This window comes from Mauremys reevesii, linkage group 10 (assembly GCF_016161935.1).
Source record: "Mauremys reevesii isolate NIE-2019 linkage group 10, ASM1616193v1, whole genome shotgun sequence".
Taxonomy (NCBI): domain Eukaryota; kingdom Metazoa; phylum Chordata; order Testudines; family Geoemydidae; genus Mauremys; species Mauremys reevesii.
The window spans coordinates 48,393,739-48,465,648 of record NC_052632.1 but is presented as its reverse complement, the minus strand read 5'-3'; the positions used below and the strand labels follow the sequence as shown (position 1 = coordinate 48,465,648).

Here is a 71,910-nt window from a genome sequence, read left to right as displayed (position 1 = left end):
TCCAAGGAGCCACCAGCTAGTGTGGGAGCAGCAGTTCCCACTGCGGGTCTGTCTGGAACCATGTCTAGACTAGGGAAGCAGATTGGTTTAAAAATGTGGTACTGTAGCTACATGTTAGACCGACCATGTTTGTAAACACCACTGTAGGCCAGGGCTAACTCTTTAAATACCATGAGCTGGTTTGGACAACCCTAAACTTCCCTCCCCATACACCCCAGTACACATCTGCCTATCTCAACACTCCATGCACCCCCAAACACCTCCTAGCATCTACCCAGCTACTCCAGCACCCCAAACGCCATCCACCTACCCCAGCCACAGCTATAAATGTTGTGCAGCTCCATGTTCTCCCCTCCCCACCCCCTGGCTGTTGGGGGTGGGCGGGGATCAGTGACATTCTCGTCTGTGAAAAACATCCCATCTGGAACTGCACAACACTTGGTAGCTCTATTACCACTGGCATCAGCTGAGTTACTCCTTATGGAGACCAGCATGAGAGGAGAATCGGGCCGAGTAACTTTCTATCAGTTATAATCCAGAGACTAGGGTGGAATGTACCATACACAAACATTTCCAGTGTGCACACATCACAGAGTGTGTACACATAACAGAGGGCTCTGCTAGTACTTGTGTCACTAAAGTTCCTTTATATAGGGAGCAATGCCAGTCCCAGGATTAACCAATTTCTGGCCTTGATCCTACAAACCCTGACAGCCATGGGTGGTGGATACTTCAAAGAAGCAACACATAAGGACTTAGAATCATAGAATCATAGAATATCAGGGTTGGAAGGGACCTCAGGAGGTCATCTAGTCCAACCCCCTGCTCAGAGCAGGACCAATCCCCAGACAGATTTTTGCCCCAGGACTTGGCCTGCTGCTACATATCAACTTTGAAACAAAGGGCCCCATCATGTACCCGCTGACGTAAAGGGCCAAGTTCCAGTTGCTTTTAGTGGATGCAGGAATAGGCAAGGAAACCTTGCTTACTTTGGGGTGGCTGAAATGCAGCTCATGGAGCTCCACAATGAACCTGCAGCACCAAGCCTCAGAGCCTGGGTCAGCTGACTTGTGCTCACGGGGCTCGGGCTGGGGTGCTAAAATATGCAGTATAGATGTTCAGGCTGGGGCTGGAGCCTGGGCTCTGACACCTGCATGGTGGGAGGGTCTGAGAGTCAGAGCTCAGGCTCCAGTCTGAGCCCAAACCTCTACACTGCAATTTTATAGCCTGGCAGCCTGAACTCAAGTCAGCTGACCCGAGCCAGCTGCAGCTGTGCCATTGGTCTTTTATTGTAGTGTAGACATACTCTTAGGGTGGGATTTTCCAAGGCACTCAGCTTAACCCAGCTCCTGTAGTGTTGACCTAACTCTGCTGCATTGACGTCAATGGAGTTTTACCACTGACCCAATGTGAGCAGAGTTAAGCCAACACTGAATGCTTTTGAAAACCCAACCCTACAGGGTCACAGTATACAATGCTCTCTCTGGATCGGTGTGTCCAGGCCAGGAATGCTGCATGCTAATGGGACCTTTTGTCACTCAGGCTAAAACAGGAAGTTGGTTTCAATCTGCTATATTACATGCAAATGATATGCATGCCTGTCCTTCCAGGGAAGCTGCCAGTGTGGCCTCTGGTTGTTCAGCATTTGGGTTTTGGCACAGGTAAAGGCACTAAAGTAAACCATATTGGAAGTGGAATGGAGCTAATCCTACGCATGCCCTCCAGCACCAGCAGTGCAGGGCCCTCACCAGCATGGAATCAATGTGGCTCTGCTTTGCCAGGGACAGGGAGTGAGGCCAGTGGTCTGTAGCCCCTGCATGATGTGTTCCATGGCTCTCCCTGTACCTCAGCAGTGGGCTTCACCAGCCACTCTCCTCCATGGAGGTGCGAGCCCAGGAGCTAGAGGGCTCTTAGTAGCCCATGGAGAAGATTCCATCCACCGAGCCCTATAGGGCACAGTCCATTTCCTCAGGCCATGGTTGGACCCAGGATTTGGCACAAGGGACAAACAAAGTTGGGGAATGTTTCTATCTTCCTGGAGAGAGGGAGATAAAGGAAACTAGCATATAATCCAGCCTGGGAAAGTCAGATCCTCAGCGGGTGGAAATCAGCTCAGTTCTTTGGAAGCCAGTGGAGCTAAACTGATTTACACCCGCTGAGGAACTGGCCCTGTAACTAAAGTCAATGGATCTGATTCTGACCTCAGTGTATTTCCATTGACTTCAGTGGAGTCACTCCTGATTTACATCTTTCTAAATGAGATTAGAGTTAGACCCATGGCCAGGGTATAAATAGGACAGAATTTGGCCCTGTGAATCTGGGTTCTCTTTAATCACTGAAAGGGGGGGCATGATACCTTAAGAGCCCTCCTATACTATGATTCTAGCTAAAGATTGTATTTTTTTCAGTGATTAATATGTAGCTTACTCACTATTAACCTCTTTTGTCCAGCGTGGAGGACAATCAAAACATTTCTTAGCTGGTTCCTTATTTCTCCAGACTTTGGAAAGTCCCTTAATAGCAAGAATGTTAATGGTCTTGTGTGCTCAGTGCAATGAAAGAGGTCAGGGATCAAGCAATTAGGTGCTGGGGCTTAAGCCATTTTTTTTTTTACACTGATAACTGTAAAAGCAGCAAAGAGTCCTATGGGACCTTATAGACTAACAGACGTTTTGGAGCATGAGCTTTCATGGGTGAATACCCACTTCATCGGCTATTCACCCACGAAAGCTCATGCTCCAAAACGTCTGTTAGTCTATAAGGTGCCACAGGACTCTTTGCTGCTTTTACAGATCCAGACTAACACGGCTACCCCTCTGATGCAGCAAGCCAAGAGGTGCTGGGGCTCTGAACTACTAAACCTAGAGGAGCCAGGGCTCTGCCCCGGCACAGATTAAGCACTGCTTGTGCTGCTTTACCCTTACAGTTGGAACAGCTAGCTGCAGTGAGCTGCTGCAATCATCTCCATACTCTTGAGACACAAGCAAACAGGAATCAGAGATTAAGCTTTTGGAGGATTACGAAAGTTATTGTGCAATGGTTTCTGTGCCCATTCCCGTTCATCACCATTCACATACAGTCATATCTTCATCTCTCACCTCCTCTTCTGAGACAAGAGCCTTTGGTCACTGCCATCTTGTGCTTTTCAATGGCCTCTGTGAAATTAACTTAATGACATCACTCCCATTCCCACTAGATACATGTCCGCATCACAGAAAAGAAAATCATATTACAAGTATGCTCATTCGAGGAGCCAAGGAGAGTATGGAGTAGAGACTGGGCTATTTTTTCACCCCTTAATATGATCCCTCTAGGGGAGAAGCTTGCACTGCAGCTGCCCATCTGTACCTCTTCTGTAGCTAGAAAGAGGCCTTCAGTCTCCAGGACTGTCAATATGGCACTGTGACACTCTGTACCTCAAAGTTGCATCCTGGAACCCCTTATTCCCACTATGGTATTATTATGTGTGTTGTACAATGCATGCTTTGTGAGGTATCATTTTAAAAGTCTTGATCTGTTAAACAGTAATATCCTGTTGGATTGTATGTGCTATTATCATATGTGGAGTTATGAGCTATTGTTATGTGTGTGTTACTGAAATATGCTGTGAGGTTGGGAGATGCCCACAGTCAGCCTTTTAGTGGCAACAGAGGGCCAACCAGATGTGCTGATGGCCCATTAAAAGGGAATCCACACTCAACTGTCTGTCCAATGGGGGGCTGCCTGATCTCCATGTCATAGCAAGGAGGATAAAAGTATAAAAGAGCGGAAGTGACATAATCACTTGGCCTCTCTCCTCCCTCCCCATCCCCCACCATCTCAACACCTGGAAGATCATCTGGAAGGGTATGTTTACACTACAGGATTATTCCGATTTTACAGAAACCGATTTTTGGAAACAGATTGTATAACGGCCACACTAAGCACATTAATTCGGCGGTGTGCGTCCATGTACCAAGGCTAGCGTTGATTTCCGGAGCATTGCACTGTGGGTAGCTATCCCATAGCTATCCCATAGTTCCCGCAGTCTCCCCCGCCCATTGGAATTCTGGGTTGAGATCCCAGTGCCTGATAGGGCAAAAAACATTGTCGCTGGTGGTTTTGGGTACAGCCTCACCCCTCCCTCCATGAAAGCAACAGCAGACAACCGTTTCGCACCTTTTTTCCTGGGTGAACTGTGCAGACACCATACCACAGCAAGCATGTCATGAACATTGTAAACACCTCACGCATTCTTGTGCAGTTTATGCTGAACCAGGACCTGAAAAACCAAGCAAGGAGGAGGCAGCTACGGCAGCGCAGTGACGAGAGCGATGAGGACATGGACACAGAATTCTCTCAAACCGCGGGCCCCAGCACTTTGGAGATCATGCTGTTAATGGGGCAGGTTATAGCCGTGGAACGCCAATTCTGGGCCTGGGAAACAAGCACAGACTGGTGGGATCACATAGTGTTGCAGGTGTGGGACGATTCCTAGTGGCGGCGAAACTTTCGCATGCGTAAGGGCACTTTCATGGAATTTTGTGACTAGCTTTCCCCTGCTCTGAAGTGCCAGAATACCAAGATGAGAGCAGCCCTCACCGTTGAGAAGCGAGTGGCGATAGCCCTGTGGAAGCTTGCAACGCCAGACAGCTACCGGTCAGTCGAGAATCAATTTGGAGTGGGCAAATCTACTGTGGGGGCTGCTGTGATGCAAGTAGCCAAAGCAATCACTGAGCTGCTGCTACCAAAGGTAGTGACTCTGGGAAATGTGCAGATCATAGTGGATGGCTTTGCTGCAATGTGATTCCCTAACTGTGGTGGGGCGATAACTGGAACCCATATCCCTACCTTAGCACCGGAGCACCAGAGCAGCCAGTACATAAACCGCAAGGGGTACTTTTCAATGGTGCTGCAAGCACTGGTGGATCACAAGGGACATTTCACCAACATCAGCGTGGGATGGCCGGGAAGGGTTCATGACGCTCGGGTCTTCAGGAACACTAATCTGTTTAAACGGCTGCAGCAAGGGATTTACTTCCCAGACCAGAAAATAACGCTTGGGGATGTTGAAATGCCTATAGTTATCCTTGGGGACCCAGCCTACCCCTTAATGCCCTGGCTCATGAAGCCATACACAGGCAGCCTGGACAGTAGTCAGGAGCTGTTCAACTACAGGCTGAGCAAGTGCAGAATGGTGGTAGAATGTGCATTTGGACGTTTAAAGGGACGCTGGTGCACGTTACTGACTTGCTCAGACCTCAGCCAAACCAATATACCCATTGTTATTGCTGCTTGCTGTGTGCTCCACAATCTCTGAGAGTAAGAGGGAAGACGTTTATGGCAGGGTGGGAGGCTGAGGCAAATCACCTGGCCGCTGATTACATGCAGCCAGACACCAGGGCGATTAGAAAAGCACAGCAGGAAGCGCTGCGCATCAGAGAAGCTTTGAAAACCAGTTTCATGACTGGCCAGGCTAGGGTGTGAAAGTTCTGTTTGTTTCTCCTTGATGAAAACCCGCCCCCTTGATTGACTCATTCCCTGTAAGCAACCCACCCTCCCCCTTCGATCACAGCTTGCTTTCTAAGGAAATAAAGTCACTATTGTTTAAAAATCATGTATTCTTTATTAACTGATTATAAAAAGAGGGAGAGAACTGACAAGGTAGCCCGGTTGGGGTTTGGGAGGAGGATAGGAGGGAAGGAAAAGGCCACTTCAGAAGTTCAAAATAATAACAGCCTTTTGCTTGGGCTGTCCACTGGGGTGGAGTGGGCGGGTGCACGGAGCCTCCCCCACCGCGTTCTTACACGTCTGGGTGAAGAGGCTATGGAACTTGGGGAGCTGGGAGGGTGGTTATACAGGGGCTGTAGCAGGACTCTGTGATCCTGCTGCCATTCCTGAAGCTCCACTAGACGCCGGAGCATGTCAGTTTGATCACGCAGCAGCCCCACCGTTGCATCCCGCCACCGCTGATCTTCCTACAGACACCTCTGATCTTCCTGCCACCACCTCTCATCTTGAGTGTCCCTCCTCTCTTCACGTTCGTCCCTCCTGTCCTCACGTTCACTGGCATCTTTCCTGTACGTTGATAGCGTGTCCTTCCACTCGTTCAGATGAGCTCTTTCATTGCGAGTCAATTCCATGATTTCAGAGAACATTTCGTCTCATGTCCTTTTTTCCGCCACCTTATCTGAGATAGCCTTCGGGACAGAGGAGGGAGGCTTGAAAAATTTGCAGCTGCGGGAAGGAGGGAAAAAAGGGAGAGAAGTATTTAAAAAGATACATTTCACAGAACAATGCTTATACTCTTTCACGGTGAACAACACTATTCACATTATATAGCACATGTGATTTCAGTACAGGGTCGCATTTTGCATCTTAATATTGAGTGCCTGTGCCTTTGGTGTTAGAGATCACAGATGCAGGTCCGGGCAACAGAATTTGGCTTGCATGCAGCCATGGTAAGCCATTGTCTTTCGGTTTCTGCAGCCTTCATAAAACCAGCGCCCTCCTTTCCCACATACCAAGCAAAGCCCGTTGACTGCTGCTGCTTTCCTGTTAACGTACAGCAGCAGAAACCAAACTAACCCCCCCCCATCAAATTCTCTGGAATGAGCGCTTTACCCCTCCCCCCACCGCATGGCTGGTATCAGGGAAGATCCCTGCTAGCCAAACGCGAAAAAGCTCCGCGCCAACCCTCCACCCCACCCCCACCGCGCTTGGCTAACAGCAGGGAAGGATTTCTTTTCAGCCACAGGCAAACAGCCCAGTAGGAACAGCCACCTCTGTCCCCTTAATTAAATTTCCGTATTTCAACCAGGTTACCATGAACGATATCACTCTCCTGAGGATAACACAGCGAGATAAAGAATGGATGTTGCTTGAATGCCAGCAAACACCGGGACCATACGCTGCCAGGCTTTGTCATGCAGTGATACCAGATTACTTGCTACATGCATGGCGTGGTCAAGTGTCCTATCATGGAGGATGAAATAAGGCTGCACTGCCCAGAAACCTTCTGGAAAGGCTTTTGGAGTACCTCCAGGAGAGCTTCATGGAGATGTCCCTGGAGCATTTCCGCTCCATCCCCAGACACATTAACAGACTTTTCCAGTAGCTGTACTGGCCGCAAATGCATCCCAAGTCCTCAGGGCAAATTAATCATTAAAAAAAAGCTTGCTTTTAAACAATGTTTTATATTTACAAAGGTACACTCACCAGAGGTCCCTTCCATGGCTTCATGGTCTGGGATACTGCCTTGGGAGGGTTGGGAGGGTACTTCAGTCAGGCTGAGAAAAAGATCCTGGCTGTTGGGGAGAACGGAGTGCTGTGTGCTCTCCGCAAGCTCATCGTCCTCCTCCTCCTCCTTATCTTCCCCCTCCGCAGAATCCTCAGGCATGGCTGAGATTACCCCCTCCTCAGAATCCACAGTCAGGGGTGGGGTAGTGGTGGCGCCCCCACCCCCACCCAGAATTGCATGCAGCTCAGCGTCTGCGGCCCTGCCCTGGACCTTCCGTTTGCTTCTTTGGTTTTCTGGTACGCTTGTCTGAGCTCCTTAACTTTCACGCGGCACTGTACTGAGTCCCTATTGTGGCCTCTCTCCATCATGCCCTTGGAGACTTTTTCAAATGTTTTGGCATTTCGTCTTTTGGAACGTAGTTCAGCTAGCACGGAATCTTCTCCCCATTTAGCGATCAGATCCAGTACCTCCCGTACAGTCCATGCTGGTGCTCTTTTTCGATTCTCAGACTGCATGGTTATGGTTACCTGTGCTGATCAGCTCTCCACGCTGGGCAAACAGGAAATGAAATTCAAAAGTTCGTGGGGCTTTTCCTGTCTACCTGGCCAGTGCATCCGAGTTCAGATTGCTGTCCAGAGCGGTCACAATGGTGCACCGTGGGATAGGTCTCGGAGGCCAATACCGTCGAATTGTGGCCACACTAACCCTAATTCGAAATGGCAATACTGATGTCAGCGCTACTCCCCTTGTCGGGGAGGAGTACAGATATTGATATTAAGAGCCCTTTATATCGAAATAAAGGGCTTCGTTGTGTGTACGGGTGCAGGGTTAATTCAGTTTAACACTGCTAAATTCGAAATAAACTCGTAGTGTAGACCAGGCCAAAGACAAAGACTTGGATCTAGGGAGATTAGTCCCAGGCTGTAAAGGAAGTCCAGTCTGTGCATTGAGGAATTGTAACCTGCTTGTGCCATCTGTCAGAGTGAGACACTGCTTGATTCAAATCCTGCTTAGCTTGTAGAACTTAAGAACTTGTAGAACAGGTATGGAAGGGTATGTGCTGTTTAGGAAAGACCGATGCAAAGGTAAAGGTGGGGGAGTAGCATTGTATATCAATAATGAGGTGAAATGTAACGAAATAACTAGCAATGCAATGGATAATACAGAGTCTGTTTGGGCAATGGTCACATTGGGGAAGAAAACTAGTAGAGCCTCCCCCGGGATAGTGATTGGGGTGTGCTATAGACCGCCGGGATCTAGCCTGGAGATGGATAGAGAGCTCTTTAATGTTTTTAAGGAGGTAAATACTAATAGGAACTGTTTGATCATGGGGGACTTGAACTTCCCGGATATAGATTGGGAAACAAATGCTAGTAATAATAATAGGGCTCAACTTTTCCTAGACGTAATAGCTGATGAATTCCTTCATCAAGTAGTTGCTGAACCGACGAGGGGGGATGCCATTTTAGATCTGGTTTTGGTGAGTAACGAGGACCTTGTTGAGGAAATAGTTGTAGGGGACAACCTTGGCTCGAGTGATCATGAGCTAATTCGTTTCAAAATAAATGGGAGGATAATCAATATTGCATCTGAGACTAAGGTATACGATTTCAAAAGGGCTAACTTTACTAAATTAAGGCGACTAGTTAGGGAAGTGGACTGGACTAACATATTTAGGGATCTAAAGGCAGATGACGCCTGGGGTTACTTCAGGCGTAAGTTGCAGGAGTTGTCAGAGGCATGTATCCCGAGAAAGGGAAAACGGATCGTAGGTAGCAGTTTTAGACCGAGCTGGATGAGCAAGCGTCTTAGAGGGGTCATTAAGAAAAAACAGAAAGCGTACAAGGAGTGGAAAATGGGAGGGATCAGCAAAGAAACCTACCTTATTGAGGTCAGAGGGTGTAGGGAAGCAGTGAGAAAGGCAAAGAGCCGGGTGGAGATGGACCTAGCGAAGGGGATTAAAACCAATAGCAAAAGGTTTTTTAGCCATATAAATAGGAAGAAAACCAAGAAAGAAGAAGTGGGACCACTTAAAACTTTAAACGGAGTGGAGATTAGGGATAATCTTGGAATGGCACAATATCTGAACGAATATTTTGCCTCGGTCTTTAATGAGGCTAATGAAGGGCTAAGGAATAGTGGTAGAGGGACTGATGGGAATGAAGATATGGAGGTAGACATTACAGTATCTGAGGTAGAAGCCAAACTTGAACAGCTAAACGAAAGTAAATCGGGGGGCCCGGATAATCTTCATCCTAGAATATTAAGGGAATTGGCGAGTGAAATTGCAAGCCCGTTAGCGATGATTTTTAATAAATCTCTAAACTCGGGGATTGTACCATTTGACTGGAGATTAGCTAATGTAGTTCCTATATTCAAGAAGGGGAAAAAAAGTGACCCGGGTAACTACAGGCCTGTTAGTTTAACATCTGTAGTATGCAAAATCATGGAAAAAATTTTAAAGGAGAGAGTGGTTACGGAGCATGAGGCCGATGGCAACTGGGACAAATTACAGCATGGATTTACAAAAGGTAGATCGTGCCAAACCAACCTGATCTCCTTCTTTGAGAAAGTAACAGATTTTTTAGACAAGGGAAATGCGGTGGATCTAATATATCTTGATTTCAGTAAGGCGTTTGATACGGTACCGCATGAGGAATTACTGGTTAAATTGGAAAAGATGGGGATTGAAATGAAAATCCAGAGGTGGATAAGGAGCTGGTTAAAGGGGAGACTGCAGAGGGTCGTATTGAAGGGGGAACTGTCGGGTTGGAGGGGGGTTACCAGTGGAGTTCCTCAAGGTTCGGTTTTGGGTCCAATTTTATTCAATCTATTTATCGCTGACCTGGGAACCAAGAGTAGGAGTGGGCTGATAAAGTTTGCGGATGACACCAAGTTGGGAGGTATTGCAAATTCGGAAAAGGATAGGGATATCCTCCAGGGAGATTTGGATGACCTTGTAAACTGGAGTATTAGTAACAGGATGAAATTCAATAGTGAGAAGTGTAAGGTTATTTAGGAATGACTAACAAGAACTTTAGTTATAAGCTGGGGACGCACCAGTTGGAAGTAACGGAGGAGGAGAAGGACCTAGGAGTCCTGGTTGATCGTAGGATGACTATGAGTAGGCAATGTGATGTGGCCGTTAAAAAAGCTAATGCGGTCTTGGGATGCATTAGGCGAGGTATTTCTAGTAGGGATAAGAAGGTGCTAGTCCCGTTATATAAGGCGTTGGTGAGACCTCATTTGGAGTATTGTGTGCAGTTTTGGTCTCCCATGTTTAAGAAGGATGAATTCAAACTGGAACGGGTACAAAGAAGGGCTACTAGAATGATCCGAGGAATGGAAAGCCTGTCATATGAAAGGAGACTTGAGGAGCTTGGTTTGTTTTCCTTAACCAAAAGAAGGATAAGAGGAGATATGATTGCACTCTTTAAATATATCAGAGGGATAAATACCAGGGAAGGAGAGGAATTATTTCAGCTCAGTGCTAATGTGGACACGAGGACAAACGGATATAAATTGTCAGTCAGGAAATGTAGGGTTGAAATTAGACGAAGGTTTCTAACCATCAGAGGAGTGCAATTCTGGAACAGCCTACCGAAGGAAACAGTGGGGGCGAAGGACCTCCATGACTTTAAGATTAAGCTAGATAAGTTTATGGAGGAGATGGTATGATAGGATAACGGGCTTAGTCAATAGGTCAATTAAGTGCCATACTGGTAATTAGTACAATGGGTCAATGATAGGATATTGTTAGCCTTTTTCCAGAGGGTATGGCTGGAGAGTCTTGCCCGCATGCTCGGGGTTCAGCTGACCGCCATATTTGGGGTCAGGAAGGAATTTTCTTCCAGGGTAGATTGGCAGTGGCCCTGGAGGTTTTTCGCCTTCCTCCGAAGCATGGGGCAGGGGTCGCTTGCTTAAGGAGTGGGTGGATCGGCTTATGTGGCCTGCATCTTGCAGGAGGTCAGACTAGATGATCATAATGGTCCCTTCTGATCTCGAATTCTATGATTCTATGAACTTAGTCTGTGTCAAGTATCAGAGGGGTAGCCATGTTAGTCTGGATCTGTAAAAGCAGCAAAGAATCCTGTGGCACCTTATAGACTAACAGACGTTTTGCAGCGTGAGCTTTCGTGGGTGAATACTGTGTGTTTACTTTTTGTTTTCATAAGGTAACTAACTCTGACCTTTATGCCTATCGCTTATCACTTAAAATCTATCTTTCTGTAATTAATAAACCTGATTTATATTTTACCTAAAACCATGTGTTTTGGTTGGAGTGCTTGGGAAATTTGAGCTCAGTTTACAAAGGCTAATGTGTATCCACTCCACACTGAGGGAGTGGCAAACTAATGAACTTGCACTGCCCAGGGGAGCCTTGAGCAGTGTAAGATGGTACAGTCCTGGGGTGTAGTGCTGGAGCTGGGGGGAATTGGCTGGAGCCTCCCTATGGATGGTTCATGAGTGGCTGGGAGATAGTTCATGTAACACAGTTGAGTGTGGATGTCTGTGCAAGTGCAGTACCTGTCAGAGATTTTTAGCTTGACATCAGCATCACCGTGTGAGAGGCAGCCCAGGTTGGTGGGACAGAGGGCTCAGCAGTCCCACAGTCGAAACTGCACCCCATGGACCCTGTAACAGGCACCGTCCCAGCTTTTTCATTCTTTGGCCTCTGTAATCACTTAAGTCCTGAGCTATGTGGGTCCTCTCTCATCTGAGCAGATAGGCCTTCTCTTGCTTCAGGAATTAAATAGGCTGGCACCTTTCCCCAGCATTACACTGGGTCACAACTTTGAAAGAGGAAAAAGTTACTCACTCTCCCTGCATGCACACACACATGCGTAGGCATGCACACTTTGCTGTCAGAGAGACAGGATCTCTCCTTTACTCACATCCAGACCAGTTTGCAGAAAAAACAGTGGCTCACACCCAGAGAAACGGGTTTAACTTGTGGCCTGTACGCTAACATTGGGGGAGAAATATAAGTGGCATGTGTGAAATTGGAGCTTCATATCTAGGGCCTTCACTCATTCATTCTGCTACTGACCTGCTGTGTGATCAGAAACAAGTCACACCAACTTTCTGCCTGTTTCTATCTCACCCTGTGTCTGTCTTGCCCATTTAGCTAGTAAGCTCTTCAGGGCAGGCACTGTCTCTCACCCAGCAATCTCAGCTGGAGCCTCCAGGAGCTACCATAATAATAAAAATAATTAATAAATAAGTATTTTCCAACAGTAACACCATGATTATGGTCTCATGTGGCTACCAAGTTCATTAGCACCCATTGCAAGCTCGCCATCTCTCCTATACCTCCACAGCCCTGTGCCCACCATCTTAAACTGGGCTTAATGTGATGCCTGCACTGACAGTCAGTCAGCTCACAGGTAGCCAGACGGGACCTCTCTCATCAGTGCAAACTCCATGCGGACATGGCCTATGCCCTCCTGCCACGCCCACTGTAGCCTGAGAAGCAGCCATAAATGAGTAGCACTTCAAGTACTTTCCCATTGGCCCCTGGAGCAGAAGTGCTTACCATATGCACTGCAGCCTGCACACCATGTTGTGTGTGGATGATTGGGTGCAGTTAGCATTACTCTCCTGCACTGCATGTTTGTGTATCTCTTCTCTCACCCCCATGACAATCACTGCCCATTTGGTACAAGAGAAATGGAGGTATATGATATCCTGTGTGGGTAACAGTTGAACTAGTCTTCAGATTGAGAACTGCCATGGTAGAGGAAAACCTAGCTGTGGATACTGGTGAGTGGAGGGTCCATAGTACCAGAGCAAAATGTCCCATGGTATCACCATCCTCCTCCCTCTCCATTCTGAAGAAAACTCACTTCTGGATCCTTACTATTTATTAGTATTACAATAGCACCTAGAGCACCGCCCCCCCCCCCAACTGATATCAGGGCCCCCTTGTGCTAAGCACAATACAAGCATAGAGTGAGAAGCAGCCCTTGCCCCAAAGAGATTACAATCTAAATAGATAAAACAGACAAAAGGTGGGATGGGAAAGAGACTTGCCCAAGGTCACACAGAAGATCAGTGGCAGAGCAAATAGAACTGAGTCCTAATCCAGTCTGCTTTCTATTAGACCATACTGTCTCCAGCTGCTGTCTATCACGCACACATCTGGTGCTGGGTTCTTCCCATGTATATGAACATAGTCAAAGCCCAGAACGACATAGCCAAATCTGTAATATAAGAAATCTTCTGTGCTTTTCATTTCACACACATGCCCCAGAGCTTCCTTCCTCATTCTTTCCAGTCTCATTCCCTCTCCCCCTTGGGTTGCTTACAGAATCTTTGTGAAGGTCATTATCTCCAGCAGGGTGAAAGATCAGCCAGGGAATGTAATTACGCAGTCACTACAAGTTCCAAGAGTGGCCTGTGTTACTAGGAATATTAAATGCAGGATAAAAAAAAAACAGGAGTACTTGTGGCACCTTAAAGACTAACAAATTTATTTAAGCATGAGCTTTCGTGAGCTACAGCTCACTTCTTCGGATGCATAGAATGGAACACACAGACAGGGGATATTTATACATACAGAGAACATGAAAAGGTGGAAGTATGCATACCAACAGGCAGAGTCTAATCAATTGAGATGAGCTATCGTTAGCAGGAGGAAAAAAACTTTTTGAAGTGATAATTAAGATGGCCCATAGAAGGTGTGAGGAGAACTTAACATAGGGAAATAGATTCAATTGGTGTAATGACCCTGCAGCTGAAAATAAAGAGAATTTCTCAGGCTCAATGCAGGCCTTATAACAGAGTGTCTTATTATTGTGCTAGTAACCGTGACTGCTGTAGCTAAGGTTACATAAGCATTTTCATTCTAGTCCCCTCTTTTATTGGACTAAATTTTCAGAAACTTTTGCCTCTAAGGCTGAAGTTAGCCAGACTTGGTCTCTGCTTGAGGATGAAGCTTTTGGAAAGTGGTTAAACTATTATTTGTGTTTATTTATTTATTAATTCCAGTATTGCCTAGAGGCACCTCAGGGTCCCATTGGACTGGGCACTGTTCATACACATAGCGAGGGACAGAGAGCTCACAATCTGAATGGACAAGACAGATAAAGGGTGAAAGAAGAAAATATTACTATTAAAGCTGAGCAGGAAATGGTTTTCCTGTCACATGAAAATTTTCAAGATTTCAATGGATTTTCTGTCCCAAATTGGGACAAAAATTACAAATCTCAAAAATATTAATGAACCCAAAAATTCTAAAACATTTGATTCAGGGCAATCAAAACATTTATTTTATTTTTACTATAAATAGCTTAAATGTCCAAATGAAAAGTCATTTCAAATGGAAAACCAGAATATTTTCATTGTGAAAATGTCAAAATGTTTCATTTTGACAATTTTGGGGCGGAAAAAATAAAAAATTGTTCATAAAAAAATGCGTCTGAACCAACCTTTCCCCACACAACATTTCTCTTTCAACAAATCTGCATTTTTCTGATGAAGAAAACATTTAGTCTGTACATTCCTGACTGGCTCTAACTATTATCCCCATTTTACAGCAGGGGAAATGAAACCCAGAGATATGAAGTGACTAGGACAAAGTCACAGAGAGAGTATATGGTAGAGCTGGGAACTCAGCCCAACTCTCCAAAGTCCCTGTGAAAAAAAACAACAGAGTAGTTTTCCCATTATAAAAGTGTAAATTGTGACCTGTAAAAACAGCTCATGCACCAGATCAGCTGTGGTGGAAAGCTAAAATTTGGTAGGAAAATAGCCTCAATGAGAAGTGCCTTGAGTGCTGGTTTGGATTTGATATTGACTGTGGAGCCTTTGAAAATCACACTGTAGCATTGGTACAATATATGAACACTTTGTAGTAACATTTGTTCTGGCTAACTAAGGCCTGGTCTACACTAGGACTTTAATTCGAATTTATCAGCGTTAATTCGAACTAACCGCTCAACCGTCCACACCAGGAAGCCATTTAATTCGAACTAGAGGGCTCTTTAGTTCAAATTTGGTACTCCACCCCGGCAGGTGGAGTAACGCTAAATTCGACATGGCTAGCGCGAATTAGGCTTGGTGTGGATGCTAATCGAACTTAGTAGCTCCGGGAGCTATCCCACACTGCACCACTCTGTTGACGCTCTGGACAGCAGTCCGAGCTTGGATTCTCTGGCCAGCCACACAGGAAATGACCCGCGAAAATTTGAATTCATTTTCCTGTCTGGGCGGTTTGAATCTGACGTTCTGGTTGCACATCGGGGCGAGCTCCGCAGCACCTGCAACGATGCAGAGCTCTCCAGCAGAGGAGTCCGGGCAATCCCAGAATAGAACGAGGTCCCCAGCATGGACTGACAGGGAAGTCATGGATCTGATCGCTGTGTGGGGCGAGGAGTCTGTGCTCTCGGAGCTGCGCTCCAGCAAGCGGAACGCGAAGACCTTCGAGAAGGTCTCGAAAGCCATGAAAGAGAAAGGATACAGCCGGGATGCGATGCAGTGCCGCGTGAAAGTGAAGGACCTAAGACAAGGGTATCAAAAAGTCAGAGCGGCAAACGGACGCTCCGGAGCCCAGCCCCAGACATGCCGCTTCTACGAGGCACTGCATGCCATTCTAGGTGGGTCTGCCACAACTGCCCCACCAGTGACGGTGGACTCCGAGGATGGAATAGTGTACCGGGACAGTTCCTCCTCGATGTTCGCCGATGGGGAAGATGAGGAAGGGTCTTTTGAGGACGGCGCAGGCGACAGCGAACCCACTCCCGCTTTCCCTGACAGCCAGGATCTCTTCATCACCCTCACAGAGATCCCCTACCAACCGTCCCCGCCCATTAACCCGGACTTGGAATCAGGGGAAGGATCAGGCGGTAAGTGCTACAAACAGGGAAACATTTATTTTTTAAGAAACAGGTATATAAAAAACAGAAATACTATATACAAATTTTTAAATATCAAACTATACAAAAAGTAGGTCAACACATATAGGAATCGAGCAATAATCCTCTGGGGACAGTTCAAAAAAGCTCTCAGAGAGCAGCTGGAAAAGCCTCAGCAGGAGGTTCCTGGGGAGAGGTACCTTATTGGGTGCTCTGTGGAAGCACACTCTTCCGCGCCAGGCCATCCTAATGTAAAGGGGAAGCATCGCCTCGACAAGCATGGCAGCATATGGTCCTGGTCTGTGCAGGGCTTCTCTTAGCATCCGTTCTCTCTGAGTCTGAGTGACACGCCTCAGGGTAATGTCGTTCTGGAAGTGCTGCATCTAATTAGGGGAATTAGTGTACTGTTACTATTGTGAATGGTAGACTTTTACTTTGCATAAGAATGACCCTCGCTTAACAGCCACGTGTTGGAGGCCACAGAGGAAAAGCATACAGTGATCTTTCCCGTGCACTGGCGGGAGGGGCTGCAAAAGGCTCATCCTTTCTGCTTTGCACATTGCCTTTAGCAGGAGAGCACAGCTAACCACTAACTGATAAGCAGTATGTACTGTAAGGCTTACCAGGACTTTGTGCAAGAGGGATGCAGCTGTCTTTCCTCGCTTGTGCGCTATCCAGTGCAATGGCGCCGCCAATGAGAGCGTATTCCGAAATCTTGGACTAGTTCTGAGATCTCCTGAGACTTGGTTCCCTCTTTGGTCTTGTTAACTGAAACTGACTAGACTGTGTTTACTGTTGGCAAACATGTATGTGTTCAAGGAAATCACCTACTTTTTCGCATCACACAGCTTCGGCTCCTTCCCGGACTGCCCCGGCATCCCCCTCGCAGAGGCTGGCTCAGATTAGATGCCGAAAGAAAAAGACTAGGGACGACATGTTCCAGGACCTGATGGCCTGCTCCAGAGCGGAGGCGGCAGAGCAGAGACAGTGGAGGGAGACCCTGTGTCAGCAGCATCGCACACACATGGAACGGGAGGATAGGTGGCGGCAGGAAGACCAGCAGGCGACTCAAACGCTGCTTGGTCTAATGAGGGAGCAAACGGACACGCTCCGGCGCCTTGTAGATGTTCTGCAAGACCGCAGGCAGGAGGAGAGAGCCCCCCCTGCAGTGCATCTGCAACCGCCCTCCAACGCCAAGAAGTCCTGTCCCCCCCTCACCCAAAGTTACAAGAAGGAGGGGCGGTAGGGGCCGTGAGAACTGTCCCTGCACCGCAGCAGACCGATAATGTTCGAGACAACTCGCGCTGTAAATTTGTACAAGCTCTTTCCTTACAGCATCAACCAGTCCCAACTCCAAGTTTAAACCCCCCACTGTGTACTACATTATTAAAAGCGGTTTGGTGTTACTCACTGTTTCCGTCACGTTTCTCGTGTCAGAAGACTTTCTGTGGGTGTGTGTGGGGAATTGTAAGTGCAGTGCATAGCCCACATTGCCCTGGTACAGACTGTGGTGCAGGGTCAACTGCAGGGCACACACAGACTGCAGTCACTAGGCAACAGGGACAGTCTGTGTGGTGTATGCTGCCCGGTCTTTCCTTGATGTGTATGCTTGTCCAGGGTCCTGGTGCCTGCCATCCCGAATGTAAAGGCAGGCTTCCCTTCACATGCACTTCGACCGTAGCCACGATCCTCCCCGGTGCCCTGAGCCCCAAAAAGAGCCCTCATCCAGGGGCAGATACTCACCCTTCCCCACACCCTCACCTTCCAACGCCCAAACCCACAGCCGTCATGTTAACCCCTATTCAAAGACGGCACCCCTCGCCCCTTCCTGCAAACCCACCCATTCCTGCAACCCTCCCCCTACATGCACAACCACCGTAAACCGTCCCCCACCCCACAGACCTATGTAGGAGCAGGAGGCTGTCCGTCCTCTTTTGGACATGCGGTCTGTACATCAGTGCACACCTTACCCAGCACAGAATGCTTCCATGTTTCAACCAAGAAACAGAAATGCAAAGTCAACGAAAGATTTATTATTAATTACTGAAACATGTCCTTAGTTTTAAAACGTCCTTTGGAAGTGGGGGAAACTTGGTTTGTGATCAGGCTCTCTTAAAATCAAATGGACAGTCACAGGTTACCCTGCTCTGCGAGGAAACTCGCTTTCAAAGCCTCCCTGATGCACATCGCTTCCCGCTGGGATATTCTCTCAGCACGGGTGTCTGGCTGATCGTAAACAGCAGCCAGGCGATTTGCCTCAACCTCCCAAGCGGCCAAAAAGGTCTCGCCCTTGCTCTCACAGAGATTGTGGAGCACACAGCAAGCAGCAATAACTACGGGGATATTCTTTTCGCTGATGTCCGAGCGAGTCAATAAGCTCCGCCATCTCCCCTTGAGACGTCCGAAAGCACACTCCACCACCATTCTGCACTTGCTCAGCCGGTAGTTGAAGAGTTCCTTCTCACTGTCCAAGGCGCCTGTATAGGGCTTCATGAGCCAGGGCATTAGCGGGTAGGCCAGGTCCCCGAGGATCACTGTAGGCATCTGCACATCCCCAACCGTTATTTTGTGGTCCGGGAAGAAAGTACCTGCCTGGAGGCGTCTAAACAGACCAGAGTTCCTGAACACACACGCGTCATGAACCTTGCCCGCCCACCCGACGTTGATGTTGGTAAAACATCCCCTATGGTCCACCACAGCTTGCAGCACCATTGAAAAGTAGCCCTTTCGGTTAATGTACTCGCTGGCCTGGTGGGCTGGTGCCAGGATAGGGATGTGAGTCCCATCTATAGCCCCACCGCAGTTTGGGAATCCCATCGCGGCGAAGCCATCTATGATGACCTGGACATTTCCGAGAGTCACTACCTTTGAGAGCAGTTGCTCAACGATTGCGTGGGCTACTTGAATGACAGCAATCCCCACGGTAGATTTGCCCACGCCAAAGTGGTTCGCTACTGACCGGTAGCTGTCTGGCGTGGCAAGTTTCCAGAGGGCTATGGCCACTCGCTTCTGCACACTCAGGGCTGCTCGCATCCTTGTGTCCTGGCGCTTCAGGGCAGGGGACAGCAAGTCACACAGTTCAAGGAAAGTGCCCTTACGCATCCTGAAGTTTCGCAGTCACTCTGTGTCATCCCAGACCTGCAGCACTATGCGGTCCCACCAGTCTGTGCTTGTTTCCTGGGCCCAGAATCGCCGTTCCACACCATGAACGTGACCCATTGCCACCATGATCTCCACTGCCCGGCATACCCTGGTTTCTGAGAGGTCTGTGCCACTCTCCTCACCGCGCTGCCGGAGCCTCCTCGCCCGGTTTCTCAGCAGCTGACTGTGGAAGAGGTGGACGATAAGGTGCGAGGAGTTGACAACGGCCATAAGTGCAGCGATGATCGCAGCGGGCTCCATGCTCGCAGTGCTGTGGCGTCCGCGCTGTAACTGACCAGACAAGGGCGCGAACAGATTTCCCGCCAGCGCTTTCAAGGAAGAGAGGGAGGGCGTGATTGACGGTTCAATGACGACACTAACCCAAAACCACCCTCGACACATTTTTTTCCCCCAGCAGGCATTGCGAGCTCTACCCAGCATTCCAATGGGCAGCGGGGACTGCGGGAACTGTGGGATAGCTTCCCACAGTGCACCGCTTCCAAAGTCGACGCTGGGCCCGTGAATGTGGACTCAGAAGTTCGAATTTGTGTATTTAGTATGGATACACAAATTCGACTTATTAAGGTCAAATCCACAAATTCGACTTAAGTAGATTCGAAATAGTCCTGTAGTGTAGACAAGGCCTAAGGCCTCAAGGCAACAAGGCACTTAACTTTAAGCATGTCTCACTGGACTTAAGCACATATTGGCATGCTTTGCTGAATCCGGGCCTTAGCTGAAAAATGTTGTAAATATGTAGGGAACAGGGCAATAACTGTGCAGTAGAGAACCTGTTCCAGCATCAATCCACACCCATGCCACGCCACAATGGTAACAGGGGCCTTCATTAATGGTGTGGCTGGAATTTGTTCTTGCCTCATAATCCAAGAATTGAAATGGCAGAATCACCGCTTACATTACTGCCTCCCAAGTGGCCTCGTTCCCTTCAGGTTAATCCCTAGAAAAATGAGTTCAGAATGGACACCTCCCATTTCCTTTTATTACAATTAGGAAGTGGTTTTCAGGAGTTTAAAAAGGGCACATCCTGCCCATGCTGAGCCCGTAACCTCTCCACCTGCAAGCTCTGTTTTGGGAGGGCTCTAAATGAGCCCCCGGGGCCCATTCCCTTCTACTCCCCCATCTGCCTCCCTGCAGGTTTCTCTCATGACCACTGCAGTTCTGAGGAGACCCTACCTCCCATGTACTCCAGGAAGCTTTGCTCTGTGTTACCTCTTTCTGGCGCAGCAAGAGCTTGTCAATGCCTTGATGGGACAGAACCATGCTGATGACCATGGTGTGAGAATTTGCAGTAATAATTTCTCATCTTTTCTGGAAAGCAGTGGAGGAGCAGCCAGTGGATTAGCCACCACTCATATCCAGAGGGCTAAGACACCAGGCAGGAACCCCAATCCTTTATCATTTCTCTGACCTCCTAAGTGCTGGCCGTGGGCCAAATACAGCCTTTTGGGGCCCAAACAGCCAAACCTTCTGTTTCCTTCTCCTCACAGCACAAACACACTCTGGCCTCTCTATCCTCACCAAACCCACCCTGATCCCATCTACCTGTCCACGTACCACCCTATCTCCCTCTTCCCCTTCACCTTGGAACCCACTACATGCACCCACTGCCTTCCTCACTCCATTAAAATTGCTCTTTCCAAGGTCTCTGGAGACCTGCTCATTGCCAAATCTCAGCCTCTATGCCATACTCCTAGACTCCTCAGCTGCTTTTGACACGATCCACATACTCTCCTCGAAATCTTGCCTTCCCTCGGCTTTTGTGATGCTGACGTTTTGGTTTTCCTTCTACCTCTGTGGCTGTTCCCTCTGCATCTTTGTGGGACCACTCCTCTCCCATGCTCTGTGTAGCCCATAGGGCTTCATCCCTGGCAGACTGCTCTTCTTGCTTTACATCCTCTCTTTGGAGATCTCATCCGTTCATACAGATTTATATGCTGTTTTTATGCTGATGACTTGGAAATCCACCTTTCCACGCCTGACCTAGCTTCCGCCATCCAACTCCATATCTTAGCCTGTTTTTCTGACACCTCCTGGATGCCTCATCAACAATTTAAACTTATCATGGCCAGAGCTGAATTCTTTATCTGTTCTCCTGAAGCCCCCTTTCCCTGCATGCTTGCTTCACCTTTGACAACACTTCCTGGTCACTCAGGCTCTTAACCTAGGGAGTCATGTCTGATGAGGCTTCCCTCTCTCTTGGCCCACACTTCCCGTCCATCTCCAAAGCTTTCTGCAGCTTCCTACACAAATTTTAAAAATATAGCCTCTTCTTTCTGTCCACAGCACAAAAATTCTAGTCCATATTCTCAATGTCTCCCATCTTGACTATTGGAATCTCATCCTCTCTGGCCTCCCTTACACACACATTGTCCCATCTGCCATCCATTCAAAATGCAACTGCTAAGGTCATCTTCACAGTCTTTTGCTCCAGTGTGACCCCATCTGTCAGGGTTCCCTCCACACTCTGAACTCTGAGGTACAGATGTGGGGACCCTCATGAAAGACCCCCTAAGCTTATATCCCACCAGTTTAGGTTAAAAACTTCCCCAAGGCATAAATTCTTCCTTGCCCTTGGATGGTATTGCTGCCACCACCAAGTGAGTTAGACAAAGATTCAGGAAAAGGACCACTTGGAGTTCCTGTTTCCCCAAAATATCCCCCCAAGCCCCTTTCCTAGGGAGGCTGGAGAATAATATACCAACCAAATAGGTAACCAAAGTGAGCACAGACCAGACCCTTGGGTTTTTAGGACACTAAAAACCCAATCAGATTATTAAAAACAGAACTTTATTATAAAGAAAAAAGTAAAAGAAGCACCTCTGTAAAATCAGGATGGAAGGTAATTTTACAGGGTAATAAGGTAATAATTGGAGATATATCAATCTCCTAGAACTGGAAGGGACCTTGAAAGGTCATTGAGTCCAGCCCCCTGCCTTCACTTGCAGGACCAATTTTTGCCCCAGATCCCCAAGTAGCCCCCTCAAGGATTGAACTCACAACCCTGGGTTTAGTAGGCCAGTGCTCAAAGCACCAAGCTATCCCTCCCCCACACAGAAGATGCCCCTCTAGGCAAAACTTTAAAGTTACAAAAAAAAAAACCCAAAAAAACAACAAAAAAACCAAGAATAAATCTCCCTCTTAGTATAGGGAAAATTCACAAGCTAAAATAAAAGATAATCTAATGCATTTCTATCCTATTACTTACAATTTGTAATCTTAGATGCTTAGTTCAAGTATGGCTTTAGGACATGTATTTTCCCTGCCCTGGTTCCTCACTGACCTGGAGAGAACAACAAAGAGAGACAAAACAAAAACCTTCCTCCACAGATTTGGAAGAATCTTCTCCCTTCATTGGTCCTTTTGGTCAGGTGCCAACCAGGTTATTTGAGCTTCTTAACCCTTTACAGGTAAAGGAGGGATTTTATGCTACCCTTAGCTGTATGTTTATGACACCATCTTTGATACTTTCCATTGGTTTCCCATCTGCATCAAACTGAAGACCCTTCACAATTCTGTTGTTCCCTACTCAAGGAGTGTGGCAGTTCATATCACTCAAAGGTACTACCTCTCCCATACTCTCCTACAATGTAATTCACACACACACACATACTCTCAGCCAGGTTGCAGAGTAATTTACACATGATTTAACAACAATCCTGAATCCTTTCAAAATTATACAGCACAGCCTGAAATATTATTTTATTTCATTGAATCAAAATGTGTGAATAAAGTTTTAAAATTACTCTAATTCTGGTCAGCTTGTAGCTGTTTATCATCATTCATTTAATTTATTAACATTGCACAGTCCATCATATTTCCAATCCAACCCTTAAATAACAGTATGCCAGCCTTGTACACACATTTGCCTGCTTATCCCTCAACTGCCTCTATGCTTTCTTCCAAAATGCTCCTTATATATGAAACACACTTCCTGAATTAATTTGTAAGGCCTCTCCCCTCCCGCCCTTCACATCGCTCCTACAGAAGTACCCTCTCCATGATGCCTACTTGAGATCAGCCAATGAAGGATGTTCAAGTAATGCAGCAGTCTGGGAGAGACAATTTTATTGTTATCTTTTCAACTTTCAGATGATTGGGAAATATGGAGTTGTGCACATAACCAACCTTTGTGATTGCATTTTCCTATCTTCACCGCCCGCATCCCTGCCCTCCTTTTGTTTGCCACACTCACTTATTGTGCCTCATTTCTAATTAGACTATAAGATTAATAGATTTTAAGTCCAGGAGGACTGCTTTGATCATCTAGCCTGACCTCCTGCAGAACACAGGCCAGAGAACCTCACCCAGCAATTCCTGCATGAAGACCACAAACTCTGTTTGAGCTGGGGCATATGTTTTAGAAAGACATCCAGTCTTGGTTTTAAAGACTCCAAGTGATGGAAAATCTACCACTTCCTAGATAAATTATTCTACAGGTTAATTATCCTTAAGCTCTGCTTGTCTAGGTAAGAGTTTGCTGCCTAGCACAATGGAGTCTTGATGCAGTTGAGACCTTTGGGAACAATAATAACAATTAATAATTAACTACAGGTCCCAGCATACAATGCTACACCTAGATCTGAGAAAAAGGATGACTGAATTAAGATGCAGGACTGCATGCTGGAACCCATAGTCTCTGTGGCTGCATGTGCATAATTGAAGCTAGCTGCAACATCTTCCATATCATACATATTAACTGTGGTTCTCTGGCAGAGCACCATGTAGCCCTTGGTTATGTGTCCTTATATAGTCTCTTTCCCCTTACTGTATATTTTTCAACTATTTTGTTGCATGGTTGTTAGTGGAGAGATAGAATACTATGATGGGGCCTGATCCAAGGTCCACTGTTTTGATTGATTTAAATGGATTTTAGATCAGGCCCAGAAGGAACTGGATAGCATGAGTGCATATCACAGCCCTCTACTGAACAGAATCAGAGCTACTCAGCTGTGTGCTATCAGCCCCACACTGTTAATAGCTATGAGCCATTCCTCATGAAGCCTGGATTTTTGGAGCAGGAGGATCTCAGTTCTGTCTCCCTTCACTGTGAGGGTCAAAAACGTGTGCAGCAGTGGCACAACAACTGGTAGATGACCATGGATTTCTTATAATACTGTTATTTAAGAGTGGGATTGGAGATATGATGGACTGTGAAATGTTAATAAATTAAATGAATGATGATAAACAGCTACAAGCTGACCAGAATTAGAGTAATTTTAAAACTTTATTCACGCATTTTGATTCAATGAAATAAAATAATATTTCAGGCTGTGCTGTATAATTTTGAAAGGATTCAGGATTGTTGTTAAATCATGTGTAAATTACTCTGCAATCTGGCTGAGAGTATGTGTGTGTGTGTTAATTACACTGTATGGTATGTATGGGAGAGATAATACCTTTTGAGTGACTTGAACTGCTGCACTCCTTGAGTGGTTCTTTTCCTCTGTGGTCCTCTCTGTACACCCAGCTTTCACCTGTGGCTCCAAGTAGCTGTAAGTATGCAACAATGTCACACCCTGTTAAACTGACTTAGCAGGTGGGCTAAACCAGGTGAGGGTAACCGGAAGTGTGGAAACTGACGGTGATTTAGGGATTGTCCTCCCAAACATATGAAGACTGTTCTGGTAGCCAAGGCAAAATATATTGGTCCGACGGCTTGAAAAGCAGTGCAGCAACATAAAGGCAAAAGGCATGATGGGGCACTACAGAAGGCTATCCACTGCAGCTAAAGAAGCCTCCAGCTGTAACAGCTTTTGTGTTACTGGGCCAACCTTCAGCAGCCAAGAAAATGGGATTGTCCCAGTGCAACGACTCTCCCATTTTAATCAACTTCACGCACATGTCATTCATGCACATCTCTCTTCAAAAGTCCTGTGGCAAGGGGGGAGTGGTAAAGCGACAGCTGAAGATGATTCCTGGCAGTCATAGCCACAAGCCTGCACGCAGGGTCATTGGTCACCCATCCCTGACCCAAGGGCAGCAAGAAAGCTCCGCAACACCCCAGGTGACAGAGCAGCCCTTTTTAGGATTGCACTGCTCTCCCTTTGTAAGGGAAGGGGATAGAAAAGGTGCCTCAAACATTGCCTGCCCAAATTAAATCTGGCTAGTTTACTGCAGCTGGCGGATCATCCTCAATGTAGTCAAAAACCAAAGAAAACTAAAAAAGCACTAAAGATTGCTGCTTGGAACATCAGGAATATGACAAAGACAATACCTCTCGATTTGAAAGAACAGCTCTCCTTTCAAAAGAGCTAGCCTGATATGGGTCTGACCACATTTCAGTGATGTGATTAATAAAATGTTTAAAACCCAACAGACTCCATCTTGGCTAAAACCTGAATGGAAAACACTGAGAGACAAATATGTAGGACACTGGAAGATAGGTGTCATGGCAGAGGTAAAGGGAATCAAAGATGGCTGCTTTGTAGTAGTGCTAACACAGCAGTGGAGAATACAGGCTGAAAACAGTGGTAGCATTGGGAAGATCATGGCACAAATTCAGAAGAAGGAATACACCCACCAAGAGACAGTTGAGAGCACCTCAGAAGTTCTGTAGGGGTAAGGGTATCTTTTGTGCAGAAATGCCAGATGACTATTATTATCCCTATTTCATGGATAGGGAAACTGAAGCTAAGGCTATGTTTACACTATGGCCTTACAGCTGTACTGCCGCAGCTGCATCGCTGTAAGGTCTCCCATGTAGCTGCTCTATGCCGGAGGGGCGGGAGGGAAGCTCTCCTGCTGGCATAATTAAACCACTCTCAACAAACAACAGTAGCTATGTTGGCAGGAGACACTCTCCCACTGACAGTGCTGTCCACACATGCACTTTTGTCAATGAAACTTTTCTTGGTCGGGGTGTTTTTTTTCACACCCTTAATTGACAAAAGTTTTTCCAACAAAAGGGCTAGTGTAGACATAGCTTAAGTGACATAGCCAAAGTTGCACACAAAGTTAGTGGCAGAGCTAAGAATACAACCCGGAATGCCTGATTCCCAGTCAGGAGTGAAGAGAAGTGTTTCTTGGGGAGAAGAAACTCCCATTTCCTTCCCACATCAACGGTGGCACCCATCAGCCTGATCTCCTCCCTACTCCACTAGCAGGATGGGAATAGGGGACAACATTATAGCGATGAGGGAAGTATAAGAACCTGAATAGAATAGAACAAAGCCCTCCAACCAATTCCTTCCTTGGACCACTCTTGCTTGGAGTCCCACAACAGAGTCAGTCCCTGGTTCTGAGGGATCTATGAACAGTATTATTTGCCCAGCCAGATCCCTGTCCAGATGACTTTCCCTTGTGGCCACTTTCTATCAACTGGACCTTAGTTCGTAGGGGGTTGGGGAGCGTGGCAAGGTACCATCCAGCCTCAGTAGTAAGGGTGGAGGAAATGGGGGTGGTGTGTTATCTAGTCTCACTAGTAGGGGTGAAAAGAGCAGAAGCTTTCCCACAAAAGCTTGGAGAGGGAGTATCGGGGTTTCCCAGTTTACGCAAAAGAAATAAAGTCAGCAAAGCCTTGTATTGCACACCCACCCTCATCCATCCTTTGTCTGCATGCTCCTTATGGGCACTGTAATCTCATCAGGGCAGTAATCTCTTTGGATAATGATTATCCTTTGTCTGCATGCTCCTTATGGGCACTGTAATCTCATCAGGCTTCCCACTGGACCCACTGGGTGGCTGGGCAACAAAATGGCAGATGAAATTCAATGTTGATAAATGCAAAGTAATACATATTGTAAAACATAATCCCAACTATACATATAAAATGATGGGGTCTAAATCAAGTGTTACCACTTTAGGAAGAGAGCTGGGAGTCCTTGTGGATAGTTCTCTGAAAACATCCACTCAATGTGGAGCAGCAGTCAAGAAAGCGAATAGAATGTTGGGAATCATTAGGAAAGGGATAGATAATAAGGCAGAAAATATCATATTGCCTCTATATAAATCCATGGTATGCACATCTGAAAGAAGATATATTGGAATTGGAAAAGGTACAGAAAAGGGCAATAAAAATGGTTATGGGTATGAAACAGCTTCCATATGAGGACAGATTAATAAAACTGGCATGGGTGGCATGCAAACTGCCCCCAGCCCTGCCCCTTCTGCCCGAGACCATGCCCCTTCCACCCCCCGCTGGATCCCCGAGCCCCTCCCTTCTGACCCCCCTGGAGCCCAGAGCCCTCCCCCCCCACCGCAGCCACCAGCCTAGTCCCACGACTAGCCCCTCAGCCCCAAAGGAGCACCAGGAGGGTAGGCGGCACGCAGCCTCAGCCTCGAGCATGGGAGGGTGGGCAGCACGTGGCCTCAGCCTCCCCAGTGCCGGGAAGGTGAGCAGCCCACAGCCCCAGAGCGCGGGAGGGAGGGTAGCGCATGGCCCCAGCTTTCCCAGCCTTGGAGCGTGGGTGGTGCTTGGCCCCAGCCACCAGAGCACCAGGAAGGTGGGCGGTGCAAGGCCCCAACCTCCCCAACCCCATCTGGAGCACTGGGGGCTGGAGCTGGAGGACTGGAGACACACACAGGGAGCGGTCACAGTAGGGGATGGGGCCACACCTGGCTGTTTGGGCCCCCCCAGCCTATGCAACCCACCGACCATGAAGACTGGGATTTTTCAGCTTGGAAAAGAGACAACTAAGGGGGGTTATGATAGAGGTCTATAAAATCATGACTGATGTGGAGAAAATAAATAAGGAAGTGTTATTTACTCCTTCTCATAATACAAAAACGAGTGGTCACCAAATTAAATTAATAGGCAGGAGGTTTAAAACAAACAAAAGGAAGTATTTCTTCACACAATGCACAGTCAACCTGTGGAACTCTTTGCCAGAGGATGTTGTAAAGGCCAAGACTATAACAGGATTCAAAAAAGAACTAGATAAATTCATGCAGGATAGGTCCATCAATTTAGCCAGGATGGGCAGGAATGTAATGCCATGCTCTGAGTGGCCCCAGCCTGTTTGCCAGAAGCTGGGACTGGGTGACAAGGGGTGGATCACTTCATAATTATCTGTTCTGGTCATTCCCTCTGGGGCACCTGGCATTGGCCACGATCATTAGACAGGATACTGAGCTAGATGGACCATTGGTCTGACCCAGTGTGGCTGGTCTTATGACTATAAGGTGCCCAGCAGGCTGCCACCTATACATGTAATAATGACAGAGTTTCCTCCACTTTTCTACATGCTCAGCAGCCCAGCATCTCTAACCCCCTCCCCCCACAGGCCTCTGCAGCATCCTGCTGGCCAGGAAAGAGCTGGGGATTCTGTGCACTGGCCTAGGCAATTGCCCCCCTGTGCTGCACTTGCTCTGACGTAGGGCATTACCCTCCCCCCACTCCCTGAACCCCAAGAAAAACACCCCCACCCCACAGTCCTTATTTCCTCGCAGCTCGAAAAGGGGAGGGGCCTGATGTGATGGACGCACCCCATATGCTAATGTAAGCTGAATCACGCTCAGCTGTAGCCGACGCGGCGGACCCTTCGCCGGGAGGAAGTGAAGTAGAGAGTGGACTAAACCATCTGCGCAAGGAAGAAGGGGGAAGATGATATTAAGATCCCCTCTCACGCCGCTTGGAGACCGATGGATGGGACCCTGTTTGGTTTGTAACGGAGGATAATGTGCTTGACGGTGTTGTAGGCTGGGGAATGGCGTTTGCATGTCCATGAGTGAGGCGTGAAACCCACCTGGCTGTGAGTGGTCTGATCCCCGAGGGGCGGGGGAAGGAGGGAACGCCAGCGGGCGGGTCACGTGACCGGTCGGCGGCCGCCATTTTGTCCTGCGGTGGTTGGGTATTTAGAGCGCAGCGTCGGCAAGCAGCGCACGTCAGTAGACACCCACCCGAGCTGCCATCGCTCCCTGCGTCCGACCCCTCCAGCTCGGCTTGTGCCTCGTCCCAGCGCGGCCTCCGCAGTTTTGTCACTGAGCATTGTCTGAGGAGGCGCCGGAGCCCCGAGGTAGAGGGGGATCGTCCGCAGCGCGCAAGCACCGATCCCGGCCCAGCACCGCCCAGCCATGTCCGAAGGCAGCGCTCCCGAGTACGCCTCCTTCTTCGCCGTGATGGGCGCCTCTGCCGCCATGGTCTTCAGCGGTGAGACCCTCGGCTCCTTCCCCTCCCGAGCTCTCGGCGGTCCGGGGGCGGTAGTTGCTTTCCCTCGCCGCGTGGTGCCGGTGGAGCCTGCGCCCTTACCGGGGGGGAGGCTTTTTCCGGCCCTCGGGCGGGGGCGACGACTGCATTAGCCCCGCGATGGGGTGTAGGGGAGGCTCGCGGTTCCGGGACCTGGGGAGTGACAGCTGCCGGGCGGGAGGGTTTAGCGGAGGGCTTACTGTTCGGCAGTGCTGCAGGGGTGGAGGTCGGGCTCTGAGAGTGCCTCGGGGCAGCGCCGCCCGCCGGGGAGCTGACACTTCGGGCTGTCTGGGAGGCAGGAGCGACTCCCCCGCAAGGCAGCCAAGACGCCGTTGTCCGCTCCACGGGCAAGGTATGGGCGGGGGTGGCCTATTCGCTGGGTTTTCGGGTTGTTACGGCGGGGGCGGACCCTGCCGAGCCTGCAGTTCCCGTCGCTTGCTGCGGCTCCCCCCTGCCGAAGCTCTTCGGCTCTCTCCGCCTCCTACCGCCAACCCTTCCCAGCTGCTCCATCCGGGCTACCGGGGGCGCTCGGAAGCTTCCGGAGGGAGGGGGCTCCAGGGTGAGATGCAGAGGGTCTGAGGCTGACGTCAGTGGGGAGCCTCAACCGGTGGAGGAGCCCCCGGCTGATCTTCTGACTGCAGGGAGGGTGTAGGGGCTGGTAGGCTCTTTGCCACGCACAATTCTTTCCTAATGCGGATGGCCTGAACTAGCTAGAAGCATCTTGCTAGGGCACTGGGTGGAGGTGCCCTCTCGAGAGGGCTTTTCCTAGCAAACGTGTTGTAAGGACAGTGTTGCTGTAATGGGGGTGGGAGTGGGGAGGCTGTTTCCATATGGCTGAATAGGTGTCCACATTTCTGACCAATGGAAGCCTTGCAAAGAGGGGGCATGTAAGTGGTTGATCTATAATAGCTGCACCACTTGCTGTAAATCTGAGTAATGAGTGAGTTTCTGATTTAGTGAGTGACCCCAGAGCTGTTGGTGGATATAGGGTCATATGACTACTAGTAAGTGTTCTCAGGCTTATGACAGGATGGTCACCTTTAAAACAAGTAACTAAATTCCATCCAACCTAAATTATGTAAATTTAGATCACTTTCTTAAGGTTATGGATTAACTTTGGCTGTTAGTACTTGACAGACTAGACTTTGATAAATTGTAAATGTCAGTATAAATGTAAACCTTGGTTAACCAACTAGCTCTTCTGAGGTATGTGGTCTTCAGTCCAATGAATTAGATGTGTTAATCATAGCATTAAGCAAATCTGTCTCTGTGACCTTCTAGGAACTTCCTTCTTTTTGTAGAATAAAAAGCCATGAGGAACCATCTTTCACTTCATATATGGGAAAATCTAAAGGAAACCACTCCCATCACCTTCAGCCACTAAACTCAAAGCAGTGAATCCTTCACTGGCTTTGCACAATCACCCAGTCCTTCATTGTACTCTATAGACAGAGGACTACATTGGTGTGATACTGACTTGTGTTTGAAAAGTCTGGATTTAGTTCTGTTAAGTAAAACTGTAAATATGGCAAAGGCCACTGACCAAATAGTATGTAAACCATTGCATTACTACTACAACTTTTCCCAGCTATGAATAGCCATTTTTACTCCAATGTCTGACACTTACAAGTCATCCTTGCTTAGTTCAAAATATATGCGGATATTCCTTAAGTAGACAGGTGAATTAACATATTTTAAAATGATCATTACACAAGCAGAAACTAGCAAGCCTCTCCATACTTCCATTTGTAGATGGGAGATAAAATTGTTTGGAAGGATTACACTTTTATTTTTTAGATGTCAAACATCAGTTTCACTGTGTACAAAAATGGACAAAATTCCATTGATTGAAACTTAAGCAAAGTGGGAGATGCTGCTTGAAAATGTCTCACTTAAATTTAAAGATATTGACTATAATTTGACATTTGATTTGTTAATAGTTAAAGCTTTAACTTTGGCATTTCATGTGCTACCATTTACTTCTGACCCCCAGCTTCGTACAACTGAATCTTAAATCAATAAATAAAAAATGCTTAAGTATCTGTTACAGCTCTTCTGCAGTGTACACTGCAGATGGGGCAACTCACTTCTTATTTGGTCACCAACACAACATGATCTGGATGCTAAACACCTAAGTCTCTGCTGTACCAGTAGGCTTGTGAAAGATCAGCCTTGCTGGATGGGATAATTTTTGGTATAAAGTAGTCCAAAATGTCATACCTACTCTTGCAAGCAGTAGACAGAAAGATCCTTATTGATTCATTGGTGGTGTCATTTTTGAGTGCTCATGGGTATAATTACCTCCCTTGAATTAAGGCAAAGCCTTCCTTTAGTTTCCCCTATTGGCTACTTTCTATGGGTTCTGCATGTAGATGCTATTCTTTGAAGTAGAGTGTTATGATGTAGATTGGGGTCACCAACTGGTCAATCATGATCTCCAGCAACACAGTGGGGCTGCTGCTGCTAAGACAGGCTCCCTGTCTGCCCTGGCCCCATACTGTTCCTGAAAGTGGCCAGTGTGGCCCTGGTGGGGGAGGAGGCAGATCTCCCTTTGTGTGCTGCCCCTGCCTGCAAGCACTGATCCCTATCTCGTAGAGCTGGAAGGGACCTGAAAGGTCATCGAGTCCAGCCCCCTGCTATCACTAGCAGGACCAAGTACTGATTTTGCCCCAAATCCCTAAGTGGCCCCCTCAAGGATTGAACTCACAACCTTGGGTTTAGCAGGCCCATGCTCAAACCACTGAGCTATCCCTCCCCCTGCAGCTCCTATGGCCCAGGAATAGGGAGTTGTGGCCAGTGGGAGCTTTGGGGTTGGTGCTTGCAGAGGGGCAGTACATAGAGTCATGTGCTGGCGCTCCTGCCCCCAGGGCTGCAGTGGCATGTTGCTCCCTTCTGGAAGCAGCATGGGCCTGGATAGGCAGGGAGCCTGCCTTAGCAGCAGCCGCGCTGCACCACTGACCAGGAGCCCCAGGAGGGAAGTGCTGCCTGACAGGAAGCCGCATCCCAGCCCTGAGCCCCCTCCTGGAGCCTGCACCCTGAACCCCTGCCTGCACCCCAGCCCTGAGCCCCCTCTCAGAGCCAGCACCCTAAACCAGTCCCAAGCCCTCCCCTGCACTCAAACTGGAGCCCTCCCAGAGCTTGCACCACTCACCCCCTTCCTGCACCCCTGCCCTATGCTCAGTCCAGAGCCCCTCCCACACTGTGAACCTCTCAGCTTCAGTCCAGAGCCCATACCCCCTCCTGAACCCCACCCCCTGCCCCAGCCCAGTGAAAGTGAGTGGGGTGAGGCCTTGGGGAAGGGATGGGGTAGATCCTGGGTTGCCCTTAAATTCAAAACAATCTTGGGTGTAAAAAGGTTGGAGACCACTGATGCAGATGGCTAGTATTGCTCTTCAGTCATTGCTGAGAAAGTGCTGGAGCACAGACTTAAGTTGCCTGCAGCACAGGGTAGGCTGGGGGGAGGGATAGCTTAGTGATTTGAGCATTGGCCCACTAACCCCAGGGTTATGAATTCAATCCTTGAGGGGGCCATTTAGGGATCTGGGGCAAAAATCTGTCTGGGGATTGGTCCTGCTTTGAGCAGCGGGTTGGACTAGATGACGACCTCCTGAGGTCCCTTCCAACCCTGACATTCTATGATCTCCAAGTCTTGAACACTGTCTGGATCAGCCGTGGTAGTAATGTCAAGGCAATGTACTGCAGTCTTGGGTATATAGAAGCAACTCTGCCCACAGTCATTCCTGCATAATGTAGCTCTAGATGGCTGTCCTAACCCTCATCTGCCAGAGGATGGCTTATAAGGCTGGAGAAAGAAAATGGTGGGCATGTGGTCTTTCCTTGGGAAAAGCTGAATTGAGATGAAGATGATTTCACAGAATTTGAATAAACAGAAGGTGGTGGTTTTAACAGCTTGGATAGCCACACCCTACCAAGTGTTCTGAGTCATTTGAAAACCCAATGACATACCTTTAAACCATTGGCACCCATTTTGGAAGAGTAGGTTCTGTTGAGTTGGAAGGAATTGAGCCCCTAAAACTACTCCAAAACCTGTGTTTATGCTGCTGAACCACAACAATGGTGGAAGGCTTTGTTCTCTATAGCAAATCCACTCCCTCAAGCAGTGGTACAGTAGAACCTGTTACAAACTGACCTGTCAACCCCACACCTCATTTGGAACCTGATGTATGCAATGAGGCAGCAGCAGAGGCCAAAAAAAGCAAATACAGTACAGTAAGATGTTTAACATAAACTGCTTAATTTTTTTTGGCAAGGTAAGTAAACTGTTTCTCTGCTTGTTTCATTTAAATTGACAGTGCTCTGCAGAAGAAAAATGCTATTTAAAAGTTTCAAAGCTATATTAAGTCCATGTTCATTTGTAAACGCTTGAAAGAACCATAACGTGGTGTTCAGAGTTACAAATCTCTTGGGAATGGAGGTTATTTGTAACTCTGAGGTTCTAGTGTAGTTATGATAGAATTCTTACATTGACCTGGGTGTCTATACTAGGGCTTGGTGGTGATAGAAACTTTTTTGAGCTTATGCAGAGCTCTTCTTCAGGTCATTCTGTGTAAGCTCAAACTTGTCTCTCTTGCCAACAGAAGTTGGTCCAATAGAGATTACCTCACCCACCCTGTGTCTCTAAGGGGTGGGCAAATTGTATGGCAGGCCACGAATGCTCACAAAATTGGGGTTGGAGTGCAGCAGGGGGTGAGGGCTCCAGGGTGGGGTTGGGGATAAGGGGTTTGGAGGGGAGGAGTATCAAGGCTGGGGCATGAGGTTGGGGCATAGGGGGGAGGCTCGGGTGCAGGCTCCCTGCATGCTGCCCCTTGAGGTAAGCGCTGCTGACTCCCATCAGCAGGCACTGCCCCATCAGCTCTCATTGGCTGGGAACTGCAGCCAATGGGAGCTGCAGGGGTGTTGCTTGGGGCAGAGGCCCCTGGCTGCCCATACATGTAGGAGCTGGTGGGGGGCCCTGCGGCTGTGTTCTTATAGAAAGCGCACGGATGTTTTTGAGGGAAAAAGGCAATACGCAGCATTTATTGAGAATACAGCAGTCTCTCACTCATGCACACAGTCCTTCCAGTTGATGTTTATAGTTACCAGTCCAGAGTCTGGATCAATCTAGTGGCTGGCCAGATTGGTCACAGAGGGGAGCTGGGCTCTGTTGGTCACGATCCAGTGCTCCTGGAGTTGTGGCAAGACAAACTCAAAGTTCCATGGCAAAGTACCCTGTTCTTGCAGTCCTTTTTCTCTGAAGTCAGTGGATTTTGCAGTGTCATTTATGACCAGTTACTCCTTAATTGGTGTTATCTTTTGATGTTAACAAGTCAAAGCACCTCTCAGAGGGTCATCCTGTCCTAGTTTCTATTTAATCAATTATCTTGTCTTTAGGGGTGCCAGCCTCCACCACAGGGTTGTCAATCTGCCCTTCATCAATTATGGATGTGCCTTGATGGTTCTCTTCACTCCTCCTTTCTTGACCATCTGACTTTAACAAGGGCCTTCACACCTTATCTTTTCCTGATGCGTACACTCCTCATTCACACAGTCTCTTACAGAGACCTTCAAAGGTATACAAACAGCAATGTTTTATGTTGAGCAAAAATGACAAATTAAACTTTACTAAATCTTGTGACCAAAACCATTCACATTGGGGCCCAGGCCTTCAATATGCCTCTAATCTCATTAACATAGACACAATACAAGATCCTGTCTTACTAACTAGACCTTAAAACAAATGTATATTTAACTAAAGGGCCTAATTTGTAATGCATATAGGAAACAAGAGCCCATCTTTTATAATATAACTTATCCTAAAACAGGGTGACCATAAGGATTGTTCTGGTCTGTCCCTGCCTTAACATCTGTACAGACACTAGCAGTCTGTCAGATGCATTTCTACCAATGTCCTAGAGGGTCATTTCTTTCTGCTATTCGAAAAGGGTGTCTGGCAGGATGATCAGATCATACATTAATGCATTATTATAACCATTAATCATTATAACCTCTAATACAAATAAAGTCCTACTCCTACAGCTGCTTCCTGGAGCCATAGAGCACGGCACCTGGTCCTGCTCCCTGGCTGGAGTGCTAGGGGGCATCAAGCAAGAGACCATGGTCCCCAGCGGGAGCTCAAGGGCTGGAATAAAACACCTGGTGTGGCTGGATTCAGCTCACGGGCCATAGTTTGCTGACCCTACTTGAATTGCTTCACTTTTACATTTCAGCTCACTAGATATTTCTTGACACCCTTTAAGTAACTTGTTAATGCCTAATGTTAGGATCCTGAAAGCTAGATACCTACTGCAGGAAGATATTGTGGCATTGAGCTCTTCACTTTTACATAATGACTGGGTCTTGAAACCTGCTCTTTATGTGTGAGCATATACAACTGAAGCAAAGGAGAGTAGTAGGTACTATCTGGCTGTGAACTAGTCCTTTCAACAGATTAAAGGGATTACTTGTTGTGAAGACTAATATTTTATTACATCTGACAAATATGAATGAGTCCTAAAGCTCACAAATTCATGCTACTGTTTGGAGTTTACCAATCTCTTAAAGAAGGGAACTATCCTAAACTAGGCTCTGGAAAGCTGCAGTCATTTATACAGACTTAGACTGGGCATAGATACTTTTCTAGTTCCATGTTTGCTTCTGAACTTGCTGACATTCCTGTCATTCAGGGTACACAGATGCTCCCCAACTTATGTAAACCCAACATATGCAAATCCAAGTTAGAAATAGAGGCCTTTTTAGCAAAATGGTCAGATACATTTCAGACTTGTGCAAAATTTGAGTTAGGCAAAGCATTCTGGAATGGAATGCTCATGTAAGTTGGGGAGCATCTGTACTAAATGAGGCAATATCTTGTTCATATGTGATCTGTTACTGAACATGCAGACTTAAAGGTAGCATTAAAATTGATAATGTCATGTAGCACTTCTGACTGGGATGTAGCACTACAGCATGTTCCAGTGCTGCTTGCCTAAGCATTAATTGTTTCAAAAAAAAAACACTGATTTTTAGAGGTGAGAAGCTACCAGGTTTCTGGGGAGGGAGGCAGTGGCTTTAAGACTGCATGAAGAATGACTCTGAGCTCAGGCAATGTAGTAGACTCTTACACAATTCTTTAAGTCATACATTTCTAACTTGAAAAAGTCTTATGAGGCTTGTATTTACAGAGGCTTCTGTCTTTTTTTTAAAAAAAAAGTTCAAGCCTTGTTCTGTCCTGGCAGGCTTGATGTGGAAACAGTATTGCATATAGTCTTGTTTTGGGTTTGAACACTGATTTCTGATTATAGTAAATAGCCAGCAGAACTTGTTTTGGTCAGCTAGTACTGTGGTGGCCACTAGCAGCATCTGACAGGCTACTGCGACCTTGATGTATCTGGATATCTTCAGACTGCTTACTTGGTGATCAGATCTAATTTTCTTGTGGTTTAAATAGGTTTTTCCCCCATTCCCAGCCTGTAAAATGTGTGGGTGGCTAAATGTCAGATGCTGGAGAGGATTATATAATTTGACCACTCAACATGTTCTGACTCCTACAGCACATCCTTACCCATTAGAAAAGGAAATAGAGGCATGGTGTCAAACCAAGTGGTGTGCTTCTGCATTTTCATCAGTGGAGACTTCACATTGAAGGGTTGCTGTGTTAAGAGTTATTGAGAGTCTCAAACACTTTCAACCCTGATCATAATTTAAGGCCATAATCCTATATGCAGTTTCACTTAATCTCCTGAATTTGTCCTAGCAACAGGATCATGCTTTTGCTAGACTGCAAGCAGATGGATGATTTCTGATGGAGGAAATACTGCTTTGCTATATCTCAGAAATAGCAGATGGCTAGCTTTTGTGCATGTTAGTTCCTTTTTATCATTGCTGCAAGACTTGTATCAAACAAGGGCCCATTTATAGAATTTCTCTGCCTGCTGGGTTCTTTCACTACCATAAATTCATAGCATCTATGGACTGCTTGGAATTATCACATTTGATAGCTAAATTTCAATGAATCTGCCTGGCTAAGGGGGTGTGGTTCTTATCTCTCCCTCCCCCCTTCCCCCCATCCCCCATTAGAACTTATCTTAGTTATTATTGCCACCAACACAGAATCATAGAAATGCAGGGCTGGAAGAGACCTCAAGAGGGTCATTTAGTTCCATCCCCTGCACTGAAGTAGGACCAAGTAAACCTAGACCATACCAACATTTTGCTTAACTGTTTAAAAACCTCCAATGATAGGGATTCCACAACTAAGTTGTTTCTTTTGTTTTCTAACATTTAACCTAAAGCTCCCTTGCTGTGTACTAAGCTAATTACTGCTTCTCCTACCTTCAGTGAATATGGAGAACAACTTATCACTAGCCTCTTTGACATCAGTTAACATATTGGAAGACTTATGTGATCATTCTCTTCTCTCCCCCCCACCCCCATATTTCTTGGGACTAAACATACCTTTCCTCATGGGTTAGGATTTCTAAATCTTCTCTCATTTTTTGTAGTTCTTCTCTAGGATGTCTCCAGTTTGCTGAGCTTCAAGGAAGATCTGGACACCATATTCTAGCTGAGGCCTTTCTGGTGCCGAGTAGAACAGGACAGTTACTTTCCATGTCTTAATATGCCACTCAGGTTAATAAATCCTAGAATGAGAGCCTCTTACACAAGTGCCTCACATTGCTGATCACAAGTTGCATGAGTCCACCATAACCCCCAGATTTGAGTTTAGCAATATTTCATGCTACCCCCAGTTATCCCCCATATTGTATTTGTCAGTCTTTCCTCTTATCATTTTGACTGCCATTCCATTTAGACAACCAGAGTCCCTTGTCTTAACTCGTCCTCAGCCTCTCTGTGCTGAACCTTCCTCTGAGTCGCTACAGCAGCAATTCATGGTGCTGCAACTCCAGGGCTCTGTGATGCCCCACTGACCCAGCTGGGGCTCAATCTGTCCCAAGGCAATATGACCCATTTATACAGCCTCCCCTCTTCCTTTTCTCCCCCATTTCATGTTTTCTACTACTGTCCGTTGTCCTTATCAGTCAAGTGAAATTGATCATGGGTTTTCACTCCATTTTGAAGAGTGATACCATCACTGTAGTATCTGAGCAACTGACAAAAGTATCAGTCTCTTCCTCCCTTGTCTGTACAGATGAACTTGATTAGTTTGTGGAAGTACTGTGAGTGGGTATAACTTGTAGAATATTGTTTCTGTGGGGTAGAGCCTCTAGAGCAGACAAACCTGGGGAAAGCTGAGTCCACTCAAAGTTAAGATGACTTTGCACTGAACATAGACATTGGTTCACACCAGTTAGAAGTGAATTTACAGTACAGAAATGTGTAACTACTGTAGGAAAGCTGAGATTGAAGGAATGGGTCTGTCTAGTTCTGAAGAGGCAATGGCTGGTAAGCTTCATAGTCCCCACTGGGGTGGGCAAACTTCAGCCCACGGGCTGGATCCGGCCCACCAGTTTTTAAGCTGGCCCTCAAGCTCCTGCTGGGGAGCAGGGTCTAGGGCTTGCCACACTCCAGCCAGAAGCAGCAGCATGGCCCCCCTCCAGCTCCTACACATGCCAGTGGCCCCCTCTGGCACCCCAATGGGAGCTGCAGATGGGGCAGCCTGCAGAGCTGCCTGGCTGCACCCCCACATGGCAGCTGGAGAAGGGACATGCCACTGCTTCCGGGAGCCACTTGAGGTAAATGCTGCCTGGAGCCTGCACCCTGAGCCTCTCCCCCAGCCCTGATACCCCTCCCATCCTCTGAATTCCTTGATCCCAGCCCAGAGTGCACTCCTGCACCCCAAACCCCTTATCCCTAGAGCCCCACACCCTGATCTCCTCATTTCTGGCCCATCCCCAGAGCCTGCACCCCAACCAGAGGCCTCACCCCAACCCCAATTTTGTGAGCATTCATGGCCCACCATACAATTTCTACTCTCAGATGTGGCCCTCAGGCCACAAAGTTTGCCTACCCCTGATCTCCAAGTCTAGATGAAAGATCTCCTACACTTGGCTCTTCCCTGAGGGGGAGCAGAATGCTAGACAAATGGTTTCATGATGGCCTATGGTACTTAGTAGATGGGCTGCTGTCCTGTACCAGGTACAAGCTGTGTCTGCAGGATTGTCAAGGGAAATTTCCAAAGAAGGAAACAGCAAAAGGATCCAGCACCTGACTTAACATGTTTCATGGTAGCATATGACAGTTTAAAAATTGGGGGGGCCAGTCTAATTGGGGCAGCCCCTTTCTGAGACTTGGCTTTAGTTTCTCCTTACCTCACCTGTTATGTTCAAGCTTGCTCCTATGGTGTAACCCTTAAAGCTTTTACCGTACCCTGTCTCAGCACTTTCAAGCAGGGCTTTGGAGAGGAGCCCGGAATAGTACAGCTGCAGGTTTTTGCCTGGAGCCAGAGTGGAGCCAGATCACAGCTCCAAAGCCCTGCTTTCAAGCTTATGATAAATCACATGATCCACCAAGTAAGCTGTAAAATGCCAGCCCCACTAGAGTTTGCTTTCTTACTAGCTGTGTTGTGTGCATGTTGGATAGGACCATACTGTTGCTGTTCCTAAAATGGGAGATAACCTTGCTTTAAAACACTAACTGGAGCAAGGCATGGTTGCTAGTGTAAAATCTCTGGGTTGTAAGAAGTTTTAATTTGTTACTAATGGCATTTATTTAAAGTGTGCACTGAATCTGAATGATCTATTGCTTACGATTTTGAATAACTTAATTTAGATCCCAGAACAGGAGTGAGGATCTAAACTAACGAATTTTGGAAACTGAGTTTCATATGGAGATACTTCCTTGAACCTAGTAAGACTATATTCAAGATACCATATCTGCAGGATTCTCACTCTAGTATCTTCTCCTGGGCAGAAATCCAAAGTTCTAAGCAGTACCTCTTCAGACACAACACTCTGGCCTTCCGAGGTGAGGGGTTCTTGGGATTGCTACTCAGAGGCAGACTAAGGCCCTCTCCTGGTCCACCCAACTCAGGCTTTTTTAGATGTTTGTGCCCTTGGCAAACTTACTAGAGAACCCTGTTTAGAACTCTGAACAGCCTAGGACTTAAGTGTCTTTTTTTCCTTTTTTTTAAACTAAGGGACATGTTTGGTTTTTTCCACACTTGCCTCTCCTAACTTAACTTCCTTTGAGACAAGTTACTTGTTCTCCATGAGTGAGACTCCTGTATAAATGGCTTTCAATTGAGTAGGGAGGGGAACATGATGTTGTGTCTTTCTGAAAAGACACAAGTTCTTGCCTCATGTCAGTGTCTGGAAATGTCTTGTTCTGAGGCCTTCAGGATTAAGCTAAAGCCAAAAGATTGGCTTTAATTTTAGGATGATATTCACTTTCTGGCCAGAATTGGAGCCCTCTTGCACAACTTGCTCATGTAGACAAGGCCTGAGTCTTGTATTCAACAGATGGCAGGTGACTTCCCTCCTCCCAGGAAGAGGCTGGTTTGGTCTTACTGCCATTAAGGATTCAGTACACCTCCTGGTGGCACTGGATATGCTCTGTCACAATTGGTACTTGAGCTGTCCACTCACATAACTCTCAAACTTTGTATGCTTAGCAGCAAGTGCCTCCTTGATCTAAAACTTGTAAAGGGAATTCACCACTGCAGTATGGAAGCAAATCTTAACTCAGGCTGAGGAGTTTTCTACTCCTAACAGATCATGTTTGTGAACCTGTTAACTTAACCTCCTTGGCCCTATGTCAGTAAGTCTGTTAAACAAAAAGCAAGGTCCAAAAGTCCAGTAGCTGAGGTGTTAACCCACTTCTCTAACAAGGTAAATATCCTTACTGTAGAATAGGGCCTCCTTTATATTTGGCATATCTAAGAATGGTGCAGTTTGCTATGAGAGCAAAGAACTATTGGGCGCCTGCCTGGTATTTCCTGAAATATTTCTGCAAAGAAGCTTGTAAAATCTTCCAGGAGCATATCCTTTACGTTGGCAGAACTGTCAAGGATATCTATAAGGATAACTCAACTATACATGCTCAGTTGCTGGAAAGAGTCCCATGTGCATAGCATTGTTCAAACCCTTATCAAACATTACTTAAGCACTCTAAATGCAGACCCAAGATGACTTGTCTGCTGCTCTAAATCTCTAGGACTGGCCAAGTATGCTTCAAAATCTTAGGGCCCTTTGTCTACTTCAGTGCCAGGGGATGTAACTAGAATGTGTAATCACAAATATTAAACATACTTGATCCCTGGCAATCAGCCATATTCCTGATCTCCTGCAAGATCACAACTAGTCTTGCTTTAACACTTACTGAAGTCAGTCAGCTAGAGAACAACTTGGCATTGTGGCTCACCACACTAGCATATGTTCTCACTTTGGAACAGAATTGCTGCTGTCTTGTTGCTTCTCCACTAAATGGAGTGGATAATGGTGACAGCCAGAGCAATGCAAGGATATGCCCAAGCACTTCTCTGTAGGACTGTATCTGGCACATGCTTGATTATCCTACAGATGAGGAGAAGCATCTACAGAGGATGTGAAAAAAGCCAATGTACTCAAGAATTAAGGGGCTGGAACACATGACTTCTGAGGAGAGGCTAAGGGAACTGGGATTATTTTAGTCTGCCGAAGAGAAGAATGAGGGGGGGATTTGATAGCTGCTTTCAACTACCTGAAAGGGAGTTCCAGTGAGGATGGATCTAGACTGTGCTCAGTGGTAGCAGATGACAGAACAAGGAGTAGTGGTCTCAAGTTGCAGTGGGGGAGGTTTAGGTAGGATATTAGTGAAACTTTTTTTCACTAGGAGGGTGGTGAAGCACAGTAATGGGTTAACTAGGGAAGTGGTGGAATCTCCTTCCTTAAAGGTTTTTAAGGTCAGGCTTGATAAAGCCCTGGCTGGGATGATTTTAGTTGAGGATTGGTCCAGCTTTGAGCAGGGGGGTGGACTAGATGACCTCCTGAGGTCCCTTCCAACCCTGATGGTCTGATTCTGTTCTATAATAGCTGCATAGTAAAGACCCCAGTAACTATCCTAAGAACAAACATCTTAGAAGTAGCAGATGAAATACTAGATAGAGGGGTGTCTGAGGGTGGAGGCTTGCTTGTTTGCTTAGTGTGTGGTAAGTGAGGGCCTCTCCCACACTATTGCTCACATATCATACTTGACCTGGTAAGTCTGACTGCCTTTAAACTGAAACTGAGTGGTCACTGACTTGAGTTTAGAAGTAAGCCTGCAAGTTTGTCAGATTCCATGACTGTCCCAGCAGTGGATGGTGCAGAAGTCTTGGGGGGGCCCACACATGCCACCCCCTCTCCCCCGCAGCAGCAGAGTTTGGGTGTGTGAGGGGGTAGGGGATTAGAGCACAGGATGGGATGAGGCAGGCTGTGGGTTGTGCTTACTGGGGAACTCCCCAGAAGCAGCTGTTACACCCCAATGGCCCCCTTTTTTAAGCTTTTTTTTAAGGAGGCAAATTAGCATTGTATGTTGACACTGTTGCGGGCATTGCAAAGTATTTTGGGAAGGCTTGAAGGTGCAAGTGTGGAGTGAAATTGTTTTGCAGGTTGCAAGAGGCTGAAGCAGGAGGAAGAGAGCAGAAAACAGGTTAACTTAATGCTTTAGCTAGCTTAGTTTAACAGTAAGACATGGCCCCAGTTTAAGGTTACAGCACTCCCCAGAAGCAGCAACAGTGACCTCTCCCTCACTCAGCTGTTATCTGGAGGTATGGCCAGGCAGCTCTGCATGCTACCTTTGTCCAGGGCACTGCCCCTGCAGCTCCCATTGGCCAGGAACTACAGCCAATGGGAGTAGGGTGGTGTCTGCAGGCAGGCTAGTGTGCAGAGCTGCCTGGCCACACCTCTACCTAGGAGTTGAGTGAGGGGGATGTTGCTGCTACAGGGGAGCCCCCAGGTAAGCACTGACCAGAGACCACCTTGCCCCCCACTCAAACACTGCTGCTGCAGGAAGGGAAGAAACAGGGCCAGGTAGGGAGCCTGCCAACCAGTGGGGGTCCCAGGCCATGCACTGACACCTGCATGCCCCAGCACTAGTGGGGGTCCCAGTCCCCCTCCCCAGCACCTGCAGGGCCCCCAGGCAGCCCCCCAAGTTTTAATCACAGGTGTTTTTAGTAAAAGTTAGACTAGTCAGGGGCCATGAATTTTTATTTACTGCCCATTACCTGTCTGACTTTCCTAAAAATACCTGTGACTAGTTACAAGCCTTAGTTACAAGCAATTGGCTTCCACCCCCCTCAGTACTTCAAGGGGGAACTGGTATGTTGCACTCATACTTTGAGAAACTCTTGTTTAACCAAAAAAAATAAATGCAGCAATCTGATTTCATGTAACCCTTGTAAGAGCAAAAGTTGTGATAAATGAGACATCAGGTTTCCAGCATTTTGTGGAAACAAGTCTTCACTTCACTTGTAGTCTAACTTGCCTACTTACAGGCAGACTACATACTGTCCTAAGCATTCAGGCCTTTGGCAGCCAAATCTTTTCCTAGACACACTTTTATGATGTAAAACAACCCAAATGTGAAGTAGGATCCCTTCCCTCTAAGTCTCTCAATATATAAACTGTAATCCAAGTTTGCCTCAGTTGAGTTCCATATGTAGCTTTCATTCCAGAGTCCTGATGAAAATCCTGCATCAAAGAACATAAGTGTGCTCTTGCCCTCCAACAAGCTATTTTGGGGAAAATCTTACAAACACTCAAGATTTCTTTAGAATGTGTAAAGAAATGATGCTTCTTCTAGTCTGACTAAATGAGGAATTTGAGACTTGATGACTAGTGGTGAGCAGAAGTAAACTGCATAGTATTGTAATTGGGTATTAGTGTAGCCAAGTCTGATCACATGTTTATACATTAGCAACTCAACTTGCATCCATATTCTGTCCAAGAGAGTAGTCAGTAAGCCTGACAAGAGAAACTGCAGCTCTGTACAGTTTGTAGCCTATTAACCCATTAGCCTGGACTTCAACTCTTAAATAAGATAATTTTAATATAAAACTTCTCAATGGCTGCCTGCCATGGAATTGCTCTTCAGTTCACCTCAAACTTGGAGGATTTTGGGGTCTGAGTCCTGAAATCTTGAGAGTTAAGTATCTTTAGATCTCTTTACCTAAAACTCTCAAAATGGTTGCTTGATTAAACAAGTGAGTAGAATGTGTTTGGGATGGCTGGTCTGGCTATGTAATTGGAATTTGTGGTGACTGGCTCCTAATCTTCAAAGTCTGAACATCCTTGCTGAACTTCAAGGTGTGAAGTCTTTTATGCTTCCAGGTGGCCTGTACTGACTACCTCAAACTCTGCAGAATTGAACCTCTTCCACAGATCGATAGAGGCTACCTGTATAAATTCACTGAAGTCTTCAGCAGATCAGGTGAAAATACTCAAGTTTCAGGCTAGATTCAAACTTCATGTAGCATTAACACAGGACGCAACTAACATTATGGTGACTTAACTTGCACAGTTGAAGAGTCAAATGTCTTCTGACCATCTCCCAGAACTGCAAAGTTCTGCAATTCAGACATAAACTAGTTAAGGTTGTTTGTACAACCTTAATGCAGAGATAATCATTCCACTTCATACTACTTATGCTTTCAGTATGGTCTTGCTGTGAATACTTAAACAAGTCACACAATGGCCATCTGCAGTCTGATCCTCAGCCAACTACCTAGTTCAATATATCATCCACTCAGAAGTATACAGCACTTGTAGTAATAGCCACAATGAGATCCCTTAATCAGTTGAAATAGTTTTAAACATTGGATTACATCTTGTCTGTGAAACTAAGCCAGGACTCTCCAGGCCATAAATATGGATTCAGACGTGAGATTTCTTTGCAAGTCACTTTAAGCCCTTCCTGTATAACAAGGGCTGATACGTCTTTTTTTTTTAAAATCTGTTTACTAAGTGCAACTTTCCCTGGTGTTGAAGATGCAGAGGGATATTTGTGTGATCTCCAGTGGCAATGGATCAGAAGTTTGAAAAGCTTCCTTTCCTTAACTAGTCACTGAAGTTCTAAAGTCTGACTAAAAATACCATCTTCCCCATCCCTCCCCCCAATTGCTGGAATCATTCCAAGTTCCTGACTTCGCAAGTTCAAGTCATCTTCCCATATAGCCAGGACCTGAATTTCTAATCTGAAATTCTCAAGAATACCCTTCTTGCAGATGCATCAAAAAGCAAATGGCACAGACCACTCCCCTGGCCATGAATCATAAAAGGTGATATGCAGATTAAGGCGCAATCTGGCCCTAGGCCTGCTACAGCATGGCAGGGAGATGAGGTAAGGCTGTCTCATGGGATAGCCATACCCATTTGGAGTGGCAGAGGCATCCTTCCAAAGATGCAAGGACAGCAGTATGGGACCACCTTTCATCAGGAGCAGCAAGAATGGCAACAGGGAGTGCCCCCACCAAAAGTAGGGATAGCAGCAAGGGTGTCCCAGATACCCACTCTAGAGCTAAGGTGCTGAGGTGGGCTGGACCTTCTTCACTTCAGCTGCTACACAGTCCTGCCAGGATGGCATTGGCAGAGTCAGAGGTTCCAATCCATCTCAATGGAAGGGAAGTATTGGTCTCCTCCATTCCCTCGGTGGTGGTATCTCCATCAATCTGCAGACCTCAGCAAACACTGCTGCATCAATTAGGTCTCACTGCAAAGGCTGGAAGACATTAGAAATGAGCTAAAATTGAGATTTGAGTGACTTCAGGGCCATGCCTAGGGCCCCAGATCTTGAAGTACCTATACCCTAACATCTTTTTTGTTCCTCAGCATTCCTCTGACCAGTGTCCACACTGTGGATAATGCAGTGTGGTTTTGTTTCTTACCTTATTCTGCTTTAGAACTCTGGCTTTGCCCAACCCATCCCTGAAATCTTAAACAGCCCTGTAAAAGGTCTGCAGCAACAGATGAGTTAGCTATGAGAACTGAACAAAGCAGTTGACAAAGTTGTGTTGTAAAACTAGCTTCCAGGAGAAAAACATTGCCAAACTGTTCAAATATGGAAATGTTCTAAATAGATCCTCAGACTTGTAGGAACAGAAAAGCATATTTGGCTGTCCACTTTGAACTCTTCCTCATTCCCAGAAGCTACAGTGCTGCTTTCCTGCAGAAGATGCAAAAAGTCTGTCTAGGCCAGACTGACTTATTTTTTTTCTAAAATGTTACCTTCTACTTAATGCTGTTATAAAGACAAATCTTTCAAGCTTTTATATAGTTCTTGCTTTCCCCTATGTGTGGACTTATCATACAGCAATAGGATGTATTGCTTTTTTAGTTTTTAGGAAGAGTTCCTACTTTAATCTCCATGGGAAGACTGGAAGAGGAAGGTGTAGAAAAAAGAACTAGAAAACTGACAGCTCCTCTAAACTTAATCCTAGTCATGTGCCTGTTGGACATGGTACAGTTTACAGTAGTTACTTTCACTTCTAGGTTCAATACTCTGGGGTTGCAAACAGCTGTGGGAAACAGTTATCTGATTATTTCAAAATGCAGACTCTCATGGCTCACACCAAGCAGTGAAAAATACCTAGTGTAGATAGAACTTATTCCATCTTAAATGTGTAGGAGGGGAAAAACTTCAATATTGCATCTCACCATAGGTGCAGACTCCATGGGTGCTCTGGGGCTGGAGCACCCATAGGAGAAAAAAAATGATGGGTGCTGAGCACCCACTGTCAGGCCCTGCAAATCAGCATTCCCCCTCCAGCCCCACACCTCCTGCCTGTCACAATCAGCTGTTTTGTGGCATTCAGGAGGCTTTGGGAGTGAGTGGGGCAGAGCAGGGATGTGGAAGGGTGGGGCCTTGGGGGAATAGTTGAAGTTGGGGCAGGGCCTGGGGTAGGGGCAGGGGTCACGCACCCCCAGCACACTAGAAAGTCAGCACCTGTGCATCTCGCCTCTAAAATATCTTTGCATCAGTTGACTCTCATAGGTGTAGGGCCCAAAATTCCATTAATCTGTCCCAGTGAAGGCCTGGTGGTCAGGCTGCCTGCAAAAAGCACTTTAAGCAGTTGTAAGTCAATTATCTAATCAGCCTGAAACAACTGCTGTAAACTGATATTTAGGCAACTTGTGTCCAGCATTAAAGCACAGGCTTGCAAGTGGCTTGTACAGTTTTACTGCCAGTGGTAATACATTACAGAAGTTCCTTGTGTGGGGTCTGGTTTACATACTAAATCTGGTCACTTGTGTTCCCTATTCTGGATTAGTTTTGATGTACTCCAGAATCTTTCAATAACTTGAATGGTTAGACAAGCCTTGACCCCAGCTTGCAGTCAAAGCATTTGTTGCCGCCCCCCCAAGAAAATTAATTGGCCTAATTGTTGCTGAATCAGTGAACCAATGCTGAGTGACTTGCATTCAGATTCTTTCAGTATACAGAAAGATGGACCAGTCTCTCTTTTACAACTTGAGTATCATTCCAAAGTAAACTTGGCTGATTTGTCATCAGAGTTCCCCAACTTCTCCAGAATAAGCTGTGCTTTTGCCTTCCTGCTGGAATTGTGCACTGCATTGCAGAAAACATAATTGGACTTCTACAAGATCAGCACATTCTTAAGCCACACAATGGCTGAGAAACTCGGTGGGAAGTCTTGACTTGCAAGCTAGTGAGTGTATCTATAACTTTAGTACTCCTTTTCTGCCATCCCATATAAAGGGGTGTTAGGACCAGGTGGAATTCACCCAAGAGTTCTGAAGGAACTCAAATATTCTGCAGTTTCATAATTCTGGTATGTAACCTGTCACTTAAACCAGCTTCTGTACTAGATGACTGGAGGATAGCTAATATATTGCTGTTCTTAAAAAAAAAAAAAAGCCTCCAGAGGCAAGCCTGGCAATTAGACTGGTAAGTCTAAGTTCAGTACCAGGGAGGCTGGTGGAAACTATAGTAAGAAACCGAATAATCAGACATAGATCAACACATGTTGGTGAGTCCATGTGGCTTTGTAAAAGGAAATCATGCCTCAGTCTATTATAATTCTTCGAGAATCTCAGCAAGTTTTTGATCCAGTTGATATAGTACTTAGATTTTCAGAAATCCTTTGGCAAGGTCCCCCATCAAAGGCTCTTAAGCAAAGTAAGCTGTCATGGAATAAGAAGGAAGGGTTCATAGCTCACTAATAGCTAATTGGTTGAGGCAGCAAACAAAGGGTAGGAATTAAATGGTCCATTTTACAATAGAGAGCAAAATAGGGTCCCCCAAGGAGTTGTAACAAGACCTGTACTTTTCAACATATTCCTAGATCTGGACAAAGAGTAAACAGTGATCTTACATCTGCAAGCTTTGTTTACCCTTTATCAGCTTTGACTGCTACTACAATCCTAGGAAAGGGATAAGACAATTATCATGCTAGTATATAAATCCACAGTACACCCACACTATGAATAGAGCATGCCATTCTGGGTGCCCTATCTCAAAATAGAATTGCAAAAGGTGCAGAGAAGAGCAACAAATGATTAGGGGTATGGAAGCCTTTTTGTACAAAGATTAAAAAGACTGGACTGCTCCCCTTACAACATTGACTAAGGGGGGGGAATATGATGTCTAAGTGGGGGGGGGGGGGGAGACAAATAAGGAAACATTTACCCTTTCACACAATACAAAAATCAGCTCACCCAATGAGGTTAATAAACAGCAGGATTAAAACAAATTGAAGTACTTCCTTACACCAGTGCACAGTCAACTTGTGGAACTCATTGCCAGGGCATGTTGTGAAGACCAAAAACATAACTAGGGTTTTTTATAAACCCAAGTCTATGAAGAATATGTCCATCAGTGGCTATTAGCCAAGATGCTCAGGGACACAACCCTATGCTCTACGTCTCAACCTCTGATGTCCAGAAGCTAAGACTAGGGGGATGGGTCACTTGATAACTACCTTGTTCTGTTCACTCCCTCTGAAGCACCTGGCACTGGCCACTGTCAGGATACTGGGGCTAGCTGGACCATTGGTCTGACCCAGTATAGCTGTTATGTTCTCAGTCTCAGCAGAAAGTTGTGCCATCTCCTAAGGTGTGCCAAAATCAGAATCCAGTTTTGAATACATAAACTAAATACTCTAGCTTACTACATCCTACCAATGTAGAATTTTTCTATCGGCTGAGGGCTGATTAAATCTAAACCCCTTATCACTACAGTAGCAAGAATCTGACTAGTTCCTGTCCATATAACTAAAACATGCTTTTCAAAAGCACAACTTCACATAATAGTATGCGTCAATACTCACATGAGAGGATTCTTTAGTGCTTCTGTGATAAGAATATGGCATGTGGGAAACTGATCTTGTTACCAGGTTGAAACTACAGAAACCTTTGACTTGCTGTCAGTGCTTCTCTTCTCCATGCTCCTGCAAAAGCTACAAATTATTTTCATCGGGGGAGGGAGGAATGGATCTTAAAATCATAACATAGCATGGTTCTAGAAATGCCTTAATTTTGAGGCTCTCCGATTGTATCCTAAGGCAACTAGAAACCTAGTGGTGTAACTATGATTTGAAGTCTGAAGCAAAAACCTATTACAACTATGCCTGGGTAGGGGATGGTCAGAATTTACATGTCTAAGTAACTAGTTACAATATTGCTGACTTCCTGCATAAAAAACAAATGTTAAGTGGTGGTATAGCTGTCTGGGTCTATCAGGAACCAACTATCCTAGATTCAAAGGTCAGTTAGACTTTAGGATCAAATGGTCACAAGCTCTCTAATGCAGGCAACAGAATGTCCCCAAAATTACTAGAGCATATCTTTTTAGGACAGTATCTAAATCTTGGACTCAATGCCCAGCAAGACTCAAGGTTCATCTTATAGCCTGCCTAGAATACTTCTTCTAGGAGTATTGATGCCTGCTAAACCAAGAATGTCAAATGCAGTGATGAAGAATTTGGAAGCAAAGGCTGAACAAGTTCATAATGTCTAGTTGCCTGGTGTTTTCCTAATCAGACTTCAGCTTGGTATCCAGCCCTTATGGACTATAGTAGGGGTCAGCAACCTTTCAGAAGTGGTGTTCAGAGTCTTCATTTATTCACTCTAAGGTTTTGCATGCCAGTAATACATTTTAACGTTTTTAGAAGGTCTCTTTCTACAAGTCTATAATATAACTAAACTGTGTATATAAAGTAAATAACATTTTTTTAAATGTTAAAGAAGCTGCATTTTAAAATTTAAATTAAAATGCAGAGCCCCCTGGACTGGTGGCCAGGACCCAGGCAGTGAGTGCCACTGAAAATCAGCTTGCATGCCACTTTTGCATGCGTGCCATAGGTTGCCTACCCCTGGACTATAGTATCTTTCTGAGTTTGCTGGTAGAAGGTACAAACTTAGTTAGTTGAGACTGGGGGCCAATTCCTTTTGGATATTACATAATTAAACTTAGCATTGTTTTGAAGTTGTAGGTTATGCCTTACAGACTAAAATGGTATGAACTAAATTACTGTAGACTACATAGACTCTTCAAAACTAGACCACTCTGTCAATTTGTATATCTCAATTTATGATAACTGAAGCCCTGGGCTGAGTTTTACATTTCTGTAACTTGTAAGAAATGATATTAAAAAGAATAAAGTAGAACTTTCATCTAATGACAAATGTGAAAGATGTTCTGTAACAACTCACTGGCCTTCTTGAAGTATTGAACCACTCTACAGCATAGCTGTTGCCTAAACCTGCCTCTGTACTGAAGCATGAAGAATTTCACTAAAGTACCAGCCCTCTGAAAGTAGAAAAGTGCTTTATCTGAAGTCCTTTATTCAGAAGCTCTGTTGTACTGAGATCATAATGTCCTGAGAAGCTCCTAGGTTAGTTAAGAGTCAACAAAAGAAGCTGGAGTGTGGGGAGGCCTAACCCAGAATCGTGGACTTACCAAGGCACTAAGTGAATACCAGGAAGCTGTCCCACACTTGCATCTTATTACCCCATGGGTTGTCTTTGAATAACTAGTTGCACTTAACAGAACAGCAGTAAAAAGAACCAACAGCTGTCAGCACCTGACGGGAGATGTAAGGCAGCCTGAATCAGTCAGGGAATTTAAATAGTGAATAGTTACCTAGACAGCAACTGTTTCTTGTCTGTAAACGGCATGGGATTCCTACAAGCCTCTGTACAAATAGCCTGCTGTTGCAGACACTTGCTCTATAACAGTTTCTCACTTCAAGAGGAAACCATAAAAATCCTTAAATTTCTAAGCACAACTGCTTCAGTTGCATCATCCTGTGTAAACACTAGTAGTGTGGTTTCACTTCTCTGAACAGGTGTCTGGGGCAATGCAGATAACACCCTGACTTGCAGTAAGCTTTCCCTTGGCAGAGATCCAGATCATCATATTTGGGCAACCTTTAAAATTGAGTGTAATAGTCTAATGTGAATTAGCTAAGTTAACTTTCCTGCAGCTAGATTTCCTGCAGTGTGGGTTAGACTCTTCAATTGTGTGCACTGTTGAAACCGCTGAAGACTACTACTCTGTAAAGGGGAAATACATTATGGCAGTCAAAAATCCTGAAGAGGAAGGGTGTCTACAAAGTTTTCAAGCTTCAGAGCTACACAGGATACTTTTTTTAGTATACCTCTGGCATTAATCTAAGTGCCTTCATAGACACACTTAAGTAATTATAGATGTGTAGCACCCTGTAACTGCTTCCTAATGCCCTTCTACTGAAACCTCATCCAAACCTGTTTAACCATCAGGTTGCAATGACCATACAGTGAGGTCTGATTTACTGCTGCTTGTTAACTCAACACAGGCTCAATTGTAGTTGCTGGGAGACTTAATTCACTGTCATTGCTGGGGGGGGGGAGAAGGCTGGTAGCCTGACTAAATGCACTGTGGAGGAGAAATTGATTCAAACCTTACGCATGGTGATCTCCTAATTCTAGAGGTGCTAAGTTAAACAGTAAATCAAAAGGAACAGAACACTGACTATGCCCATGTTTGAACCCATGCCCTGTAACTAGACTATCTTTAAATGTAGGAAATAGCAGTTTCCAGATAACACAGCATATGCTTGGGGCATCAGGCTAACTAGCCTCATAGCTTAGCTAGAGTGTGTGATGGGAGGAACAGGCTCAATTTGTAAGAAGTCTAATCTTATTGTTACCTTGAGCAAGTCATTCCTACTTCAGCATTTCCCACCAAATGGGAGATCAAGGAAATATTTGCTGAAGCTGGTGCCAGTTTACCTACCTACTAGCAAAGCCCTGTGCAACTTAGGGTACAATAGCATAGAAAACCATGGTCTCATAAATCCATATGGTCTAGGGATACCACTAACACTGTGTTCCTCTCTTCCAGCCTTGGGAGCTGCTTATGGAACAGCAAAGAGTGGCACAGGTATTGCAGCCATGTCTGTCATGAGGCCTGAACTGATCATGAAGTCAATCATCCCTGTTGTCATGGCGGGTATTATAGCTATCTATGGCCTGGTAGTGGCAGTCCTTATTGCCAACTCCCTTGCACCTGGCATCACACTATTCAAGTAAGTTTTTGCTACACCTGTCAATAGCAGTGTTGGGAGTGTTAATCTGAAACTCTTGACCCTTGTCAAATGACTAGGTACCACTTAAACACTACTGCAGGGAAGCCACTTGCTATGGAGTACTTGGAATCTGTGGTGATAAGGGCAATGAAGTACATAGAGCATTTTATAGCTATAGAATAGCTTGTAATCATGTAACAATCAGTGGAAAGTAGATCTGAACTTTGGACCTGTCCTATTAGGAACTCTGTGCATGATGCACAATGGAGAGCTTCAATACATGGTGTGACGGGTTGGATCACAGAAACCCCCCTGGGAGCTTCCACCTGATGTGCCAAGACTACCTCTACTCCTGTTTTCCCTGCCAGCTCAGGACTCAGCACTCTGTCTTGCTGAGCCAGACACGCCCATCTGTTCCAACAAAGACCCAGGGTCTGAATTACTTGCCCCAAAACTGCCAGTTTACCTGAAAGCAGCTTACAGAAGTGTGCTTGTCTTTAAAACTCAAATACCCAACTCCCAATGGGGTCTAAACCCAAATAAATCCATTATCCTATATAAAGCTTATGCAGGGTAAACTCATAAATTGTTCGCCCTCTAACACTGATAGAGAGATGCACAGCTGTTTGCTCCCCCAGGTATTCAGACATACTCTGACTTAATCGATTTTATTAAATACAGAAAGTAGGATTTAAGTGGTTCCAAGTAGTAACAGACAGAACAAAACAAGTCACCAAGCAAAATAAAACACACATCTGTCTAATCAAACTGAATACAGATAATCTCACCCTTAGATGCTTCAGTAAGTTGTTTTTTCCTCAGCCTGGACACCTTCCAGGCCTGGGCATAATTTTTTTCCCCTGGTACAGCTCTTGTTCCAGCTCAGGTGGTAGCTAGGGGATTCTTCGTGATGGCTCCTCTCTTCCCTTTGTTCTGTTCCATCCCTTTATATATCTTTTGCATAAGGCAGGAATCCTTTTTTCCCTCTCTGGGTTCCCACCCCCTCCTTTTCCATGTTAAGACACCAGGTTAAAAATGGATTCCAGTTCAGGTGACATGATCACATGTCACTTCAAGCCTTCATTTCTCCCAGCCTGACTCGCAGGAAACCCTGCCTGCAAACAGTCATCCAGTGAATTGCCCTGGTTAATGAGTCATCAAGATTCCAAACCACCATTAATGGCCCACACTCTGCATAATTACAATAGTCCCTCAGTTATATTTAATATATCTAGTTTCAGATACAAGTGTTACATTCATACAAATAGGATGATCACACTCAGTAGATTTATAAGCTGTCATTACAAAGCTTAGAGACCTTTTGCATGACACACATTCTCATTACATTATATGCACTCAGCATATTTTTATAAAATCATATAGGCTGTAATGTCACGCATGGTCATACAACCTTGCCATTCTGTTTCTCTTCATATATTACTGGCATTTAAAGCTGTCTCACTATGGCCCATAAGCAGTTCAAGAAAGGGATCCTCAGCCAGTGAGAAGAACTTAGAGTCCCTATTTATGGTACAGCTCCTGATTAAACACTGTTTAAAATCCATACCCTTTACAAGCTGTGCTAACTTAATTAGGCTGGTCAAATACACAAAATTTGAGCTTTGGTATGCACCAGTTACCCAGGCGATGTTTGTGAATAATACAAGTTGCTGCTCCTTTCAGAGCATGCCAGCATGTTGGTAAATAATTCTTTAGCTATGCTAACCTCTCAACAGTTGCCTTTTTGCACATGGAGCAGTCTAAAATCCAATCTCTTCCAAGCCCAAGAAGGGCTGGAACTAGCCTAAGACACAGCAGCCTGTAACAATAACTGACAGCCCAACAGACTGGCTTAATATGGCAGTAACACCTGTAATGCTGTAACTTCCTAAAATGTCTGTCCACTAATGTCTTAATCCTAACTGGGTAACAAGCATACTGAAATGAAGGCAGGTACCCTATCAAGTGGCAACTCTTCTGCCCTAACAAATTAGGAATATGTTTAATCACTCTTAGTTTGGGAAACCATCTTTATGCAAGTTAATGAGGGACTGGCAGTCCTCAACTGTCCAGTGTGATAGTGTTAAACCCCTTGATTCTAGAAATGACTGCATCACAATGCAGGAGTTACTGTGCTATGCTGTCCATCAGCAGAAGCAAGTGAAATTATGCTCTACCTTTATTCTTCAGAGTTGGCCTGACAAACAGGATTAGAACAACTCAAAGTTGTAGCTGTGCAGCATCGTATGGCAAACACTTCTATTGGAATAGAACTTAATACCAAAATGACTCCTTACTGTACACAACTGCCTAGAAAACACATGCACAGCTATAGTTGCCAGAGCCTTGAATGTTTTTAATGGACAGTTTGATTCTTGCATAGCTTCATGTGCTGCCAGTATTTGGAACTGCCTCTGACTAAATTACTAATGCTATTTCAGAAGCATGCTTCCAGATAGTAGTATATGGGCTTGATGTCCTGTTAGGTTCTGCATTCTCAGACCCTGAGAACATGAGATTCCCAACTATGTTCAACATCAGTCTTCCAAGATTATACCTGCATGTATAGTGGGAGATAAAGCTAGGTGTACAGTTGAACTTCCCAACTGAGGTTGTGATGGAATATCTATCCCTTTAGGAGGGTGTGGTTCCCCCTTCAAAAGTGGTGATGGAAGTGCTGTTTCTGCAGAGAAATGGCAGTTACCTTTTTGACCCAGCCCTTGAACTTGAGATCTATCATTCACCACTAAACTTGTCTCACTCTTTATCTGCAGGAGCTTCCTTCAGCTGGGTGCTGGCTTGAGTGTGGGCCTCAGTGGTCTGGCTGCTGGCTTTGCCATTGGCATTGTGGGTGATGCAGGCGTACGGGGGACAGCACAACAGCCCAGGTTATTCGTGGGAATGATCCTGATCTTGATCTTCGCTGAAGTCTTGGGTCTCTATGGCCTTATTGTTGCCCTGATCCTTTCCACAAAGTAAACACCACAGAGTATGATATAAAGAATTAAACAAACAAACCCACATTTAAAACAAACAAGCTCCAGAATGAAAATGGTCTCAACAATGTGTACAGTTGTCTTAATTTGGTAGTGGATCTCTTGTAAATGCGCAATGAATGTTAGTGACTTGTCTGTCCTGTGTGTACTTCAATATTAAACTGGATGGGCTGCCCAAAACCTGCTTCAGGGCTTGGTGTGGCCTATGTACAACTTTCCACCCATTTGCCATTTAGAGTACTTTATGTATAAATAGGAACTAGAAATGTAATTTTTTCTCTTCACTGGATGTTTATTTATAAAAGACTTGACATGTTCATACATTATGGAGCAAGAATTTTCAATTTCCCATGCTATATATATTAATCATATATGTAGATTATTGCACTGTGGGGTTAATTGTAAGTGCAGAGAATTCCTTGGCTGTAACTCGATTCTAAAGATTGCTGTAGTGTCCTGGTATTGGAGTGTGAGAATTGTTTGTCTTTTACTTATACAGCAAATGTCCAACACCCATCTTTCCAGTAGTAAAATTTATGCTCTGGCATCAGTCGTGCACCCAGTGTTGGGGTTTGCAGTTATACAATGTTTCCAAATAAAACTTCCTCCACTACACTACTGTAGCAGATCTTGTGGTTTATTTTAAATCATGTGAAACAGGCCTGCATTCCACCTCCTAAACATCTCTCCTCCCTTCCCCTCCAACACAGTCTGAATCATGGGTGCAGGCAGGATTCCAATACAATTGAGCCTATAGTAATGGAAGAGTTAATGCTGCAGTGCATCAAATAAAGCTTGTACATGCAAGGAGCAATATATCCTCTTACCTAATGGCTGGGCACTCTGAAAGCATTGGGGTAGAGCAATGCTGCATGCACTGTCCTTCCAACCTGCTACATATTAAGTCAGAGCTAACAGGATATTGAGTGTGCTGAAGGCCCAGTTATCAGTCCCACTGTTAGGTCATGGCTGTGGCTTACTTGGTGCAGGTGCAATGGAAAGGGTGCAGGACTAGCCCTACTTAGCAATTGATGCATCATCCCTCTACTTTCCCAGTGTGCAAGCTACTTCAATGTAGTTTTTCTGCTGTAAACCTGAGCCTAAAAATGGATGATAAAACACAGTACATGCCAAGAGAACAATTGTCTGTGCTTGAGTTCTCTCAAAACAACCACTTAACAGAGGGCAGCAATAGCCCTTAAACAGACTATCCATGGTTCACTCATTTCTATGTAGAAATATCACCAGGTAGCTTACTGATTATTCTGCATGCTTCTGTGGGGGGTGGCAGGAATGGCTTCCCCATTCATACTGGGAACGGGCAGGATGGATCCCTTGATTGCCTGTTCTGTTCATTCTCTGTGGGGCACATGGCACTGGCTACTGTCTGCAGACAGGATACTGGGCTACATGGACCTTTGGTCTGACCCAGTATGGCTGCACTTATGTTCTTATGCTGTGAAAGCAGCTTTCAAAGAGCATACATGTGAGACTTCTCCAAACTGAGCCAGTCTTCACTACTTCCTTATTGTGTCTTGCCCTAAGACAAGCTCTTGTAATTGCTTCTACTGGTGAAGAATGTAGATCAGTGATCCTCAAACAGGCTCATGAGCTGCAAGTGGCTCTTTAATGTCTTTGCAGCACATCGTTAAATCAAGTGTTTTACTATCATAACCAGTTGTAACTGATTAAGTATCTTATCAGTTATAGTCTCACAGCAAAATATGTCCCTGTCCTTTTTTTTGAATGAGTCTATAGCACTACACTAAATGAACCAACAAAGTCTCACAACTGTAGCTCTTTAGGGCAATGTTGATAATATGACACCTGAACCACTACAGTCGGAGTATCACTAGTTAACTCCTATCCTGAGTTACATCACTTGAGGCACCTTCCTCATGTAAAGGTGTAGGCAGTCCTGAGCACCCCCTTGTGGCCCAGTGTGGTGCTACTGGTACCCCACCACCTAGAGCAGGAATCCACAACCTTCAGCATAAATAACAGGAGTACTTGTGGCACCTTAGAGACTAACAAATTTATTTCGGCATGAGCTTTCGTGAGCTACAGCTCACTTCTTTGGATGCATAGAATGGAACTCACAGGAGATATTTATACATACAGAGAACATGAAAAGGTGGAAGTATGCATACCAACAGGAAGAGTCTAATCAATTGAGATGAGCTATCATCAGCAGGAGAAAAAAAACTTTTGAAGTGATAATTAAGATGACCCATAGAAGGTGTGAGGAGAACTTAACATAGGGAAATAGATTCAATTAGTGTAATGACCCAACCATTCCCAGTCTCTGTTTAAGCCTGAGTTAATTGTATCTAATTTGCATATTAATTCAAGTTCAGCAGTCACTCTTTGGAGTCTGTTTTTGAAGTTTTGTTGCAAAATTGCCACCTTCAAGTCTGTCACTGAGTGGTTAGAGAGGTTGAAGTGTTCTCCCACTGGTTTTTGAATGTTATGATTCCTGATGTCAGATTTGTGTCCATTTATTCTTTTGCATAGAGACTGTCTGGTTTGGCCAATGAGCCATCTTAATTATCACTTCAAAAGCTTTTTTCTCCTGCTGCTGATAGCTCATCTCAATTGATTAGACTCTTCCTGTTGGTATGCATACTTCCACCTTTTCATGTTCTCTGTATGTATAAATATCTCCTGTCTATGTGTTCCATTCTATGCATCCGAAAAAGTGAGCTGTAGCTCACAAAAGCTCATGCTGAAATAAATTTGTTAGTCTCTAAGGTGCTACAAGTACTCCTTTTTGCAGATACAGACTAACACGGCTGCTACTCTGAAACCTTCAGCATGTGGCCCACCAACGTGAGCCCCCTGGCAGGCTGGCCCAGGCCAGTTTGTTTACTTGCCACATCCGCAGGTTCAGCCGATCGCGGCTCCCACTGGCTGTGGTTTGCTGTTCCAGGCCAATGGGGACTGCGAGAAGCCATGGCCAGCACATCCCTTGGCCAGCACCACTTCCCGCAGCCCCCATTGGCCTGGAACGGTGAACCGTGGCTAACGGGAGCCGTGACTGGCCAAACCTGCAGATGCGGCAGGTAAACAAAAGGGCCTGCCCTACTGGGGGTTTACCCTGGTGGGCCGTATGCCAAACATGGGTGCCAACTTATATGGGCTCGTGGGGCTAAAACCCCAGGAATATTCACAATCAGGGGCTCTGCTCCACCAATATTTAGAGCTAGGTTTCGCCCCTTTAAATCCCAGCCGCTGCCGGGAGTCAGAGGGCTCTGGGCTGCCTGCAACCACGGGGAGCCCAGAGCCCTTTAAATCCCAGCTGTGGCTGGGAATCAGAGGGCTCTGGGCTGCTGGCAGCAGCGGGGAGCCCAGAGCCCTTTAAATCCCAGCCGCGGCTGGGAATCAGAGGGCTCTGGGCTGCCTGCAACCACGGGGAGCCCAGAGCCCTTTAAATCCCAGCCGCGGCTGGGAATCAGAGGGCTGTGGGCTGCTGGCAGCAGCGGGGAGCCCAGAGCCCTTTAAATCCCAGCCGCGGCTGGGAATCAGAGGGCTCTGGGCTGCCCGCTGCGGTGGGGAGCCCAGAGCCCTTTAAATCTCAGCCGCGGCCGGGAATCAGAGGGCTCTGCGCTGCCCGCAGGGGCAGAGAGCCCAGAGCCCTTTGAATCCCAGCCGCGGCGGCTGGGATTTAAAGGGCTCAGGGCTCCCCACGGCTGCCAGCAGCCCAGAGCCCTTTGAATCCCAGCCCCTGGCCGCTGATTGCCCCCTCCCCAAACACCTGCCCCAACTGCCTCCCAGGACCCCCACCCTCGGAGGACAAGCACCACTGGTCCTTGTCCCCCGATTACCCCCTCCCGAGACAACTGCCCCTTGGGACCCCAGCCCCTATCTAAGCCTCCCTTCTCCTTGTCCCCAACTTCCCCCCAGGACCCCACCCCCTACCTGTCCCCTGATAAACCCCCTGGACTCCCATGCCTATCCAATTGCTGCCTGTCCCCTGACTGCCCCTCCGAACCTCTGCCCGATCCAACCCCCCCTGCTCCTTGTCCCTTGACTGGCCCCCAGAACCCCCTACCCCTTCTCCAACCCCCAAACTGCTTACTGGGGGTTGGAGAAGGGCAGCAGGAGGGTATGGGGGGAGCTGGGAAGGGGGGCAGCCAAATTTTTTTTTTTGCTTGGGGCAGCAAAAAACCTAGAGCCGGCCCTGCCCGGAACTTTCCTGCCTGAACGTAAAGAGCGCGTAGCGCGCGTCTCTCTCCCTTGCTGCTGCTGCTGCCGCCGCCTAAGGGCTACAGCAGAACAGCAGTGCAAGCTGCTGGTGCTGTAGCACCTCAGGAGGGGGAGGGGAATGGAGGGGGCCGTGCCGTGCCCCCTCACCATAATCCCATCTAGGTTGTAATTAATTTTGACTGAGTTGACCAGGACAATATCCCTAAGACCTGCAGACTTGTGGCTGCTGCTCTGTGACTTTTAAAGCAGATGAAGCCACTTTTGATTACAGCTTAAAACAAAATGATATGGGTGAGAGGAGGAAGTGATTGATTGGTTTCACATAGGACCTGGAGTAAAATTGCTATAAAGGATTGTCTGAAACTGATGTACAGACAAACTAGTGTGTGGCAAAGTCTTAAAATGACTGAGAATTGAAATATTTAATTGTAATGTGCTCTTAAATTAATCAGATTGCATCGACAATTGGGAACCATTTTTATACAGTGATGGTAAAATGTATATTGAAGTAGGCAAGTGCTGCTTCTGACTTTCCACTTTTAATTGACCCTTGTAATCGTGGCACTGACCATTGTAGCTTCATTTTTATATCGGCTTACAGGGCGGGAGCGGGGGGGCACCACCATTTTGGGCCCCACCAAAAATTATACAAACCTGCCGCCTGTGATGCCAAAGGTTGCTGATCCCTGACCTAGAGCAATCTATTCACTTTACTTGCCCTATGGTAGAAAGTGTGCTGGCTTCCCAAGGGAAAAAAAAACCCATCCCTTTTGAATCAGGTTTGGTACAGGTCAGAAGTCGCTACCAAACTGTTCAGTAGGAGCCTGGTTCAAGGCTCCCACATGTGCAACCCACACCAAGTTGCTGATTATCTACGTGCTGTAGGTTCCAGCCTGCTCCTCCAAGGAGTAGGATATTTTCCCATGCACTCTTTTACACCTGGACAATGAGCTAACCACCTGGACCACTTTAATGTTTTAACCAAGGTATCTTAAAATAAGTGTCTGCAGTGATGGCTCTGAAGTAAACCTTGCAGGAATTTTGGCAAACCCAAGCCTTTTCTATCCTGACAATTTAGAACAGGCTGTCACTTGCATGTGTTTCTCATGAAACTTCTACAAGCTTCTAAAATCAAACTTACAGAAAGTTCATCTGGAAAACATCCCACCCTCCAACAAAGATGACAACCGAGATTAGCAAACCTAGAGCTGAAATCACTGAAGGACGGGGCTATATTTCAAGTGTTAGCCTTAAATTATTCCAAATTCACCAATTTTCAAAGGTAGAACTTGAGCTAATTTTTGGTCAAAACTTCAACCAAATCTGTCCCTAAACTTTATTTAGACCCAACCTGGGAGTAGAAGCAGTTCCACTGACTACTAGTGACTCAGCTACGATCCACTTTTAAAAACCAGAACAGTGGTATCGCCTCCATTTTTACCTTGGCTATCAAGTGAATCTTTTGAACCTCTGCCACTTGAGGGCTTGTCTGTAGTGGGTGTTGTGCACCTATGGTAGCTGTGCTGCACTAGTACAAACCAGATTATGTTGCACTGGTTCAAAACCAGCTTTTATATGCATGCAGCTAATGTGTCAAACATTTCCCAGCGTGGACAATCCCTGAGGGTCTGTACATTCTGAATCCAATATACATAATACCTCTCTAAGGATGGCTGCAGCTTCTCAACTAGTTTGCTCAGGAAGCAGCAGCTATCTGAGGTATTTATCTGGACCTATCTGTATAGTATCTGAACACTGCACAGTCAATGTATTTATCCTTACAACACACCTGTGAGGTAAGGCAAGACAGTGCTGCTATCCACATTGTGGGGAAAGAGAATTGAGGCAGAGAGGCAAAGTAATTTGCACACAGTCACATGGAAATCTGTGGCACAGCAGGGAATTGAACCCCAGTTTCCCAAGTCCTGGGTTAGAATCCTAACCACTGGCCCTGCCTTCAGCCAAGATGCAGAAACACTTACTGCATTTAAAATTTGTAACTCCTTGTACTGAAGGTGACTGGATTACAAGGAGTAATAGAATTGCCATCCTAACTAGAGGTCTTAAAACCAAGCTCTACTTCATCTAAAGAATAACACAGCCTCATCACAAAGGCATGTTTGAGATTGTTACCAACTGCTCCTGACTTGAAATCAAGTGTGTGTAGATTGTTACCAGTTAGTTAAATCAGCTCTTTGCTAAAAGCTGACTTGTGTCTGGATTCATTGAACTGACCACATACCCTATAACCACAGATTAGCGGTGACTGCCTTCCAGTTGCTAATCTGGAATCTTTGTTGATTTTAAGACATGGAATGGACAAGTTTTCCACTACCAGCACAAGCTTTGTGTGCCTTTCTTGGGGTGAAGTGTGTGCTTTGGCTACATCTACACTGCACCCAGAAGAGTAATGTGCAATGTGTGTAGGTATACCTGCACTAGCAGTAAGAGAGCGAGCTTGCTAAAAATGGCAATGAGGACACAGTGCAGGTGAGTAATGAGGGTTATGAATTCAGGGGGTCAGGTGCAGTCCTTGCTGCCATATCCTGTTACTTTCAGAAAGGTAGCGAGATAGTATCTGGCATAGGTGCAGCTACACAAGCTGCAAATTACACCTCCAGTTGCAATGTACATTTAGGCCAAGTCTATATTAGGATGGCTTTGCCAGTGTAGCTACGCTGATATATTATACCAACAAAGCACCCCTAGCATGGAGGCAGCACTGTTGCTAACATAGTTTATTCCAGCCCCATGCCCCAGAGCAAAATAAGATATACTGGCACAACTGCAGTTTGGCTGATATGTCTACACTAGGGGCTTTTGCTGACACAGCTGTGTTGGTCAGAGATCAAATCTCACACCCTGACTGTTAGGATATAGATATTCAAGCCTGTCTGTAAAGGCCTATACTTAAAAAATTTAGGTATATGTTTATTATTTAGCTAGTTATAGAGGTATAAAAGAAAGAATCTGTGTAAGGGCCTTCTCTCACTGTGACAGTCTGAGGCCCTGTTTAATCATACTGAAATAAGGCAATCGGGGGCTGTTAGGAAGGTGATCCGATCTATCACCTCCAGAGAAAGGGAAGAGCCTAGAAGATGTAAAAGGAAATGTAGTTTAATAGTTTTCTGTCTGGTAAGAACTCACTTATCAATAGACACAGCTGGGAAACCCTTATGTCTTTATAGATGTAGTCGCTTCTGTATTGTTTTGTATGTTTATTTGCATGGTCTCTGTCTGGTTTTGTGATTGTTTCTGTCTGCTGTATAATTAATTTTGCTGGGTATAAACTAATTAAGGTGGTGGGATATAATTGGTTAGCTAATCATGTTACAATATGTTAGGATTGGTTATGTAAATTTCAGCAGAATGATTGGTTAGATATAGCTGTGAATATTATTGTCTAAATTAGGGGCAAACAGGAAGTAAGTTGGGATTCAAAAATAAGGAAAATGGAACTTGGATTTAAGCTTGTTGGAAGGTCACCCCAATAAACATTGAATTGTTTGCACCTTCTGACTTCGGGTATTGTTGCTCTCTGTTCATGTGAGAAGGACCAGGGAAGTGGGAGAGTGAAGGAATAAGCTCTCTAACACTGACCAACATAGTTGTGCTGGCAAAACTCTGTAGTGTAGACCTGGGCATAGCGCGCGCGCGTGGTGTAGGGGCAAAGCAAAATGTGGAAAATGCCACAATTCTACCAGAAGCACCAAATTGCATGAGGAAGAATTATTTCTCTGACATTTCTGAAGCCTTCTGAACAGACCAAGTGAGAACAGCAAGACAGAGTCCTAATCTCCAAACTGCTGCTGGACCAATGGTTTTAAAATTGCACAGGACCTATATTACACATTTCCAGCAGCAAAACTGCATCACTTATCACTCTTCTGCACAGAACATCAGTTCAGAGCTGTGACCAAGCTGAATTTTTTTTTTTAACATTTTCTCATCTCAAGCTATTTAAGTTTTATCTTCCAAATATTAAAATCCTGCAGCCATCAGAGAGAGATTTATACAGGTCGTATGGCAGAGTTAGAGGAGCGCCTAAAAGTAGTTGGGGATATGCATGCAAAATCCACCACATTTACACTCTTCAGGGAATACTCACAGTCAGATTGATATCTACGCAATTGGAAAGCATATTAGCAAATTGCACAGGAAATAGCAATAGTAAATGCTGAGAATAACTTTAATCTGTAATGGCTGCATATGAAATAACCCCACAGCAAACTGAAGGCTCTGGTCTAGAGAAGTCCTAAAACTTAACCACCCCTGACTCAGTTGCACCTTCTTATAAGAGCTTGTAAAGGTTACAAGGACCAAGTATAATAAGTCTCTAATATGACTCCTGCATAACTAAACATAGCTGTAATCCTATGACTAACATTTTGGTCTAATGGGTTAGAAAGCCAGGCATCTCCCATGGTAGGTAATTGATATTTAACTATGCATGCATCAACAGGACTAGAAAGCAGAGGACACCAGGTGAGGGTAATTTATTTTGAGTATCTACTAATTGTTAAATAGCAGTAAGAAAAACAAGTTCAGAGGAGTGCCTCTGAATTTATATTTTGACCAGTGCAGTTCCCCTAACTGCCCAGCTGTGGTGCTTCTCACTGACCATTCCCAAGCAGGAATAAGCTTGTTCAAGTCCTTCATGTGTTGCACCAGCAGATGTCTCTAGTGATTCAGACCACTGAGAACTATGGGGACCATTCAGTCCCTGTTCTTCCTTTACCCCCAACAGGCTCCAGCAATGTACCCTATCAGCATGCTGACCTACCTGCCAGGCATGGGCCTTGTAGACTCAGGGTTTGGATGAGGTGATGAGGAGTTGGAGTATAGTTAGATTCATAGATTCCCAGGCTAGAAGGGGCCATTGTGATCATCTAGGCTGACCTCCTGTATAACACAGGCCAGAGACTGCCCCAAAATAATTCCTAGAGCAGAGGTTTTAGCAAAACATCAATCTTGATTTAACAATTGTCTGACAGAGACTCCTCCCCAATCCTTGGTAAAGAATCTACAGGCTCTGGAGTGCTCAATTTTAAAGGGGATATAAATAGTTCTTTCTACCACAGCAGATTGCCTGCCTGTGAACCTGTATTTCAGACATTCTCTGAGTACAGCAGCATGAGTCAGCCCTGCGGAGGTAGGAGTGAGAGAATAGAACAGATGGATCTGAGGAGATAGAAAATGATAAACATCCATTAACAGTCAGCCCAGGCTCTGGCTAGGCCAGGTTGAGAGATGGTGGGTGTCAGATGCTGCCTACATACACAATGGTCTTATTTAGCTGACTATCCCTCCTCTCTCTCACCTCTTTCAGGATGTCTGATAGGTTCCTCCCAGAGTGCTGCCTGGAACTGGGGTACCACTGAGCCCTCCACCCACCAGCCTGGGCTCCCTCTCACACTGTATTGCTGTGACAAGTTGCTAAGCTCTCCAATCTTGCTCTTTCAATCAGTATACACATAGGGTCACAGCCCACTGTTGTAAGTGCACACAGGCTTTCTGACCAGCCCCAACATGGGAAGGCTATACAGCTAGAGCACTTACCAGCTCCTCAGGCACACACCCCCTCTGGAGGGTAAACCCAAAATTATTCCATCTTGTGCTGCACAGAGAACTGTACAGCGTAAGCTCATGAAATTCACCCTCTCCCTCAGTGTGCAGAGAGATATGCAACAGCTTCTGCCCCAAGTTATAATAGCCACACACTGGTTTTAGAAAAAACAAAAACAAGTTTATTAAATACAAAAGATAGATTTTAAGTGACTATAGCAAACAGATCAAAGCAGATTACCTAGCAAATAAACAAAACGAAAGAACTAAATAAATTAATTAAATAAATAAACTGAAGCAATTGGATATGAGTAGCAAATTCCTACCCTAAAGGATGATGTAAGCAGTTTGCAGTGATTCTTGGGGCCAACTGCCCTTGCTTGCAGCTTAAAACCCCAGGTATTCCTTTCATGGGCTAAAATTTTATTTTTTTGGTGCGGAATTTTTAATTCTTTGGTGCAGAATGCCCTCAGGAGTAAAGATCCTGGTTTGAAAGACTAAGAAGCGCACAGGACTAACTGCTATCTAATTTACCTAATATAAATTGTAGAATCCCATTGCAGAATCCCATAATTTTCCTTGATACATTTATCCCAAGTTTAAAAAATTTTCAGACAAGAAATCATTAAGATGAAAGTCAGGTAATTTACTTAAGGAAAAAATCATTAGAACATTTTAATTTGTACAAATCAATGTCTGCCCACAATATTTTAAAATTCTGCCAATGTTATTTGTCAAATAAATGTGGACACAGACTCAGCGGTGAGACTGCACACAACTGACACACAATGAAAGGACCAGGCCTGCCCCAGAAACACCCCAGGGACCTGCCCCTGCTTGCCAGGTGCGGGCAGGCAGGCTCAACAAGGTAAGATCCAAGTGTGGAGGGGCTTAGTGTGGGGGGAGCCAGTTGTGGGTTGAGAGGGTTCTGTGTGGGGCAATCTGGGTACAGGCGGCTTAGTGGAGGATCCAGGTATGGAGGGGATCTGAATACACAGGGCCTTCTTGGGGGGTTCTGGGTGCAACAGTAATGGGATTCTGCAGGTTAAGGTGGTCCAGGTGAAGGTGGCTGGGGCTTGGGGGGGGGGCTGGATGTGGATGGGGATAGAGCTTTGCAGGGGGGTCTGGGTGTGGGGATCCAGGTAGAGCTGGTTAGGGATCAGTGAGGTGGGGATCCGGGTGTGGGTGGCTCTTCAGGGTGGTCCAGGTGTAGGGGAAGTGAGGCTCATCGTAGGGGGTTCTGAGTGCAGGGGGGTGAGGCTCGGTGGGAGGGTCTGGGGATGAGGGTGCCTGGATGCATGGAGGTTGGGTGGATGGGAGAGCAGCTTCCTGTGCAGGGATCCCTCCCCCTGCAGCTGAGGAGTGATGGGTGCAGGAAATGGGGGATGGGGGGAGAAGGGGGGAATTTGTTAAGCTTCGTGCAGCTGGGGAAGAAACCTGGGGGTGGGTCTGACCCAGCCATGGATGCTGTGCAGGGGAAGAGGAAATCCCGTCCTCCCCAGCCCAGCTGGACTAGCAGCTGAGCCTGGCACTGAGAAGGAGCCACCAGCTAGGTCTTCCCCAGTCCCGCCCTCTACCCCACAGTGATTTACCTCTCTGCCAGCTGCCCTGGGCACCCAAGACTTACTGCTGGGGAGGGTTGCATGACCATTCTTGTGGCTTCCTTTTGCTTCCCCATCAGAAAGTCATTTTTCTGCAGGGAAGCAAAGAAATCTGTGGAGGGTATAAATTCTGCACATGCACAGTGGCACAGAATTCCCCCAGGAGTAGAGCCTCTTTGGCTAAAGATGTTAAGTCCTTAAAATTTTTGAATGAGTCTGGTTTCTAGGTCAAGCTGGTTTTGGTATTGATGTTCCAAATTCAAGACTGTCAGCTCTTTGGAGCAGGGACTGGCTTTGCTGTGTTTTCACAGCACCTATCACAACAGGCAGCGGCAGGAGCTCCGGGCCCTTTAAATCCTGGCCCCAGCCCAGCAAAGCTCAGAGTTCCCCATGCCCTTTAATTTGCCCCAGAGGGTTCCCAGCCACCTCTTCAGCTGGGAGCCCCTGGTTGATTTAAAGGCCCTGGGGCGCCCAGCCACAGCCAGTGCCCCAAGGCCTTTAAATTCTCTTCGGCTTGAGGCCATGCCTCTTCTGGATGAGGCCTCGCCCCCCTCAGCACACCGGCAGTACCGGTAAGTCCTGTAAATTACTTTCACCCCTGGGTATAAAGGAGGCTTCATTCCTTCCTCCATCTGAGTGTGCTGCCTCCCCGCAAACCTACTCCATAGTGAGGGAGGCAAAGAGAAAGCGAGATGGCACCAACCATCTGCCCGTCCCTTCCAATCCACAGGGGAAGAAAGGTATGAAAGAGACACACACCCCTGGCACATAGGAGGTGGAGAATGGGGGACCCCGTATGTGGAGAGGAAGGACTGGGGAACACACCAACCCCCTGGCATGGTGAGGAGCGGGGGAGTCAAAGACAATGGTATGGGGGAAGGAAATGGAGGTGGTTCCCTGAAATAGAGGGGAATGGGAGGGCACCAGAGGGGGCTGGTGGGGTGGGATGGAGGCACAGCCTACAGAAGTAATGAAGTGTGCAACTCCCTAGTAATCCCCTATCAAAAAAGCTTTTAAAAAGAAATTTCTCCAAACAGCCCATGCAGCCTCAGGCGAAATCCCCTCCTGATAGCCACCCTACATAGCCCTGGCTCTCTGGCAATACAAAATTACCAAACAAATTCAATGTTCCCCACATCCGTGGCCTGATCTCCACAGGAGCTGAGCAGCCATAGCTGGGTCGCTAGAGGAGAGTTTTCATGGAACTGACTGCAGCCATTCCAGATAGGGTGACCAGATGTCCTGATTTTATAGGGACAGTCCTGATTTTTGGAGCTTTTTCTTACATAGACACCTATTACTCCCCCATCCCCCGTCCCGATTTTTCACACTTGCTATCTGGTCAACCTAATTCCAAATAATTTATTTACATTTGTGAACTGACAGGCACGGTAGCATTGATCTCTGAGGGGGGTACAAAATTAAAGCCTACTGACTTGTCATGTGACTTTTGGCCAATCATTATATTGATGGAACAAAAATACCTACCTCACCAGGGGCTGTTTGCAAAGGGCATTGAGATGAGGGCAGGGGACCATTCCAGATCCTGGTAACATGACTGCATTTGTAAAGGCAAAGGTAGCTTGCCTCTATTCTAGTCTACTGAGCTGAGAAAAGTTAATAAAGATGCTTTTAAAAGCAGAGCATTGTATTACAACATGGTGGCAGCTTGATTTCAGTTATGTGACTTTGATGCCCTTCATCACATTGCATTACTGTGACCGGTGACCCAGCCTCCTCTCATGGCAGCAGAGCTCACCCCAGCTCACAAACTCAGAAAAGGGTCAAATGCACCCAAGTTCCCTCCCCCACATCCCCTGTAACCTCAAAACCCTCTGAGCCCAGCCCCCCTGAGGAGCTCTGGCTCTGCCTGGTGGCAGCTCATCACAGATCACCCCCAGTGATATATATGCTCACAACTCACCCGCTAAGCTGCCCTCAAACCTGCCTCCAGCTACCCATCCTGCAAGCTACCCCTCCCAAACCTGTCCCAGCTACCCGCCCCCCAGGGACCCACCTGCCTCCAGCTACCCACCCGCCCGACTCGCCCCCAAACATACCCCAGCAACCCAGCCGTCAGACCTGCTCCCGGTGCCGAGCGACCCGTCACGACCCGCCCTATCTGCTCCCTTCAGCATTACGCGCGAGCGACCTCCCTAAGATGGCGGCAGCAGCTGACTACCCTCCTGTCTTCGCCCTTCTCATCATGGCAGCCCCTCGCTGCCGATCACGTGCTCAGGGGAACCTCGCCTTCCTACCCCTACCCAATCAGCTGAGTAGACTCACCTGACCTGGCGCTGCGGGAGCTGCCGCGGCAGCAGGAGCGGGCAAGGCCGTAGGGGTAAGGTGGGGATCTTGCCCCCGCGTCGGGGGTAGTGTGGCTGGGCGCGGGCTGAGCTGCCTCGCACCCCGTGCACCCGCCCGCGGCCGGGTTAGAGCCCGGAGAACCGGGCCCGGTAAGAACCCACAGACGCGGGGCCCGGGCTAAGCTGTTTTAAGGACCCCCATTTTCCCCCTCCAGCTTCCTGCCCCCTCTGCCCTGCGCTGGCGGGGCCTTAGGGAGCCGGGAGATAGATATGAGCTCAGCTGAGCTGCACCTTCCTCCCCCCCCTCCCACGCACACCCGTTTTCTGCTAATGCTGCCTCCTGGCTACGCTACCAGAGCTATGGGGTGCCAGCGAGGAAGCATGGTCTGAGCTCCTTCCACAGTACCCTCTCTGTGCCTGCCCCCAGCTCTGTCTGCTGCTGCCTTCTCACTGTGCTGGCTCTTTGCAGAGACACTGTCTACTTCTCAGTGCCTGGATACAGAGGGGGGTGGTATCCCCCCTCATAGGCGACAGGTTTGTATAATTTTTGGTGGGGCCCAAAATGGTGGTGCCCCCCCCGCTCCCGCCCTGTAAGCCGATATAAAATGAAGCTACAACGCGTCAGTGCCACAAGATTACAAGGGTCAATTAAAAGTGGAAAGTTAGAAGCAGCACTTGCCTACTTCAATATACAGTCAGGGGCGGCTCTAGGCACCAGCTAAACAAGCAGGTGCCTAGGGCGGCGAAATTTAGGGGGCGGCGAAATGACGTGCGTGTATGTGCCCGCTTACCGGAAGAGCGGCGGGAGCTCTTCCCCGGCTGCAGAGGACAGGCCGCTCCTCAGCTTGTCCCCGCGGGTGCACACCAAGAAGCGGCCCCTCCTCTGCAGCCGGGGAAGGGCCGCGCTACCAGCTCCGCCTGGGGTGGGGAGGGGAGGGGGTTACTTACCGAGGAAAGGCGGGAGCTGGTAGCGCAGCCCTGCCCGGGCTGCAGAGGAGGGGCCGCTTCTCCTCCGCTTGTCCCCGCCGGTGCACTCCGAGAAGCGGCCCCTCCTCTGCAGCTGGGGTCGGGCCGCGCTCCCTGCCCCCGCCGCTCTTCCGCTGTAAGCCCCCCCGGCGGAGCTGGTAGCGCGGTCCTGCCCCAGCTGCAGAGGAGGGGCCGCTCCTCAGCTTGTTCGCGCCGCTCTCCTGCGGGCAGCGGCCACCCCCCCCCCTCCAGACCAACTGGTAGCCAGCTGCGGGCCGCCTCCCGGGGGCTAGGTGGCGCTGCGCTGCTCGGGGGGCGGGGGCTCGGGCTGCGGTCGGCGCCGCTCGGGGGGGGCGGCGCTCTTCTTTTCTGCCTGGGGCGGCAGAAAAGCTAGAGCCGGCCCTGTATACAGTATTATATTTTGTTGCATCTGTTGTGATGAAGTGGGAATGTTCTTAATATTTTCTCTGAATACTGTGTGGGTGCCTCAGTTTCCCCTGCAAGATGCCAAATGAAGGTGTTGGGGACAAAGAGATCAGATGGCCTCCTTGTCCAGAAGAGACACAGAGGCCAGAGGAGGGAGTGTCAGTTTGGAGCTGGCTGGGGAAATTGGGAGAGACCCAGAACTTGGTTCTGGGCTCCCCACCCCCCAAGATGGACCTGACAGAGGGGTTCTGTTTTCTGTACCAACAAGCTCTGTTTAAACTGTGTTCCCGTCATCTAATAAACCTTCTGTTTTACTGTCTGGCTGAGAGTCACATCTGACTGCGGAGTTGGGGTGCAGCGACCTCTGGTTGCCCCAGGACCAGCCTGGGCAGACTCACTTTGGAAAGTGCATGACGTGGAAGGGCATGCTGAATGCTCCGAGGTCAGACCCAGGAAGGTGTAAGCTTCTTGCCCTGGAGACAGTATGCTCCGAGAGAGGAGGCTCCCCCAGAGTCCTGACTAGCTTTGTATGGAGATGTTCCAAAGCATCACAGCATTCCCTTCCACACCGTGCACTTCCCAGAAGTCCGCACAGGCACTGACACTCCCTCCTCCGGCCTTTGTCTCTTTTCCAGGCATTAGGAGGCCACCTGATCTCTCTGTTCTCCAACACCTTCAGTTGGCACCTTGCAGGAAACTGATTTGGGAGAAATGAAGTAAAAGCTGCCCAAACTGAGCTTGAGCACTCCTGAATTTTGAGGTGTTCAAATCTGGAAGGCAGGTGCTGGGGGTGGGAGAGGGCTGTGGGCTCCATGGGGGAGCATGGCAGCAACTGTCTGGAGCTGCATGGAGCCAGATACGCTGGTCTGAGTGGCACAGTAAGCGGTTTGGGGTTGGAGAAGAGGTAGGGAGTTCGGGGGCAGTCAAGGGACAAGGAGCAGGGGAGTTGGATGGGGCAGAGGTTCAAGGGGCAGTCAGGGGACAGGCAGCAATTGGATAGGCATGGGAGTCTAAGAGGTTTATCAGGGGACAGGTAGGGGGTGCG

At 46.7% G+C, this 71,910-nt stretch overlaps 1 protein-coding gene and 1 long non-coding RNA gene across 2 annotated transcripts; one reads left to right on the top strand and one right to left on the bottom strand.

The window, feature by feature from the left end:
* The first annotated feature begins 28,994 nt into the window (after positions 1 to 28,994).
* Positions 28,995 to 56,413, top strand: ATP6V0C (ATPase H+ transporting V0 subunit c). Its single transcript, XM_039491572.1, has 3 exons — positions 28,995 to 29,323; positions 52,616 to 52,799; positions 55,574 to 56,413. Exons 1-3 carry the CDS (start codon positions 29,248 to 29,250, stop codon positions 55,776 to 55,778), a joined length of 465 nt encoding a protein of 154 aa, XP_039347506.1. The 5' UTR covers positions 28,995 to 29,247; the 3' UTR covers positions 55,779 to 56,413.
* On the bottom strand, positions 34,167 to 50,371 carry LOC120373306. The gene is made up of 3 exons (XR_005585481.1): positions 49,560 to 50,371; positions 37,814 to 37,933; positions 34,167 to 34,921 (listed from the first exon to the last, which is right to left on the bottom strand). It is a non-coding gene; the product is annotated as an uncharacterized LOC120373306 (long non-coding RNA).
* Positions 56,414 to 71,910: the final 15,497 nt, after the last annotated feature.

Excerpts from the sequence above, each read along its gene's own strand:
- ATP6V0C (XM_039491572.1), top strand. The coding sequence starts at position 29,248 with ATGTCCGAAGGCAGCGCTCCCGAGTACGCCTCCTTCTTCGCCGTGATG. Across the intron at positions 29,324-52,615 it reads TGCCGCCATGGTCTTCAGCG|CCTTGGGAGCTGCTTATGGA; the intron begins GTGAGACCCTCG and ends CCTCTCTTCCAG. Across the intron at positions 52,800-55,573 it reads CCTGGCATCACACTATTCAA|GAGCTTCCTTCAGCTGGGTG; the intron begins GTAAGTTTTTGC and ends CTTTATCTGCAG.